The sequence below is a fragment of the Phaenicophaeus curvirostris genome, chromosome 1 (assembly GCF_032191515.1).
Source record: "Phaenicophaeus curvirostris isolate KB17595 chromosome 1, BPBGC_Pcur_1.0, whole genome shotgun sequence".
In the NCBI taxonomy this organism is placed as follows: Eukaryota; Metazoa; Chordata; class Aves; order Cuculiformes; family Cuculidae; genus Phaenicophaeus; species Phaenicophaeus curvirostris.
In genome coordinates this window covers 92,803,554-92,875,642 of record NC_091392.1, presented here as the reverse complement: position 1 = coordinate 92,875,642, position 72,089 = coordinate 92,803,554, and positions in this window count along the sequence as shown.

Genomic DNA, 72,089 nt, shown 5'->3' with positions numbered 1-72,089 from the left:
AGGCTACAGAGGGAGACAAAAGGATTGGAGACTTCTGGAGGGTTGTTTCCCCAGAAAATTACAGGTAAATCAAACAGTCATTTTTAAGGATGAAAACTACAATTCAAAATTATCCATGAAAAGGAACAAATAAATAAATGCAAGCAAAAAATTTGTAAGCCAGCACAACTCCTGAAATATCAGTTAAATATTCTCCACAGGTGAAATATATAAATGCATTCAACACTAGATGAAATTTCACAGTGGTTTTACTAAGTAACCACAAGATTGCATTAACAAGTCTGAAGGTGTCAAAAGCATGAATGACTGTGGTAAGCTCTTTATGCATGAAAAATAAACAAGGCCAACAAAAACCTAAAAAAAAAATTACTTCAGTTTATTTTGTTTTTCAGTCACCCAATGCAATGGACTATCTAACTGTATATTTTTTGCGGTGTTGGGTTTCCATTACTGCAAAGCTTTACAGTCTTATATTAAATTCTGCTAGTGAGTCAGGGATTTGCCTCTTTGCATTCTGTAGCCATACTTCAAGAGGCAGAGAAAGAATTATTTAACAGAGAAATGAAAATATTATTTTATTATTGTTATAGCCACAAGTGAACATCAAAATCAAAACAATTAAAGTAGAAAATATGGACATTTTGGTGGAAAAAAAAACACGCAAACATGATAAAAGTCACAGCAACTTAATGTGGACCCACCTAGTTGCTTAATAACTTAAATGTGTCTGTGTTTAAACATACACAAACTGGAGAGTTATATACTGATTTAGAGAAATATGTGCAGGCTTCTTTGGTTTTTGTTACTGTTATTATTGAGAATTTTTGAGAGAATCCAGCCAGACGTGCTTTCCCTGTTTCTGCTTTTCGCAACAGTGCAAAACAGAGGAGAGCTTAGCTGCAGCTTAAGTGAATGCAACGATTCGTTCATGGCAATTACAGTTACTAAGTGTTTGGTAAACTGAGGACCCACACTGCCCATTCCTGAGGCCAGTCTCCCCTCCACTGCAGTCAGCCAGGTCATATAATCCCTTTCATAACACTTACTGAGATCCCGCATACATGCATTCATAGAATCATAGAATCTTAGGGTTAGGTTGGAAGGGGCCTTAAAGATCATTCAGTTTCTAACCCCCTGCAATGGGCAGGGGCACCTTCCACCAGCCCAGGCTGCTCAAGGGCCCAATCCAGGACTTGGACACCTCCAGGGATGGGGCAGCCACAACTTCCCTGGGCAACTTGGGCCAGTGCCTCACCACTCTCATGGTGAAGAATTTCTTCCTAATGTCTACTATAAATCTTACCCCTTCTGATTTAAAGCCATTCCCCTCATCCTATCACTACAAGCACTTGTAAAAAGTCCCAATATTCTAGGTGGGGTCTCATGAGAGTAGAATAGAGGGGTGGAATCTCCTCCCTCAATGTGTTGACCACGCTTCTTTTGATGCAGCCCAGGATATAGTTGGCCTTCCGGGCTGCAAGTGCACATTCCTGGCTCATGTGAAGCTTCTCATCAATGAGCACCTCCAAGTCCTTCTCTGCAGGTCTGCTGTCACTGGCATTGTCCCCCAGCCTGTATTGAAACTATGGATTGTCCTGACCCCGGTGTAGGACCTTGCACATGACCTTATTGAAACTCATGAAATTCACACAGGTACAATTCTGCAGCTCATCCAGGTCCCCTCTGGATGACATCTCGTCCTTCTGGTGTGACAATGGTACCACCCAGCTTGGTGTGATCTGGGAACTTGCTGAGGGTGCTCTCGATCTCACTGTTTATATCATCAGTGAAAATATTAAACAGCACTGTTCCATGTACAGACCCCTGAGGGGCACCACTTGTCACAGATCTCCATCTGGACATTGAGCTGTTTACCACTACTCTCTGAACGTGACCATTCAATCAATTTTTTATTCACCAAGCAGTCCACCCATCAAATCCATATTTCTCTAATTTAGAGAGAAGGATGTTGTGGGAGACAGTGTCAAAGGCTTTACAGAAGTCCAGATAGATCACATCTATTGCTTTTCCCATGTCTACTGATGTAGTTACCCCATCATAGAAAGCCACTAAGTTGGTCAGGCAGGACTTGCCCATGATGAAGCCATGCTGGCTGCCATTAATCACCTCCCCATCCTCCATGTGCTTTAGGATAGCTTCTAGGAAGATCTGTTCCATGATCTTCCCAGGCACAGAGGTGAGGATGACAGGTTGGTAGTGACCAGGATCATCTTTTCTACCCTTATTAAAAATGGGCACAATGTTGCCCTTCTTCTAGTCACCAGGGACTTTATCTGACTGCCAGTGGGAGGGGCTTTACCCCCCTGGTCCTTGTCTTGTTTGCCATTGACACAGGAGGAATGAGGAGAGTGGTTGTCAGTGAAGACTGAGGCAAAAAACCTGTTGAGTACTTCAGCCTTCTCCTCATCTGTTGATAAGAGGTCACCATTTTCATTCATCAGTCAGGGTATTCTTTCTTTAACCTTCCTTTACTGGTTTACATATATATAAAAGCCCTTCTTTTTATTGTTTGCTTCTCTTGCCAACTTCAGCTCCAGCTTCTCCTTGGCCTTCCTGACCCTGTTCCTACACAACCAGGCAGTGTCCCTATACCTTTCCCAGTTTTCCTCTCTCTGCCTGCTCTGCCTGTGCAGTTCCCTCTTGCTCTTCAGTTTGAGCAGCAGGTCTCAGCTCAGCCATGCTGGTCTCTTCCCTTCCCTGCATGATTTCCCACATCTGGGGACTTAGTGCTCTTGTGCTTTCTGGAAACCATCCTTACATATCTGCCACCTCTGTTCTTCTCCCTCATCCCTGGGGCCTGTTTCTCAGGAGGTCCTATTGATTAATTCCTTGAAGAGCTGGAATTCTGTTTTCCTAAAATTTAGGGTCCTGTCTATAACCCTTCTCTGTCCCATATCCCTCAGAACCTTGAACTCCACCAATGTTTGATCACTGCAGCCCAGGCTGCCTTCAATCTTGATGTCACTGATGAGGCCACTTGCGTTGGTGATCACCAGGTTCAGTATTGCACCCCCTTGGGTAGGGGTGTCTATTACCTGGGTTAAGAAATTATCTCCAATGCACCCCAGGAGTATCCTGGATGGCCTACAGCTTGCTGTGCTATTTTTCCAGAATATGTCAGGGTGGTTGAAGTCCCCGAGTACAATGACGGCTTGTGAACGTGAAGCCTCCTGTAGCTGAAGGAGGAAGACTTCGTAGGTAGGCTCTCCTTGATCATGTTGCCTGTAGTAGACACTAACCACAAGGTTCCCTTTGTTGCTTCAGTTTCTTATTGTCACCCATAAGTTTTCAGCCTTTTTGTGGCTATTTATCAGGGATGGCTCTTTACAATCTGTCCATTTCCTGTTACAGAGGGCAATGCCTCCACCCCTCCTTCCTGGCCTACCCTTTCTGAACAGTCTGTACCCATTGATAGCCATATTTCAGCCATGGGATTTATCCCACCAAGTTTGAGCAGTGGCAGTCAGGTAATATCTTCCTAGCAGCATGGCAGCTTTCAACTCCTCCTGTTTGTTGCCCAAGTTGTGGGCGTTTGTGCAGAGAGGCACATTCAATCCCAGACCTCCAGTACTCTATTTCCTACACTGGATGGTAATCTGATTTTAAGCCTAAACTGTGATTCACAGTCAAATTATGCCACTTAGTCGATCTACACTGTGTTTGATTAATTTTTTCTTTCATGGCTTGCACTTTCCTTCCTGATTATGAAAAGTAACCAGATCCTTCTTAGACTTTATTCTACTAGGCTAAGCCAACCCAGTCCTGTAAGACACCTCTTCAGTCTTTCAGTGATCCAAGCATTTTTCCTTTTCCATTTTATTTGTCCCAACTTCAGTTCATCTTCTTGAATAAGACACTTACTCTGTGAGAGGCATTGTTCTGTCAACAACCTATGCCTTGAACAATGGCTCCAAGACATTCCCTGCCTCCACCACAAACACCCTTCCAACACATCTCTGCATAACACTTGCCTTCTTTGTGGCTGGAAAGCACTAGTTCTGACCTTCATCTGTGGGTTGATTACTGCATGCAGATCTTCCCCTTGTTTCCAAGAGCCAATACCAGGATGAAAGCAGATACACACAGACAACCCAAACAGCTGTATTATCACTTACTACAGTATGTTATCTCAGGCCATGACACTCTGATACAGTGAAAACTAAGGAAAATTAACCTCTACTTTTCAGACCTATGATATGAAACATTCAACCCATAATATCCATGTGTTAGCAGAAGGATTGCTATTGGTCAGCTTTGGATACCAAATTGGTCTCCAATTATCATTTTAGCTTCTAATTTTGTCACATCAGGGACCAGCAGGAAACCAATGAATGGCAACTAAGCAACGAAAGAAATAAAAGCCCTTGAAAGCAAAAATCATCAAGTCAATAATAATGCTTTTCCTATTATTAAGGAAAAACATAAGTGTTGTATAAATGAGCCTTATGCTTTTGTATGTCAGTTCATAAATATGTAGTTCAGAAGGTAGAAATCAAAACTAAGTGATTCACTGCAACAGATATAATTAGAGAACAAGTCTAGATATTATTTCTCCCTCCCTCTTTGACAAAAATTTTCTTCACTTCCATACACATGAAATTCTTATCACACTGGAGGATTTTCAGTGGAGCAAATACAGATACTTAGAGTTACAACAATGCTATACACAAAAGAGAGAAGAATGGAAGACAGCTTTGCAATGTTGATCCTGTTAATTTCTTCTGTAGCTGAAAGCTGAAGTGGGAATAATTCAAGGTGTAATTATCAAGTTAGAAACTGATGAGCACTCAGTAAAAGCTTGCAAAAAGAGAGGAAGAAGGGAGGTAGAAAAAAAAGGATCCCCAAAATGTAACCTAATATGTAAGAATATTATACATTTAAATATGAAAATGGATCAGCTTCCTTTTTGTGTAAAAATGGAAAATGTATCCTGAATATATCTTTAAAGTAGAAATAAAGCCACGACCAGCAGAACATTAACATTCACTAATGTACATTGGATGTTAAAGAGAACAATAATACCTAACTTATGCAAACAATATAAGGCACGCCTTTTTCTAAGTCCTACTGAGACTACTATGGGGATATTCTGTATCAGTGTGGAAAGACTTCAGATTAGTCCCGAAAGTCTGCAAAGGCAGACTTACACAAAGCATGAAGAGTTCAAGTGTCTGTATCTTTCCAATAATGCTAACTAAGAAGGGGATTCAGATGCTAAAAATGCAGGAAATTCCATCCTATGGTCATCATTTTTCGAAAGGCACTGCAGATCTTTATCTCTTTTTCAGGTAAAAGTTTGAAAATATCTTAATTTTCTACCCACAAAAACATAATCAGCGTCCCTATTGGCCAAAATTATGACTGAAGTTCTGTGGTCTACTTGTTCCTTCTTCCCCGACTACACTTCATCAGATGAGTAATTCTAACTACTACAAGTTACAGCCGCAGTATGTGTTCTAAATGCAAGCAGAATGATGAAAGCTCCACAATGTGTAGGAAAGTTAGTGGCTTTCTCACATATTTTGGGAGATTCAGTGGACTGTCACTGAGCTCTTGCTACCTAGAAAGAGCTCAACAGCTTTCAATTTTTATGTTGCTTTTTTTTCATTCCTTCATTTCAAGTAAAAAGTCTCTGTAGCAACTGGTTTGCATGCTGATACATCTGAAGTATGAGGAAAATGTGACTCAGTTTATTTCCACTGATGCTTCCGTTTCCAAAAGTCACTTCTTAAACAGCATGTATGCAATGTACATACATACTTTGCGTATACTAAAATGTCCAGAATTCATCTGTATTCCTCTGACCTTCCACAATATGCTATGACTAAGTGCCTTATTGGAGGTTCCTGATGGGATCTGGCTCAGCAGGGCTGTGCCCCTATCATCTGGAAAGCCAGAGCCCACAGTCTGATCCCAAAAAAATACAAATGAATAGTCATGTTTATCCTTCAAACTGCATTGTACCCAGAAGCATGCTGGAAACACACACGAGCTTTTAGCCCAAAACTTCTCAGAGATAAAGCATTATTTCTTTTCCATGTGGTGGCATTTCACCAAAGTCTTCACCATTCACTGTCCACAATGAGAAACAAAGATAGTGCACAACAATTTTCAAACACATACACAGTTGCAATAAATCAGTTAAAGTAGGTAATTCAAAAGCATATTATGTCTAGTTTATAATGAAAAAATATTCAGACAAAAGATTTGTCCCTCACAAAAAAACTGTTCCCAAAAAGCTGCCATTTTGCCCTCACCTTGGCAATGTTTACTTTTCAACTGCAGCTCTGAAAATTAGCAAGTACGTGCCTTTTGCCTTTTAGGGTAATTTAATTAAAAGTGATACTAGACTGCATTATAACTCTTTAAAATGCCGTTGTAAGAAACAGCCTGGGGAACCACTCCCCAGCTGCTTTAGAACAATGCATAATTCTGCTTAACTTCCCAAGCAGTGAACAATGCTGGTTTATCATAACTACTTGGAATACTGCCACGCCACAATCCAATGCTTCTTTTCTTTATTATTATAATATCTTAGTTCTTAAACTCAGAGGATGGATACCCAATGGACTGGAGAGAATATTTCGTGTGATACTGACACCTCTGAGAAAACCAAGCTTCACTGTTTGCTTGTCACTGATTGAACGTTGAAATACTTAGGAAATACATACAGACTTCAATAATTGTGCAATGCCTTTGGATGTAAGCATCTGCAATATACATCTATACAATAGTTATGGAAAGGTGCTTTAAACAAAGAAAGTATAGTGCAGACAGCTAACACACCATGCATTTCGACAATGCAAGAGTATTTGCTGTCTCCAAAAGCTCACACAACATTTTGTTGAGTTCAACATTTATAATCACGTACTTCAGAAGTAGTTCCGCTTCCAAATTACATGCAAAGTTTATCTATAAAGGTAACTAAAACTGAGCATAAACCAGGATGAATAGGTATAGGTCATTTTTTTATAATAAGGCAGATTTCTAGCGCCTGAAATGTTTATTTGCATATCAAAGGTTACAGAAAAGAAAAGCAGTTGCTTTAGCTGGAACTAGTGATAAACTACCTTGTGATCTTAATTTCATGAAAATATAGTGCATGCGTCATAGCATTCATGTAAGTTTGCTTTCATGTTGCTGAGCAGCACTGCACGCATTTATTGCTGATGGGAAAAAATATCCAGTTTCTTTGGAGATAAGGGATTGTAGGGAAGATCTCAGCTTATCAGGACTGATTTTGATTGCCAGACAGAAAAAGCACGGCTACACATGCTAGCCAGCATAGCATTTGGCACACAGGCTAAAATGGTTTTATTTCAAAAAAGGCAGAAGAGAATGAGTTGACTAGGAACTTAAGTGAGTGGGGTAATGTGCTTAGCACAACTTCTTGCCTGACTTAGGAAACTCTCTCAGCACTGGGTCTACGGTATTTTCAAGAACACTAGCAATGGAAATTCATGGATAAGTTCAATTAGCTTTTGGATAATTTGTCCTATAGATGATAAGGATCTTCATGCTAAGAGAAGCAATACTGAAGTGGATGAAAAGATTTCTACCTTTGGTGGAACGGACTATCTGCAGTTGAGAGAATTAATTTTTTTACAGGGGCCTGTTTCATTCTAGTATTTGAATACTAGAAGTGTTTGGGTCTGGATTTTTGGGTGGTTTTGTTTGGTTGACATACTAGTTTTACAATAATATAAATGACAACACAATATAATACCGCAGATTTAGAAAAACACAGAAATGAATTAGGTTTCTTGTTCTTTTTTTTCTCTTTTCATTTATCTCTGTGAATAGACCAATCTACAGGAGAACCTCACTCAAGTATTTCTATCCACGTCAACTAAAAATAAAAGAAAAAAAAGAGCCCAAAGCTGATGAGCATCATTGTCGCTGATGAAAATGCTTTTGCCTTTAAAAAAGGCCATAAAATCCTGTGATCTCCACTATTCTTTTCTTGGTTAAAATTCCTACAAAATCAAATGGGATTTTTGCCTAATAAAAGACAAAAAGCTTTCCCCCCAAAACCTGCACTATTTCACAAAAATATTCCCAAACCTCCATTTGTAATAAGCTCATGTAGAGACACTTCTGTAATGGTTACACTAGTTTTCCACAACAGCATTGTACAGCCAATATTTGTACAAATGTAGACATGAATCAGGTTAAAATTACCCTCAAATTGACTTAAAAATTCTGGAATCAATATTTAGGTTAAAAACTAATTAAGTTAAATTACTTTTATTAATTAATTAAACAAAATATAGTTAGCTTAAACTTTAGAAGGACCAGAAGAAGGGGTTCTTTGGCAGGCAGGGCTTGTCTGCTTTTCAGATTTTCTGTTGCTTCAGAGTTTTTAAATTACTACATAGCTTGTCTTGCCTGAACCTCTTCAGTCTGCCTGTATGGCAACCAGGATATACCTAATAATTACAGAAAATGTTCAAAGACACATTTTTTTATTTGCCTTTTTTTCACCTCAGTGAATCACTGCAGTGATTCTTAGGTGACAGTATGACTGTCACACCTTGGAGTAGTGCACAAACATGAAAATAAAACTCCCCACATAATACAACTGATAAATTAGCCTGAGAAAAATGGAGACTCAATTTCTGTAGCTGGGATATAAAGGCCTTTGTATGTGCATGTGTGCATTCGTATACCGAGCTAGATACTGCTGTTATTCTTACTATTTCCATGTATTTTTCTTTTACTGAGCAGGTTCCAGCAATCAGATGGATTAATGACATGTTGCTTCATAACAAGTCAAGTGTTCCTTCTCATGAAAAGATAAAATAAAATAAAACACTTCACTAACAAGATTCATTAAAAAGGAAAGCAGCTTGATTCAAACTGAGATCCAGCCTAGAACACCTGCCGCACAGCCTGCCTACTAGCTCCAGCTGTGGGTGGTGAGGAGGAGTAAAGCACTGGATGCAATCCAGTGGTGCTTGCCCACACACAATGTGTTATCCTTTGGAGAACATGCTAGGATGCAGAACAAATCCCCACAAAAGAATTTGTGCAATTTCTATGTTAACTTTTGTTTCCTAAATCACAAAACAAGGTCTTTCTGTCAAGAAAATGACAGATTAATCAATGCATATTTCAGCCCTTCCCATATTGCTATATCTCGCCTTTTCTCTTATCCCCCAACACAAGCTGCTAGAAACGGTAAAAGCAGAAACTGCATAAACACCAAGCTAAAGATCTGAGCCTGCTAAATAACAAAAATCCTCAGATCAAACCAACAAACACTGGGAATGCTTATCTCTTAGTTCAAACCTTCAACAGGTCCTAAGCTCAGACTCCAAAATACCATCAGGTACAAGCCTTTTTAGGCCAATCTACCATGACACAACACGTATTGCAGCATCTGTAAGGCATTACCATTGCACCTTTCTACCTGTCCAATCCACCCATACATACCTCTATGTGGTTATCAGTTAGACATAAGAAACACGGGGAATGCCTTCAGAAAACTCTTGTAGACACAAATGAGTGGCACAGATATTTTTTTTTTCCTAAAGCAACACATGCAAATCCACTACAAGGCTTACTATCAATGTTTCCCTTCTGTTTGTCTTGTAATATGCCTATTTGCTCTGTTTCTCTCATAGGTTGCAATACAGGCAATTGAATGTCATGGTCCTATTGAAACCGCAGAAGCTTTGATTTCTCTGAGCCTGGATTTATGTACCCTGCCTCCTCTTTGTATTCTCTTATCCAACTGAATTTTGTTCTGAGCTGAGGTGTCTCTAGATGTCACAGCATGCTTTGTAGTGTCAATGTTGTGAATAAAGAAGGTGGGGTAACTAACATTCATCCAAAGCCACAAGTAGCAGTTATTTTTTCCATGCTCTGTTTCTAACAAGATATCTCTGATGTTTTTTAGTGAGCATCAGTGCTGGGATTGAAGACTATGACAAGTCTTTAATCTTAGAAATGACAAATCAAGAAGTCCTAAAATGAAACGTAATAGATGGAAAGGGTTCTTTCTAAGCCTGTCAGACTGTTAGAGCTACCTAACACTACAGTAGGTAAACATACTTCTTTTTTAGCGTCAGACTTTTGAAGTTATTTTGTAGGGCAGCCTGTATGATACTGTCATTGCTTTTTCATGTTTTAGTGACAGATTCTGGGATTCTTAATCACAAATTCAATTATCTAAGTAGTCTTCTTAAATTATGTGCTGAGTAAGAGAAAAGATTTTGTGAATACCCTGTGTAATAAGGTATAAAGAACTTTTTGTGAGGCAAGAGGAAGAAATCACAGCTTATCTCCCTACTGAACTTGTAAGCAAAGTGCAGGACACTGTACCAGACAGACAAGCATGATGGTAGCAGCACTTAAGCTGAATATATCCACACCTTCAGACACGTTGTGCAGAGGAAAGGAATTTGGCATGTATGAGCAGAGAAGATGATCCAGCCATGAGGTGCAGTGTGAAAGGCTGGATGATGAGACAAAGAAAGCAGTCAGAAGGAAATGAAGGGAAACTGGTGTGAAAGTAAGAGGTACACAAGGACTGAGGAAGAGAGGATGAAGCATGATCTAGCTGCAGTCTGCTTTATGTGACAAGTCCACGCATTGTGTTACCAAACTTAGGAATGACTGAGAAAAGTACTCACCGCAAAAGCAATCTATGTGTAGTTACAACCTGGCACTCAGCTTCATTTAAATTATTTTTACTTTGGCCTGCACATTTGTGTGCTTTCAATGATTTTCTTTTCTCTATGGGGTCGCAGATGGCCTTAGCCTAAATACCAGTGCTGAACCCATGACCTTTGAAGCCATGCTCTCAGACAGAGGGGCTGCAGTAATGTGAAGCAGAGCTAACATCAAACTGGCAGGGTACAATGGACCCATTATTGAGTTGCTTGCACTTGTCCAACACTGAGTAAAATCCCCTGAACAATGTCAAGACCTTTTGAATGTCAAGTCTTCCTTAGCTCTGGGCACTTGTGCCTGAAAGCTTCTAAAAGAGCAGCATGGTCTGCTCTGCAAAGAGTGATTGTGGGCTGTTTATGGAGGAAAGCAAGCAGTAGCAAATGAAAAAAAGAAAACTATGTCTGGGAAAAGAGATTTTTGCAGCAATCTGTGAAATTTTGCCTGGTAATTAGCCTAGGAATGATGCAATTGTTGCAAACAGTTGACCTGTGGCTGCCCTCTGGGCTGAAAGCTAAATTTTGTATTTGCTAGCTACCATGGGAGAGGTGGAACAGATTGAAAGTTGAGGAGTATTTATTAACAAATCACTTTTAAAGTGGAGGGCAAACAGCCAATGAAATCTGGCTTGTGAATTTAATACAGTTTTGTCAGCATATGGTACCACTCAGGGGACATGAAGGAGGCACTTTTGTTCCATATGTACGTGTGACTGGCAAGAAAGCTACAATGAGAAGACTGTAGCAAAAATAGAAGTTTCTTGCAAATACACTTGAGCAGAGGAAATGAAGCGAAGTCTATTAGTGATCATACTACTTCTTGTGAATTTTGAGCTGCACCTTGCAGGACAAATGCTCTGAACTCCCATGGGAATGTACAAACAGACAAGCAAACAAATTAATAGAACTACTTGTTGTTGTCGTTGTTGAAATCACTTGTGCAAAATATTAATCATAAGTCAGGACTTTGGAGAAAAACAATTTCATTGTCAATAAAGTGATTTAATATGGATGGAGTCATCCCATGTCCATGTTCCACAACTCCCACAGACTTCACAGGGTGCCCATCCCCAATCTGTTGCAACTTTTTTACTCTTCAAATAGAGTCCACTATTTTAATAACATAACTGAGAGCCGCAGAAAACTCATGAACTGCTAACATAGAAGAAAGAGGAAAAAGATGTCCTGTGTAAACTTTGAAATGTTCCTATTCTTCCCATTCTCCCCTTGAAAAGATTTCAATAGACTTGGGCACAGTCTCTTCAAGCTCCAGTTTATGAACGGGGAACAATAGAAATTTTCAACAAATGACTTCTTTTGCACTAATTCTCTAGGAAATTATAACACTTAAGAGAGCTAGAAGATCATTGTGCTAGGCAGTTTACTTTCAGTAATTGCAGTAACTTTCTTGCAGACAAGCCTTTAATCCTTCATTCACTACCCACTACAAGCTGTGGGCACTTACAGTCATTTGGCACAGGATTGTTGTAACTGAAGCACACAGCCCAGCTGAGCTAGATATGTGCAGAAGTAGTGCAATGATTAGGAATAATACCGCTTTTTCTGATATATCTTCAATTGCTGGATGAACAGCCCAAAAATGTCACATCTAAACTGTAACAGGTAAAATGATACAACTATCTCCTGCAGTCACATTTTTCTTTGCTCTTTATATCTGTCGTGAACTCACATGGAACTAGAATGGATTCAGATTTTTTTCCTTTTTTTTTTTAAAAAAAGGAACAGAACTTATAGCACACTTGAGAGAAAAATTACAACAATATGAAACTGAACATCACAACATTCCTTCACGGTCTGATACTTTTCAATCTTGAATCAAAGATGGAAAGGTAAGGGGAAGGAAAGCTAGGACCAGTGATTCTTCCATGTGTAAAGTGAGCTCTGCTACCTGATTTGTTAGTTATTTGCTTCCCCAAAGAAGCCACAGTGTATGACCAGAAATTCAGGCCACAGAAAATTACAGCATGAAAAGACAAGACTCATCAATTATTTTTTAGAAAATGCTTCCATTATAAGCAAGTTTCAAGTACTCAGAACATTTGTAAAGATGGAAGGAAGGAAGGAAGGAAGGAAGGAAGGAAGGAACAGGAGAAGGGGAGAAGACAAATTAATCTTGGGCAGAATATCTTGAAATAATCCTGCCCCCAACGCAGAGATTTTAAGAATTCTCTTTAGCACTTTTAGAGGTTCCAAGTAATCCTTAAAATTTCATTTAAACTGACTTATTTATATTTTCTTATTTTATTTTCTTTAACAAAATATAGAAGTGAGTCCAGACTCTTATGTGACTACCGGTGACCTTTAGCTTATGGTCCCTTTTCTTTGTTCTTACTTCCTTTCTCTTCATTTATCAAATGCTGCTACAACTGATGATCAAATATTTGAGTAGAATCACTATCCATTATTCTACAGCTTTTTGGCTGACATTCACTTAAAAAACTGCAGGGTGGAAGACAGAAAGGTAATCTTTTTTTGCAGAGCTCCCAGAAAATACATATTAATCTATTTTGAAGGTCTCATTATTTAAGTCAAGATCTACATTTAGTTCTAGGCACACACATGCAAAATGTTCTGAACAGTGTGTCTGATGATTCTTGTAGGATGTCCACCAAGAGGCCATGAGTCTTCTAAAAGAGAACTGTTCATTATTCATAAGTATCCACAGAAATTCATCACCCGTCTGCTGTGTTGTCTGCGTGCAGTTCATTGTGTAGAGCGAAAATTTGAATTTCCAATTGCTTTTACGTAACAGAACTCATAGCATTACTTTCAGTTTCTTGGCTGGGCCTGTAGAAGAATCAGTTTGAGCAAAACCTGATGACCAAGTGCAAAAAAAAGCCCCACCTTTCAGTGATCACTCTGCAATACAGATTTGATATTTGCTCTTGTGAAGAATATTCCTCTTTCGGAAGACAGAATATGTACCACACAAGAAGAGACACCAGTACAGTAAAAAAAAATTATTAAAAATCACAGCAAACACTAACAGTCTGTCGTTTTTTTGTGTAATGACCCAGCTACCATTATTGCCATGGCTGCAAATTCTGTTTGCCCGCTGGGCTGCAAAATGATGTTGTATAGGTCAGCTATCAAGAGTCTGATACTGTTGCTAATCGGTGTGGCAGGGAGAACGCTGCATACAGCAGAGTGTAGGTTCCCTACCCAGCTGGGCTTTAACTGGCCCCAGAGGAGAGCTGCAAACACAGCAGCAGGAGGAGAAGCATCTTTTTCAGCAAAGTGTGCATTGTAAGGGTTTGGAGGCTGCTCAAATCCTGCCATAGATACTTTCTTTAGTGTGATGTTCAGGTCTACCTAAGAATTTCAGGACAAACAACAGTAACTTCTTTGTCTTTCTTCTCCCTTGTCCTTATTCTTCTTCAACATGGCCTTATACTGTAACTGAAACTTCTAGCTGGGGTGTGGCAGAAGCTAGTTTGCCATAGTTTTCTTTTTTTAAAATCTTAATATAACTCTAATATTCGTGGAATTTCCAAAAGAAAACATTTGTAACCTTAAAGAGAAGGACAAAGCAGCAGTGTGAGAAGAAACTGTCAAAAAAAATGCCTGGATAGATAGCTATATATGTTAGCTTCACAACTATGCACACCATAGGCAATTACAACCTTAGAGCTCTAAATAAAATAAGGTCTACTAATTTTTCGATCTTCTGAAGAATTAGGCTCTGATACACTAATAAAAACTGGTCAAAGCTACCCCTAGTATCAGTCGGCCAGGTCTCTACTTATGACATTTTCTGTCCAAAACTCCATGTTCTTAGGAAGCAGCTATAAACTTGTGCATGTTGAGTATCTGCTGACAGGTAATTTTAAATTCCCACTGGCAAATATATGAACTACAAGTGCTTGCCTGTCCACCCAATTAGTGGAAAGAGAAGAAAAAAAAAAGGAAGAAAGTGTGCTATTTGAGTTCTCCAAACAATCACAACTTAAAAAGCCAGTTCAATACTACAATGTTTGTAATCAGTCTAAATAGTGAAAATAAAGGTATTTTTTTGCAGAGACTTTTGAAAAATAGATCAATTTAAGGAAATTATAATCTTTTTTCCTGAGAAGAAAAGCAGGATAAATTAATTGAATAAATTATGCATTGTAAATGGGCTCAAGTCCACTAGTGTCTTCATATTTATACATTCATTTTCTGGCCTCTCTGCTGAGCTTGCTAACAAGGATACCAATTAGTAACAAAGGAACCGGTGGTTTCATTTTAGCTTTTCTTTTCTCTAAATTTTCTGGTTTTGTCTGCTACCAAAAGCTGATGCACTCAGTAAAAGAACATGGATTCTTCCATGTCAAACAAAATCAGAAAATACTGGAAGTCTAAAAAAATAATGCTGCATAAACACCTTGTCTGAGATTTACAGGTCGGTTCTTCAGAGAGAAGTTTGAATCCATTTCAGCAAATGTTCAGGCTTTGGTATAGGTATTTGGAATAAGCCTTCCAATATTCACAGTTGTTGCTTATCTCTAGTTATGAAATAGCAAAATACATGTTTGACCTGAGTAGCAGAGAGATGTCCAACTTAGGGTATGTAAAGCAAAGCTTATTCTATAGCATATACTTGTGCTTATGTAGTGATTTGGAAAGATGCGTGCTGCACGTATGCCTCAGGTAAATCAAAGTCAGTCAAAGAAAAATCCATCCGAGACTTCACAAAAGACTCATTGGTGTGGGTACTTGAGCTTTTCCATGGACAGACAACACAACATGAAGGAGGCCAGTTACAAGTGGTGTCCCCCAGGGCTCAGTGCTGGGTCCAGCCCTGTTCAATGTCTTCATCAATGACCTGGATGAAGGCATCGAGTGCACCCTTAGCAAGTTTGCAGACGACACTAAGCTGGGTGGAAGCGTCGATCTGCTGGAGGGTAGGGAGGCTCTGCAAAAGGATCTGAACAGGCTGGACCGGTGGGCTGAGACTAATGGCATGAGGTTTAACAAGGCCAAATGCCGGGCCCTGCAGTTGGGGCACAACAACCCTGTGCAGTGCTACAGACAAGAAGTCTGTCTAGAAAGCTGCCCGGAGGAGAAGGACCTGGGGGTGTTGGTTGACAGCCAAGTGAACATGAGCCAGCAGTGTGCCCAGGTGGCCAAGAAGGCCAATGGCATCTTGACCTGTATAAGAAACGGCGTGACCAGCAGGACCAGGGAGGTGATTCTGCACCTGTAGTCAGCACTGGTGAGACCGCTCCTTGAATCCTGTGTTCAGTTCTGGGCCCCTCACTACAAGAAGGATATTGAGGCTCTGGTGCGAGTCCAGAGAAAAGCAATGAATCTGGTGAAGGAGCTGGAGAACAAATCTTACAAGGAGTGGCTGAGAGAGTTCGGGTTGTTTAGGGCTGAGGGAAAACCTTATTGCTCTCTACAACTACCTAAAAGGAGATTGTAGAAAGGAGGGAGCTGGCCTCTTCTCCAAAGCAACAGGAGACAGGACTCCACCTGAAGAGGTTCAGGCTGGACATCAGAAAAAAAATTTTCACAGAACAGGTCATTTGGGCAGTGGAACAGGCTGCCCAGGGAGGTGGTTGAGACGCCTTCCCTGGAGTTGTTTAAAAGACAGGTGGATGAGGTGCTGAAGGGCATGGTTTAGTGACTGATAGGAATAGCTGGACTCAATGATCCTCTGGGTCTTTTCCAACATAGTGATTCTGTGACTCTGTGATTCAGCAAAACCCATACTTCTTTTAATTGAATTCAAGACTTTCAAAAGTTTAAGACAACATTGAACTGAAGAACTCTTAAGTTGGAATATTTTGATCTGATTTTATATGTCTACAATATAGGCACCCGTCACAGACTACCCTTTCTTGGCTGCTTTTATAGTAGTGTTTTTATTGCAGTTTCTCCTATTTCAGGTGTCTGCTTAGGTTTAGGTGAACTACTGGACCAGTCACTTTCTCTCCATGAACTGCAAAGTAAAGAAGGGTTGTGGCCAGCTCAAGTGAAGTCCACCACAATGCAGATGTCTTGCTGGCCACAGCCACTTGCGCCTCGGGGCCAAATTAGCAATGGATAAGGAACTGTACATGATAATGCCTGTGAACAGATGATGACCAAAAATATGTGTTGTCCATTGATGGAAAATGCCGTCCCTAGTATTCAGCAAAGCAATAATCAAATATACAAAGAATAAGCAAGACAGTTAAAGACTTAGTACTCACTGCCTTCCATTAAAACTAAAATTTATTAAACACAATGCAAATAGGATGTGAATCTGCTAAAGCCCAGATAAAGATGACATACCATTTTCCAGCTTGCAGCCTTTGTACAGGTTTTGTTTATTCCAACTCATTTGCCCAGTGGAATCAATTATGATAATGTGAGCCAAAGTGAATGTGTGTTTAATACTAAGAAAAATTTTCCAAGGTCTATTTTGTTATCCAAAATGAGCAACACGGCTTATGTCTACATAACTAAGCTGTGTTTGACTTGGCCGTCCAGTGTGTCCTCATCCATGTCAGCTGTTTTAAAGAGTTTTTAACCTGCAGTATTCTCTGAACTGTGTCCAGGCATTGTTTGGAAAAATATGAATTGTCATGGGCCAAAACTTCCAGGGAGCTTACTACCAGTTTAGCAATGTGGGTTACTGAGGAGCACTGGTTTAATACAATCCCATTATCTCTTTATCTTCCTAGCTTGATCTCACAAGGGCTAGCTTGGGCTATTCATACCTATTAAATGAGATAAAAATTAATAACAGACACCACATTAAGGGTAAATTTGGAAATTTTCAGGCTTTATGCAGCTGCATTTTCACCTAAAATTTATAGACTTGTTTTGTTACACTCTCATATCGTATGTCAGTCAAGCTTGGAAAGCCTCAAAACTTCCATTGGTTGTTCTGTTAATATATTTACTGGGAAAAGTCTACTTTGTACTCTTCCTATTCCACAGAAGAACACTATTCTTTTCTTTGGAAAATGCATACAAATACAGCTTATGTGATATGATATGAAAGAACTAGTGGAAAAACTGTGGATCGACAGTCTTTTCTTTCATTTGATTTATTTGAGAAACATTCATTGAAATGTCAACTTGCAGTTACCATTTTCATGATGTTTCTATTTAGTTTTTAAATGAGTTGAATTTATCTGCTAAGCTAGCTCATGATTATTCTTTGTGTGGTCTTTCAACTTCTCTTCATATCTCTGTATCTTACCCTCAAGATGTACCTCATCCCACACGGGGCAGTCATGGACTGGTAGCCAGCTGCCATAAAGACTGATATATTTTCTTACCCTAAAACTATGCACAGATCTCTTGTCATGTGATGCAAGGTTTTGAGATAAACAAATACAACACAAACTGGCCTAATAATGCATTGCAGATATTAACTTAGTCACATAATTCCTTAGTCTAAGAATTACAGAGAATCCAGGTAGTGCATTAAGCATGAATATATGGCTTCTGCTGCTACCTTACATAAACTCTCAGCATGAAGGTTCATTTGAGCCTGAAGATTCCGCTGAGCCTGAATGTTCACCTGGTGACACTCATTTTGAGAGAAAAATCCTAATATCACACTGTAGAATAAGGCTGGGGACTTAGATGTGGGCAATGTTGGCAGTGCCATCCTCTCCTGAAAGTCACTGATATGACCACCTGGGATCAGTATTCTCCAAGGATTGCCTATCAATCTATGTTGTTTATCAAAATATTTCTGGGATTACTCGCTATACTCTTCTGTGTAGCCCTGGGTAATCACACTGACACAAGATTGTTTCAAAGGGAATGGCAGGGAAAATGATCCCAAACTTCTTTTTGTCAACTGTTCTGCATGGATGAATGCACTCATTAGTGGTGTTGACTGAGGAGGTGGTTGTGTGTGTGCACAACAGGCCGTCCTAAAGATCTACAGAGATAGAAGGAGAGAGTCTTATGTTCTTACTGTGTAACCTGTTATTTACTCGATCATTATTCAGCTTGGTTTCTGTTACTACATAAAAATCACAGAGACCTAGTACTCCTTGGTAAAGTATGAATGCCATGTTGTCTTTTCTTCCTGCTTACAGAGTCTCTTAGTTTCTTGCATGATGCCTCTAATGACAGCACAGTTGACACTGCCATAGTTTGCATCACATAGATAAGTTCTTAGGATTCAAAAGAAAGCTGATTCTTTCCTTCCTACCTTCATGTTTATTTTCAGTATAATTAATCACTGCAGTCTAAATGGCATGTGACTGGATACTATTTATGCTCTTTTTAAAATTACCAGCTACCCTTTCTGAAAAAGCATAGTCTTCTTTTAGTTGTCTTTTATTTTGCAATCCAATAAATTGTGAAGATGGTATTAAGCATACACCATGGTTTGCCATGCATTCCCATAAATCTCATTCTAAAGAACAGTAAACATCACACTTCACTGTATGAACAGTAAATAATAAATAACACAAACCCAGAATATTATTGTTCCACAGATTACCTGGTGCAAAATAAAAATAATCAGACTCACTTTACTCACTTTTAATTATTCTTTCAGGTATCTAAAACTTACTTATCTCTTCACTCAGATGCCTCATACATGCTAAACTTACTCTCAAAAAACTAGTGTGAAGTAGTGAAATGTATAAATATTACATCATTAATTATACTACAAGACATGAAGACTACAAGAAGAAAGCAGCAAGTGAAATGACAATCACATCTGTGAAAGACATTAAGGACAATGAAGAAGGACAGCACTTGCAAATCAAATGAGTAAGTGTAACCCTGCACTTACAAAATTTTCCCCTTTCTGTAATCACAAATTGAAACAGGGAAGTGTCAGGCCTCTTAATTCCTAATTAATTACTGTGAAAATGCCTTTTTGAAACCTAAAACATTAATTTAAACCACAAGTATGGTAAGTGTCAAACACTGCTTTTTATTGAATTTGAGGTGAAAGATGATTTTTCAAAATGTAATTCCTTATCAAGGTGCCTTACTAACTTTAGCTAAGGGTTTTAGCTATCTCAGGCTTTATCCTGAACTAGCTTTCAGAGAAATACACTTAAAGCCTAGGCCATAAGAAAGCAACCAGTTACAGCAGGGAAGAAGTACTTTTGTGTACTACGTAGTTGCTGGATTGGTTGTTGGATGTTTGGTGCAGGTGATTTGGAGAAAGTAAGTAATACAGTCCAATCTGAGTAGTTAAAGGTGGTTTCCTAAATCCACCCACTCATTACAAATCTGAAATAGAGGTACCCCATTATACCAAGGAAGGATAAATTTCACTGTTATCAATAGGAAGCACATTTGGGAAAGGAAAGCATTTTAATTATGGTGCCTAAATACATATTTGTGAGCCTAAAACGTGTCTCAATAATTCGGCCTGGATATATGGAAATACATACAAGGTTTGTAATACTGTCCATGCAGAGGCAGCAGTCTCTGATCTGTGAAGTTCTCCATAAATTGCACCTTTCTGTTGCTGCCAAGTTGCAGTTGATCAGCCTTGTTTGAGAGGTGTATGCAGAGGTATTGCCCTTTGCCTACATGTTGCATTTAAGGGCTCTATCTTGAAAATTATTCATGGGATTTTGGGCCCAGCCACCAGAGCACAGGACAATAGGAAGCAGAGTTTGTAAAGCATGACCTGACACTGCTGGAAATGGCATAATACACCAAATGCTACTATCTCCTTCTCAGAGATCTGATTCAGCAAGATAGCTGCTGTGACTGCAGCACAACTATTTATGCTTGGAATTCTGCATGCATCGAAAACTTGAATCATGGCAGCTGCTGCTACCAGTGTCCACATTTGTTCTGTGGATACCTACTAAAATAAGTCAGCATATGATATTATTGCAGCACATTTAAACACAAAGACAGAAGTTTCATGGCATAGTTTCACAGAGGAGCCACATATGTACCACTTCAGTGTACCTATGTCAGAAAATTATCCTAGTCAAGCAGTGACTACACAAAATGGTCTTTTGCACTGTAACAGTCAATGGCAGAAAGAGAAGAATATTTGTTTCAGCAGAATTAAAATGAAGAAATAATATTACCCTGACAATATAAACATGGCATCTACCTTTGTTTAGTGCATGTAGCCCCTGCTAACCTCTCCTAAAAACTCATCATTTTTGAAACAGAATTATCTACGTTCCCTTTTTTTACTTGGCTAGTAATAACTTCTGATTTTAGTATGAATGTGTCTATTGCTTTGGTCAGGACAAAAAAAAAACCTACCAGAAAATAACATTGATGCCCCAAATAATCTAGTGGTGACTGCATCTTTCAAAGTTACAGGCAGCAGGCATCTGTGCCCAGAAAATAAAAATTTGCATAAATATGAGAGCATTTACAGAGCTCTATGCTGAACATAGAGGAGGCAGGAGAGGTTAAAGAAGGGTACAGTGCCAAGCACACTGCTCACAGTATCATGCCCATGCATTCCCTAACATGATATATACAGTGACCTTAGTACTATTTTTTGAGATATAACAGTATATCTTTAATCCAATTGTTAGTGTCTTGCAAATTGTTTGCAAAAAACTATCCCTCTTTTGGGAAAAAAAAAAACAGGTAATCAGACGTGCAGGAAACAGACCAAATTCTAGATATGGGTAAGAAACACTACATAAGGCCAAAACACCAATGGATACACTCATTGCTCTCATTTTTATCTATCTCAAAGTCATTATACAAATGCTAAATAAAAGGAAAAGCAAATATCCTACCTAGAAATAAGGGTGACCAAACAAGCCAAGGAAGAATGGCATTCTGGGTTTCATTGCTAAGACCCACCAGTGGCTCCCTTGAGCAGATGCATCTGTTCCTAAGAATTGTGTTGGAAAGGATGACCACCCCAATTAATATATTCCAATTAATGAAAGAAAAAAAAAAGATGAAGATTTTCCATAACAGGTTAAGAAAGGACATGGCACTGATTATCAGAATGTGGCTGTTTCCATTTGCTGTATTTTTAATTGACTCATTGCACTAGGATATGAAGTACGTTTTGTGGATGTTTTCTAAAGTATATGTGACAACTTGCAATTCAGAAATTCTGGGTGCACATGGAGATTTTTTCTCTTGGGAAAGACATATGTTAGAAAACTTCTTGAGGCCACAGAAAGGGGGATTATTCTTCTTAATCTGTAATATGGGCTCTATTTTCACTACCTGAGTAAATGTTCTAGTTTCTGCTATTTATAGGTCTGGTTGTTCCTAGCATGGCTTTAGCACAAGTTGCCTTGACAAATGCAGAGTGGGAATTATTCAGAGAAGGTGTTAGCAGAACCATCCAAGTGTGGCAAATATATTAAATAAAAGCTTTATTTGAAATAAATATATGAGATGAAAAGCTACAATAGTACCTATCTCACTGACAGATTAATAGCTGAGTGTTTAAAGGCAGAAAACCAAGAGTGGGTGAGAACTGTTGATGGGTTGCAAGATGCTGCTTGAACATTTCTGCTTATGGGAGTCACATAACTCCTGTTTTCAGGCTGTACAAAGTGATGCATTGTATTTTGGAGAAACAGATTTATTTCCACTTACAAAATAGGCAGCCTAGGAGCTCAAGCCTTTTATCTTGGGCACGTATTTTGAGTCCTATCTATAGCCTTCCATATTTACAGGTCTCAACACTAACATCAAACCATGCCCTGAATTTGCCCTGCCTAATTTTGGCCCTATCATTCCAGATGCTTCCTACACCACTGCTTGCAAGAGGGTCCATGTATTGGTCTCCACCGTGCTAGCACTGGAGAAAAAGCTCTCACTTACTTTGTGCACAGCTTTTGTGCCAATTTGAATCTTGGCCTAAGATTAAGGCAATTAGGCTGAGAGTGGGAGACAGAAATACAGGAGGGAAGGTTCATCTGAATACCAGCAAGGAACAATTCTGGTAGTAACTCTCTGGGAGTATTCTGGATGTGTAAGCTTTGATGATGCTCTTACTCAATTCAGACAAGCCCACAGAAAAAAAAAAAAAAAAAATCAAACACAATCTCCAAGCAAACTAAGAGAGCAGACTTGTGGGAAAAAAATACTAGACCTTATCCCTTATATTGACAGAGGTAGCATCAATCCTGTAAAATTAATCTGCTATTTGAACAGAGGAAAACTGAATATTAAGACAGATCGACTACAAGGGAAATAATAAGGATTGCCTGAGCTGGGAATTTCACCACTGAACTTCTTTCCTGATAACAGCAGCAGAAAAAAAGAAATATGCAGGTTTCCAGAGCACCAACCACATTGTTAATTAGCATTATAATTTGTGCTGCCTTTAATGATGGCTTATTCTGCTCTGGCTGTCAGGAGAAGAAAACAAGAAGGGCATTTAGAAACCTTATGAAAAATAGCCATAGTTTTAGGGCATTTGGGCTTGAAAAATGTACAGCTGTTGATGGATTAAAACACACACACACACAACTCCCATAAACATTCAAAGAATAATAGATGGAAGGAAAATAGGTAGTAAGAAAGTGAAAGATTTTGTTTAGAGACTTGACTGGTCGACTAGGGTATAATTATTGGACCTGCTTCCAATCTATCCTATGTAAAATAATTGGTGAGTACAGGAGACAGATATGCTCGTAATAAATGGATGTCCTCATGGTGGACAGAATGATATTGGTGTGAATACAATAGAGTGACAGCATAATTTTACAGGAGTGATACTGGAGGGTGGACGTTATTAGATTCAGCATTTCTGAAGGTATGTTATGCTTGCAGGCACATCTTACTTTCACATGGAAGGTGCACAAGGTAAAAGGAAGCGGCAGTCTTATAGATCAGAAGTTTTAATGAGTTAATTAGATTGCACCAATCTTTCAGCTGTACTGCTGCCAAGCTGTGATAGGTGCTACCAAATGAAATGTGGCCAGCCTTGGTACAGGCAAGTTCATATTTGTTTGGAGAATGTTCTTAGATATGGAGAATGTCCTTACTGTTCTCCCAGAGCTGATCCAACCAAGAGAGGGCAGAATAAAAGAGGGTGCAAACACCACCACCCGCACAAATAAACCCCAAACAACTAAATCTCAGGGTTGTTTTATCTAGTACCACTAAATATCACACTCAGGGAACTCGCTTCTTTCTAATGTGCTTCAAGTTCCCGTGGCCTATGAGCAATGAGAAACTAGGTCTGGCTACAGAAGAGGCACCAAAGTTTATTATAGGTCTTGAGTAAATGATCTGCCCCCATGGCTCTAGTGGAGTTTTAAAATCTCTGTAGTTCTCAAGAATTGAGATGCATTCAATGCAGACACTGCTATGAGAATTGAACTTGCATTTATGTATTAATTTGGTATTCCAATCAGAATTAGAGCATGTCAGATGCGTTCCAAGTTAGTAGTAAACAACCATTTACCACTATATGTTAAAAATGTTCTCACAGACAAGTTTCATGAAAAGCTATCCCCACTGACCCTACCTAAATCCCTACCATTAGCTCTTGAGGACTGAGGATCTCAAGACAGTCCTTCCAGTTGAAGAGGGTGATGCACTGGCAGATTAGTACTGCCATCACTATTAAGTATTTCTTTTCTGCAAGCAGTCGGCAAGGCTATTGAAAGTGGAAACAGACTTAGATCTGGACAGTTACACTTAGTGAACAGAAACCTAGACTAGGAGTTAGTACTCCTGGATTGTACAGTTTACAGGGAAGATATCTTTTTTGTTTATTGTTGCATGGCAGCCAATATTGACTATCTTTCTTCGGCATTGCAGAACAAAAGCAATGGATACTATCATTATTATATTCACTGATACATTACTAGCACAAGTACTAGAAGAAATTAAAAAGTTAACTATTCTGCAGTGTGCAATAAATAGTACTACTATTACAACTAGCGACAATTAGTTACTGAGCAGAGAGCTACAGAAGTTACTCCAGGGTAATATACTGTCAGCTAAATCTATATTAACAGCGTATCTCTGTGGAAAAGCCATTTAAAAATATATGCTGTACCAAAGAAAGCGTGGTGAATGATTTATGTAACACACTAAATATATAAAAATGCTTAGACGTAATTTATTTGCTTTTTTTAAATATCTGTTAATTTCATTTTGGAGGTCTTCATCCCCTGCTTCCAATACTAGGTTGACAAATCCTCCAAAGGTTGGCATATATCAAAGCTATAACTTATGTTTTAGTTATCTGCACTCCAAGATACTTGCTCCAAGTTGAATTTATTAAGAATAATTAAAAGTGTATGTCAGAAGGGTAAGGATATAAAACACACCACAACTAAGTCATCAGCCTTGCCAAAATTTAAATAAAAACTTTCCCTTCCACCAGCTTTCCAAGGAAGAGGAGCCAAATCTGTCTCTGGAGCAGCTCCACTGAAGTCAACAGGGTGGCACAGGGAAAACATTTGGCCAATGCTATCAGGCTTATGGTCTTCTGAGGAACATTGTCACTTATTAACAAGTTGGCCACATTACTGTTTTAAGTCTCTTAGGTGCATCTTATCTATTCTGCAGGATACCTTCCTCCACTGCACTATTTCACTCACACTGGCAGAAAATCAGCAAGGAATGACTGACCACAAAGCACCACAGTTAGTAGTCAAGGTAGGATTTTAGTTAGGCAATTTGCTCTTTTCCCTGCATCCCAGTGGTTTTCTTTCCTTGTCTGAAAAAAAAGCCAGTTTAGGCTGACATGGATGATGTTTTCAGGTAAACTTGGCTCTGGTCAATAAGCAGGAACAGGTATGTCAGTTGACACGTCACATAGCAGCCCAATCTTTGCTGCACACGTGCCAGAACTGCTTATGTTACATCTCCTGAATCACAGTGGCTTATAGTGTGCTATATTAAGACAATATAAAATCAGTGGTTGTTCACTGTACTGACAGCTGACAGTGGTGGCTGAAGTAGCATACAATTTCCACTGTAATAAAGGAGGTTTCCAAGCAAGCATCTCCAAGCAATATTTCCATGCTGCAAAGTCTTTGCAGCATTGCTAACCTAAAACTTCACCTGCTTCCTGAAGGGGAACACACAGATAAATTTCTTCCTATTTATTTGTCTTGTCTTAACCTAGATACTGCACTGTGGTCTGCTGGTGGGAGTCCATGATATCGGAGGGGTTTCAGGAATGGTCATGAACAAGGATGCTCCACCTTATGCCCATTTACACACAGCAGTCATTGGCAGCCAAGCTGCAAAAGCTTTTGTAGCCATGAGGAGCAGGCAAGCCTGGTCTCAAGTTGGGTCTCAGTCCTATTCATAACACACTGACACTCCACTGAAAATCACTCTGGGGTTTACTCTCTTTTTAGCCACGCTGTAGGAAGTAAAAATGAAGGATCAGAAAAGTTGGAACAAAAAAAAAAAAGTAGGAACAAAACAGAACAGCCAGTGAATACAGGACAGCAGCATCTAGAGTCATGTGGTTTCCTCCTCCCTCCTCCCTTAAACAACAGGCCTGGTGCATGGAATTGCTTTATCCCAGAAAGTGCTGTGGCCCAAGTTCAAAACAATAAACTTGCATTAAATCTAAACAGTAATCAAAAAAACCCAAAAAAACTCAACCCTACACATAAAGTCTAAGGAGATAAATAGCATAGCACAGAGAGAAAAGAGCTTGGGGCTCCTTAGAAAAATACCCCAGTACTTTTTTTCTACAGCTGTTGACATATAAACACTATAAGAAACAGGTGAATTAGGAAACTGTTCTAGAAACTCAGATCAACAAAATGGTTCAGGAATAGGTGCAGGTGCTGCAAGGTGGTTTTTTTTCCCTGCAGATTCTTACGCACATTATCACACAGAATCACAGACTCACTAGGCTGGAAAAGACTCATTGAATCATTGAGTCCAACCATTCCTATCAATCACTAAACCATGCCCCTCAGCACCTCATCCATCCATATTGTAAACACCTCCAGGGAAGGCGACTCAACCACCTGCCCGAGCAGCCTGTTCCAGTGCCCAATGACCCTTTCCATGAAATATTTTTTCCTGATGTCAAGCCTGAACCTCTTCTGGTAGAGCTTGAGGCAATTTCCTCTTGTCCTGTCCCCTGTCACTTGGGAGAAGAGGCCAGCTCCCTCCTCTCTCCAACATCCTTTCAGATAGTTGTAGGGAGCAATAAGTTCTCCCCTCAGCCTCCTCTTCTCAAGGCTAAATGATCCCAACTCTCTCAGCCATTCTTCATAACAGTTGTTCTCCAGCCCTTTCACCAGCTTCATTGGTCTTCTCTGGACACGTTCCAGAGCCTCAACATCCTTCTTGTGGTGAGGGGCCCAGAACTGAACACAGTATTCAAGGAGCGGTCTCAGCAGTGCCGAGTACAGAGCGAGAATAACCTCCCTGGACCTGCTGGTCACGCCATTTCTGATACAAGCCAAGATGCCATTGGCCTTCTTGGCCACCTGGGCACACTGCTGGCTCCCATTCAGTCGGCTGCCAATAAAAACCCCCAGGTCTTTCTCCTCTGGGCAACTTTCTATCCAGACTTCTCCTAGTCTGTAGCACTGCATAGGGTTGTTGTGCCCCAAATGCAGGACCCTATGGCCTGTTAAGACCTACTTCTTAAATTTCAGAAAGAAGTGAATGTGTTAGTTAAACAGTAGTCTCCATTCCATTGCAGACTAGAATTCCAAAGCAGACAAACACCCAAAATACATGAGTGAAATCTTAGTTACTTGAAAATTGTGCTTAGCTGTCTTTGAGTCACATGAATGTGGGTGTATGAGAAAAGGACATATGTTCCGAAAATCTTCAGTAAGAATTCAACTTGAAATTGAAAGCCTACTTATAAGCCTTTAGTGAGGAAGATAACATCAAGTTCAAGCTGAAGACCATGAGCCTAAAAATTAAGGCTGTAGTAAGTTAAAACAGAAAAAATTACATATTCAAATATTTCTCCATATATTATTCTCTTTCTCTCCTCAAAATGCTCCATAGCTGATTTTGGAGTAGTCTGCAACATCATCAAAAAGCTTTGCAAATATTTTTTTGATGATCAGGTATCAATGACTCAGTGAAGATGCTCACAGATTTCTCCTGAAAAGCTGCTGTGTGTGTATGTTGTCATTGATACATGTTCTCACTTCTTTCTTCTCCCACCGTCTTGAATTCCAGCAAATAAAATGGAAAGAATTATGGAAAAAAATGAGAAACCTGGATCAACACATAAATATGACAGGAAATACAAAAAGAGATAGCAGCTGACTCTTCACTACTTTACAGTTTATAAAGTAATTTAAATCTATGCAACATGATCTGAAAATCCAGCTGTTCTCTTTAAATTACACTGTCATCAATAATGAAAATTCCAGATTCAGAATTTATCTCACAGTTTTGTTGCCGATACACGAAACAGCAGTGTACAGCTTATTTTCCCTTTCTATCAAGCATACATAATATGCAAAATCTGATGCACAGGCTCAAAGAAAGAAGATTCATCACATAAAAAGAGACTTTCTAAATAACTTTTTTTAAAACTGAAACTTGTTTGTTTTTTTTTTCTTGTGTTATGATTGTTTAGATAAGCTGAAAAGACAAAGGGCTATAACAATCATTGTAAGTATTACCAGTAAAGAAAGTCCATGAGTATGCTATACATACAAAACCAACCATGATAGTTGGAGGTACTGTTACAGCTCATGAAATTTTTTGATCATGAGGCAGATTTCCCAACTATCAGAGTTCTGCAGAGTAACAGTATAGCTCCAACAAAGGGCTAATGAGAATGCACCAGCAGGTGGGAATATGGAAAGTGACAACTGCCGGTAGATATGCCAAGGTACAGAGGACAACTTGGGAAAGAAATGAACCAGCAGCGCGACTAAGGGGAAATTGGCTGAATATAACAGAAGCAACCCAGGAAAGAAACACCTACTAGAAACCACAGAGAGCTCTGTTATTTGTGTAGCCATCTCAATAGGTTGAGCAAATACCAGCTGTGTCATGTGCCATGGAGCTAAAGGCAATGGCAGGATCAATTTCTGCTGGTAAAGGGCAGGAGGATGGGGGCTGGGGTAGAGAACCACAAGTGGACATGAACCAATTACACTGATTTACCTTTGGTAGATCCATGACCTGGAGTCACAAGTTTCAACTGCAGTATAAGCATTGTAGGTTGGTGTAAACCTAGCAGTAACCATGGAAGGTTGATCATATTTCCCCCAGTCTGTTTGTTCAGGCCACTCCAGGGGATGTCATGCTCTAGCAAATTACATGCTGAGGAAGAAAGGAAGCTCTCCCGGTGATATGGGACATGAGTTATCTACAAGACTCCTGTGCAGTCTGGCAGTTTGTCGCCAGCTTTGGCCTGAGGGAGCAGTATCCTCCAGATGCCTTCCTCTGTCCACGGTTGAAGGAACTATCTCATTAGTATACTACCTTCACTTGATATGAAAGTACTCATTAAACTGTATGATCATTGTTGGTCATTAACTAGCATCTCAGACAGATCCCAGTTCAGCAAAGTACTTTTTGCCCCTATAAATTCTTTGTGCAATTGCAGATATATGCTGAACTCTACTTTCACCTCCATGTCACCAGCTAGCTGCTATGCTTTACAGTAATAGTCTTGCATTGTTGGGAGAATGACCTCTAAGAGCCAGTTATCATTCACCAAAACTGCTATTAGGTTTCTCTTATGAAAGACAGTGACAGTAAATAACCTAATTATCATAAAAGACTTAAGAGAGATTTGCAGGGAGAAATACAATAGACGTGCAAAGTATTGAACTGAAAAGAAAAAGCTGAAATAATCATAATATTTGTTTTGAAGGGAGACACCATTTCGAGCACAGTGACTGAACAGTGAATATCAAGAGAATTAATCTCTTGAATGCTAGTCAGCCTGACTGAATCATCACATAATATTCCACTTAGCTTATAGTATTCAATGTTATAACAGCATCCAGAAATTTTCAATTCAGAAAGTTGATTGAAAGTTAGCTGAAATGCTAAATATAAATATAATAAAAATCAATTAATGGGAAGATACTTCAAAATCCACTTAATATCTCTTTTTGAACACTATAAATATCCTGTGATCCTCAGACGGGGGTTTGAAAAACAGCTGATCCGTGATTTACAGAACAGTTCCTTCAGTTTCTCACAAGCAAACTTCATTGCTTACAAGAGGCACAAATTCATTTGATATTTCCTTTCAAAAATAAACCTGTCTGACAGTAGAAGTTTACATGCTGGGAACCTTGTAAACTGATACTTTAAAGGAATTTGCTGAAAGTCCCGATTCCATGTGGTTCAAGATTACATGCAAAACCTTCTTTGCTTAGGATAACACTGGGTACTAAACCAGAATATACAGTGAAAGGAGATGATGCCTTTAAAAATCTCAGGGCTTATCAGTCTTCATCTTTTATGAAAATTCAGGAAGCTTTCTGGGCCTGCGTGAAAAGAATATGCTAAAACACTGCTTTTTCTCTTGTGCTATTTCTGAGATACTTCAGAAAGGAAGTTTCCTTAGTAGAGCTTAATAACTAGAATATAACGAAGTAGTACAGAAAGTTCCAGATGATTTTGGCATTATAGATCCTTCAAGCAAGGCCAAATCCTCCCTTGTAGCTTATTCTTTTAGATTTAGAAATGTAATTTGGAGGCAAGTTTTAAAAATATAAATAGCAAGTAAAATAAGCAACCCAGGCATTTTAAAAGAATACAAGCCCTGGTACTGTTCTCCAGAACTATTATTTGAAGGGAAAAAAGGCCCAGGATAATCCTTCTCGGTGACAGTGTGCATTTATCTTGCACAGTTTTCAGAACTATTTGTTCAGACCCTTATGCTTCTCATCCCTGTTGGGCTTCTTATAAATACTTTAGGTAACTTTTATGAAAATATTTTGGTAAAATCCTCATCACCACAGGAATGGGTGCTGGCATAGAGTCAGACAGCATGAACAGACAGTGGCAGTTTCCTATTTCTCCTCCTCTTCTTCCTCCCCAAATCCACGGGATATTTGGTGGCACAGAACAACCAGCATTGCACAAGGAGATATACATCCTGGTGATGGAAAAATTTTTTTTATTCCATCCTTGTTTTCCGCTACTTACATCTTTAAATCTCTCTGATTGGGCTTGCATTGTGGTATTGTAAGGTACAGCCCTGGCCTCAGGCTGCGTCATGAATTCTGGTACAAATCTGGTCAGCATGGAAATGGAGGCTTAGGTTGGCTGTATCATCATCTCACCAATACCACTGGTTTATTGTATCACCGAGGGCAAGCCTACCCAGCTCTCAGCGTGCAGAAAATAATACATATCCTTTTCACAGGAGTGCTGCAAATACTGATTAATTAGTACATACTTGTAAAGCATCTTGAACAGCCTAGGTACAACCTACCCTGTAAAAGTAAATTTAGGGGGTTTATTTTGCTTTCCAGACTATTTCAGTCACCATTTCATTTCCCTTCACTATTACATGGAGCCGTACTCAAAATATGAGCACCGAGATAGAGAAAAGTCTGTTTAGCACCCCTTCTATAGAATTCTTAATGAGACATGACTTCTCTTTGCTCAAGCAGTAGCAATATACTGTACAACTTCATCACACTCGCTTCCTTTTGTTGTTATTATTTGGTTTGGTTTTTTAATATACTGAAGTTTTATGAAGGTAGAAAAATAAATTACTTGTCAACTACTTATAAATCTTACAGCCAAGAAAACACTTTAAGAGACCTAGGCAAACTACACTGGTACAGCTATGAAAATTCAAGTGTACCTGCGGAGATGGTGTTAAAAGAAGATAAAAAAAAAAAGCCTCAGAAACCTAGAATCTCCATCCCTCTCACAGGACAGCCTACTACAAAATCATTACAACTCCCTCCTGCAAAGGTAAGAAAGGAGACCTTTGAGTAGGATACATTGACCATGAACTCTTCACAATCAGTAAAAGTTATTTAGCACAGATGTTGCTGTAATTGTGAGATACTGGGAAAATCAGTGTTTAATGGCAAACTCCCAACTCCACCCTAGCAATGCTCTTGAGTTAACACCACCAGGCTAGAATTTAAAATATGTAGAACAAAATTGGCCAAGATAAGTCCTCTAAAATTGTTATCATCACCCACAACGTCCCATGTTTTTTTGATTCCTGAGTCACTCACAGATAAATAGATTGTGGATTATATCTATGTACTTTTAACCTTTGCTACTTACTGTCAGTTAAGCAATGATGCTTTTGTGAAGTGCTGTCCACATATATAACATTATTCTTCGGGCAGGAACCATCTTTCTGTTGTTTTCAAACAGTTTATATATCACAGTGCGTGCTGTTTCAATATGATGAATTATCCTAAATGTTAAGAATCTCAGACAGCCATTATTAATGAAACACATACTCATAATGCTTCAGTGAGAGATGCGTACAGAAGCAAAAACACAGAGACAAGTGATGTAAAACTTGGTAAAGCATTGCCAGTGTAACATATTACTCATACCAATTCTGCATACAGGATGAAGACCGTGATAATACATTTAAACTCATTAATTCTTGTCTCATTTAATAAGAAAATCCTAAACACAATTCAATAAAATTTGTTTCATGTCCTCATATATGGCGTTGCTCTCTTTCTCTCCAAAATAATATATTTGTAAAGGAGGTTTGTACAGGAAATTGAACTTAATGAGCTTAGTGACATTCTTACATGACATACAGGACTCTTACCAACAATCCACAGATGTGCACACCACACAAAGAAGTAAAATACAATTTGTAAGAGTGACTGAGGGATCTGTATCCATCTGTATATTTATCCCAGGATTAGCACTCCATCTGCTGCAGATGCTAGCTACAGGGGTTTTACAATATCTGCTTTACAGGCAGGGAGTCATCTACAGTGTACCTAAAGTGCTGGCTAACAGAGAGAGTTACAAGGGTAGTTGAGTCGCACAGAAGGGCTTCAAGTGGGTCAGCCATCCAGCTGCAGAAATGCATGACGTATTCCATCTGAATTAATAACACTTAAAACCTGCATAATCAGTGAGAACACTGAGAGGATAAATCCTCTGCAAAGGTTTACTTTTCTGTGGTGTTAACATTCAGAAGCAATTCCGTTTACAACAGAGGGCAAGGATCTCCGTGTTGCTTTATCTGCCTGCACTGCCTGCATGGGAGTGTTTATGTGTGTGACCTGTCTGTGTGACCTTAATTCTACTGAATCCCTCTCCTTTTTGCTCCCCATGCCCAGTGAATTAAGAGTATGCTGGCTAAAATGCTGATGCTATAGTGCAGGATTTCTGTCTGTGGCCTTGAAGGTTTGTGGCTTGCCTATTGCAGCAAAACTGCTCTCTGCTGTCACATATACAAGTATATACTCAGAGCAAAAAGGAGAAAAGATGGACAGAACTGAAACAGTGCCTTAGCTATGAAAACAGCAGCTGCAATACTGAGCCACACAGGACCCCAGTCTATGGAGTACAGCATAACATCTTTACAACCTAGAGCTTGGGTACCTTCCAAAGCACTACGACACAAAGTGACTAATGTCTGCCATGTGGTTTGCATTTTCTTTCTCACACTCACACCCCCACACACATGTACAAAATGTGTGACTTAGGAAAAAAACAAACCTGTCAATGCAATATGTCCAAAAGCTGAGGGAGAATAAAAAGGAGACTTCAGCACATCTTGATCGATGATCAGGATTTACTGATTAACAAAAAAAAGCCACTGTGAATGCATAGCCACATAACATCTTTTGCACACTTCTTTTGGGGGTGTAATACATATCTAAAGGTAAGGCAAAACTCCAAGCTGTTTCTGACATGGAAGGAATTACATTATTCGGTAAATATAGTCACTGGTATAAAAAAAATAAACAGTAAAAATACATGTAAGGAAAATATGGCTGCAATACAAAGCTTTGCATGTGGCACCTATTCCCACAATTGCCATCTTATACCTAAAGGTACCTTACTGACTTTTAGGGAAGGATTGAAGAACTAGGATGTATTGCAGTGGGCATAGTTTTGCTACAATGCATCTGTCACAGAAATATTTGTCTAGAGGAGAGCAGCAACGCCATGAAGAAATCACTAATTGCTAGACTGCTTTCTCTTATGGAACTATGAATACCACAAGCCATAACATTCTTGTTCCATTTTAGGAATAGCTGATTAACCAGTGACATTATGCCTCTGATGCAATTTCAAAAATCCATCTAAGCTTTGCAGAATTTCTTCTCTAACAAGTAAAGTGCTCACAATCACCAAAAGCTCTGAAAGAAGAGATATGATTTTGCCCAGTAATTTGCGTTCGTCAAAACTAAACCTCAGTGGGACAAGTTAACAGAAAGTTCTTCAAATGTTTTAGGGTGCCCATGCTCAGTAGAATTCAAAAGAAAGGGATAAAATTATTTCCAAACCAGTGAAAAGAGGAAACACTCTAGGTCTTTTAGCTGCTCTCACACACTGAGCAGTACATTAACAGCTACCAGGATCAAAGCTTAGCAGGAGTTCCTAAAGGGGCAAGAGACTACATAGTGTGACTGCTGATTACACCTTTCCCAGACAGCCTCAAAATGGGAACATTATTAAAACAGGATTATTTTAGGGCTGTGTTCTCAGTGTCTGCATTGGGTTTAGCTCCTGCAGTAAAAGTTGTAGCTAATGGCACAAGTAAACCACAGGCTGAGGCATGCCTAGTGCAGCCTCCATCCCTACCTTGATCAGAAAAATTCCAGTCAGAATATTTAGATTGGGAATACAGGTGCATATTACAGGATACCCACTGGCATTTTGTACAATTTACTTTCTTTCTGCAGTTAACTTGTCTAAATTGGACTCATGCTGCTTGGCAAGTGTATCCACCATCGTGGCCAAACCCAAAATGTCTATGTGGATCAGCATTGCTCTTGCTGGCGGTTCTACTGAGGTCAGGGCCCTAGCAAAACCTGAGATGCAGTAGAGGCAGCAATGCCAGAGCTTAGGGAAGTGAAGAGACCCAATATAGCTCTGTCCTGGCTGAAATACACTAAACACATTTTGCCTGCCTTAAATAATTAGGATTTCACTTCTGCTGCTAATTAATGCCTTAGTAAAACTCTCCTCGCTTTCAGGATAAGGCTGAATTTTTTACAATTGTGGAATTTTAAGAAAGTTTCTAGTTTCTCAGAGAAACAAATTCAGTTAAAATGTCTCTCTTTTTTTTTTTTTCTGATTTGCCTTTCTGATTTGTCATTCTTGGATTACAAATACGAAATACAGCCATTGCAAAGAGAAGAAAAAATAATGGATTTTTCCTGCTTCGAGTTTACCCATGCATATTGTAAGGAAAAAGCAGCTTTTACAAAATGTTTTATTTCCTTTCCATCCTACATGCAATGCAAAGATTGAGGGAGGGAAAGTAGGCATGAAAGAGGAAAAGTCCTTATTTTTTCCACAAAATTCAGGAAGAATTCTTTGGGGAGGGGAAACAACATGCCAAATCCCACCAAACATGATGATACTATGTTCTTACTCAAGAGGGTATGTAGCACTGTGATGGTTCCCCTGTTCCCTACTATTAAACACTATTTTGGGAAGCTCCTTCTACCTACTGCTTCTGAGAAAGGAGCTCCACTTCCCACAGCACTATTAATAGTCTCGCATTTGAGTCCAAGTTCTGGCAAGGTTCGAATGTGTTTATCACTCAGTACCTGATAGGAGTACATCCCAGGATTCACAGAATTGCATAATCTATGTGTAGAAAAGACATCATCCATTTTCTTTTTCCATAAAAGCATACCGTATGTTTAATACTTCTCTTCAAATCTCATTTTAAATATTTCAAGTGATAGAATTCCCATCACATCCCTTGGGATATTATTAGATTCATAAATCTTAATGTTGGGAAGTTTCTCTAGAATGTACCACTTAAGCTTCCAGTTGAGTTCACTTCATCCTTCCTCTTATTATGCCAAGTAATTTTCTGCTTCATGGGTACACTCTCCCAACGTCTGCAGACCTCCCCATCTGCAAATATGGCATTACTTAAACAAACTGCACCTATTTACCTTAATTCTATGTTAATTTATGTTGTATAGCAACCCCTCCAGTCTCCTCAACCTTCTCACTGCTTTCTTTTTTAATAGTTTTTTGATACAAGTGTGCAGCAAAGTTCTATGTCCTTCAAGTTTTTAGTCTTCTCAAACAGTATACCAGTCTCTACAATTACAGCAGAGGATTTCAGAGTTTAACACTTCTCCAAAAATAAAGAAAACAGACATATTTTTTTCCTTCTGCATATGTTTCAGGATTAAAATTAGATTTATTAGCACTTGCAACAGTTAGTGAAAAGCCAGATCAATGGCTTCTCTTTTTTAATCACTATTATTTCTGTACTGCCCATTTGCCAGCAAAAATTATTTCAGTAACTTCTGTACTGTGAAATACATAACTCCTTAGTGCTGATGTGACTGAGCTCAGGCTGAGAGGTTCAAAATGTGATTTCCAGCACTGCATACTTCTCTGATGTTCCTTGTGCTGAGGGGCAAAGAAACCGTTACAATTTCATGCTTGCTCTGTGCACACTTCCGATAGGAGAAAACTGTGCTTCTTGACCCATAACTGCAGTAATCTCAAAACCACATCCCAAGCACACAAAGAGATATGTTCACTCTGGTGTTTGATCCTAAAACAGAACAAGTCCAGTTTGAACTGAGTGATTGCTTTGCCCAAACTCCAGGAACTTTCTATTTTACATTTCTGAAATAATGCTGGAAATGCATTCCCACCGTTAACTTAATGTACAGCAACATAGTTTAGTATGTCATGTGAGAGTGCAAATAGTGCAAAGCTTTAGCAAGCTCAAATGCATACAAAAGCCAGAATGAAATTAAATACATGAAGACACTCTAGTAAAAAGATGTTTTTGTACCTGAGATAGAATACTTCTAATTGAGTAAACCACAGTGTCTTTAATAATTTTCAACTGTTGTGGTACAACTACACTGGGAAGAGGGGTGAGGGAAACAGTAAGACCTCCTAGAATCTTAAAAATTCAAGAAAAGAACGGAAAGTTCAGTCAACTGTTCTTTTTATTCAATTATTAGAAAGAAAATCACAGGTTTCCATGTGAACATTCCTATAAAAGACACTCCTATTTCTTTGGTCTGTCTTATCACATAATTCTCTATTCTCTATCAGAACAGCTCTTCTGAACCCAGTCACAACTTAAAAAAAAATAATTTCTTAATAAGAGGCACTTTCCTCTCTGCCAAAGGATGCCATGATATTCTGGTGATATTGCTAAGTAAGGTTAATCTGGGAAATAAATGATATAATGAATAACCATGTATGATGCTGTAAAGAGGAAGAGGAAAAAAAAAGATCCATTATAGGAAAAAAAAAGAAATCAAAAGCAGTTTGCCTGAATTTTAGCAGCACATCACTTCTCCATTCACCAAGCGAGTCCAATTAAGCTATCCTTGAAACTGCTCTTCATACGTCACTATTAGTTACTCATCAATTCTTCCTTTTATTTTAAATTACCTTGTAAATGCATAACTTCACACCCAGATAGATTCAGATAAACTTTGAAACACAAATACAGTCTTAGCCAAAACTCAGAAGTGCATCTGAACACTCTACCCCCATACATCTGCCTTTTCCAGCTTTCTAGTACTGAGGTTAAATTTGCCTTGACACAGACAGGATTTCAGAAGGTATAAGCCTAAGTTAGTTCAAACACTAATAATTTTAATCCTCCTCCAGACACATACTAGGATACTTTTTCATATGAAGTCTAAGCATTTCCTTAGAATGTTTATTTAATGACCTTAATGTTAGCATCAAGAAATTAATCAGACAAATGTAAATGACTCCAGACTGTCCCCAAGAGTTAGAATGTTGTCAGAGAAACTAACTATGTGAACAATAGAGAATTTTTTTTGATTTTTATTTAGAAGGCACCTAACAAAATGTTTCGAAGGGGGGAAATGTTAATCCTAAATGTAACCAACTACATTAATTTTGTCACTTCAGTATCTCATTTAGCTTATAACTCTGATAGATTGATATTTCACTCATCATTTCCTGCCTTCTCATCCAAATACCAAGATGGCTAATTTACTTTGTAAGAGCCTCTATTTATGACTCTTTCCAATTCTGCTTTAATTTCAGGGGGTGGGACCGGTAATGTTTTTTTTAATAGGCTTCTTTTAATGTACTACAGGATGTTGTTGTAAGGTCACTGACCACACTGGTAGGAGAGAAAAGACTGTGGATCTATATTATTTTCAGGTCACTGAGCGACCAGGAGAGAATGGGCTGTGACTGGGAAGTGCCAGCTTTCATTATTCTGCATGGGACTGAGTGACCTTTCATTTCCACCATCCTTCCTTACCTCTGCTATAAAAACCTCCTCTATTTTCAGGTTTTTTCTCTAGTGTCCATTTTCAGCTGTAAACTCCCCATTTCAATGAAGAACACTGTCAGGAGTCTGAAGCAGTTTGTTCAGGGTTGGTTTTGTCCCAGGTCTCTCCCCATTTTGGTTCCCAAATCCTTCTCTGTAAGTGCCACACATAATTCGTACAACAGGGCTGTAACAGACTGCAGTTTCAGCCTGTGGCAAATATCCCAGTGGCTCAAACTAACCCTGAATGAACAACTGCTCATGTAGTTGCCTCAAAGCACTGTGTTTATTAACACATAGAAGAACAACTTATTTTTCAAATAATCTGATTTCTTCAGAACACTTGGCTATTGTGATGTTTGTTTTTTTATAAAATGGTTGTGCCTATGACTGCTCTACCTAAAACAGAGAATGACTTAGCAGCGACAACACAAAATACAGTGATGTGGGTTAGATGACAGTAAGAGATGGTTGCCCGTGGGCTTACAGAAAACACCCTACTCCTCCTATTTTTTATCCATCACTACAGTTCTGCTGAGCATCTGCTTTTGCTGTAGTACTGCTAGTCTCCAGTTTGGACAGTGCAGGTGTAGTACAGGATGTAACTATGACAACATAATAAATAGCCGAGACATGATGTAACTATGACACCATTTAATAAATAGCCGAGACAGAATCAGAAAAGTTTAGACAATGAAATAATAGAATAAAGTAGAAGAAGATAGCATTTGAAGCAGAGCAGGAGGGCAGGATCTCAGGAGAAACAATAGGGGAACTAAAGGGAGGAAAAAAGAATGTTGTTTCAAAACGTTCTTGCAAAAATATAAATAGTCTTGCAAAAAATATTCAGTCTTTAATCTTCATTTACTTTAAGTACTCTTCCTTCATCTTCACTATCAGTGATTTTTCTTCTCAATCCAGAGTTACATCTGAAAACAATGTAATAAGATTTCTAATTCTTTAGTCAAGGAAGAAAATATTAAGACCTACAGCAGTTAACTGAAATTTGGGCCATGGGGGAAGAATGTGAAAGCAAATGTAAGTAATACAGACATACAATTGAACACAATTTGATCTATATAAGTGTGACACAATACACTCTGAGCTTTGACTTTTCCTATGTATGAGCTGTTTAGGACAGCTGAGAAAGATCGAGTGCCATGTATAGTCTGGCAAGCACAGATCATATAGCAGTAGAAGAAAGATCTAGAGACTTAAGGTTTTTGGATGAGAGGTAAGACAGGGTAATTATCCAAGAGGTGAGTCAATGGAGAATATAAAGACTCACATCACAAAGTTTTATTGTTGCAAATCATTGATTGCTCACACATGATGCTAGTTACTTTAATTCCACACGTTCATTACCACATCTGTCATTGGTGAACTGGTTCATGTTTTTAAGATGCTTACATATCACATTATAGACACTCCATTTCACGCTAACGGTAATACTATATAATTCATCACTGTCACTCCAGGCAGTGTTCTGTAGCTGTCTTGACCTGTAAAAAGAGAAGTAATAAAGATGTAGAGCAGAGTGACTCTTTGAAATTTAGTGTGTCAAGCCCTGTGGCAACATGCTTTCAGTGCTGGATTTCTTCAGCAAACTCCAGCTCAAAACAGTCCTTCAGTGAAAGGAAGAAGAAAAGGAGACATTTCTGTCCCTGTTGCCAATGATTGAAATCACCAGTCTGCTAGGGACTATTACACAGATAGATAGGTAATTCCTAGACAGAGGGCTCCATGATTATGAAACATTTTAGAAATTCCAAACAGCTCAGAGACGTGTGACCTTCTACATCCACCAGATAGTGTCTGTTTTAAATGGAGGCACATATTTGCCTATGAAAGCTAAAATTAGACTAGAGTGAACATCAGACATTCACCCATGTATTCAGAGTCTGACAGTCTGCAAACCATTGTTATGTCAACCTGGTCACTGTAGCAGGTCAAAGTGTTTTGCAGCAACTTTTTATTTCTACATCCATATGAAGTCAGTCAGACTTTGCATAGATCAGTGTCAACCCATGAAAAGAAAATGAGAGAAAGAAACTGTAGGCAAGAGAATATTATTGTGTTTTAAACAGCAATTCCCAGAATAAAGTAAATTCTCAAGTATGTGAAAGAGATGGCTAGAGTACTTGGGCCTATTTCCTTATTACTTTGCTCTTTTACGAGACTCCTCATTTCTTCCAGAAATAAGAGTGTAACTATTTCAAAGCTCAATGCAGCCACAAAGAGAGCTCACCAAAATACATTAAAGATGCTTTTTGGTCTCTTACATGACAGTTGCTATTAATACTGAAGCAATGAGCTATCAGCAATCTGGAAAAAGTGCAGACATACAGAGCCTAACAAACTCACCTACATTTTAGGCAAACCACATTAACCAGAATAATTGTCATTGAGGTTTTCAGGTATAAGCAAAAGACAGGAAACAATACTTTTTGTCTTTAACCACATCACTTTTTTAAAAAAAATTCTTTTTTTTTTAAAAAAAGAAAGAACAAAAACTAAACTTCTGATGAATCTAGCTGTAACTGTCCCAGCAAGGCAGTACTATGACTTACAGAGAAAAAGGAAATACTTAACTATTGGAAGGCACAAAGCAAAATAGCAGCCAAAGTCAACTGTCCTGCTAAGGTATAACCCTTCTGTCCTGAATGTTAGAAAGAAAAACTTACAGGTTCAGCTGAGGAAATGAAAAATTTGTTAGGAAAGGCTAGGATTAGACTACCTATCTGGACAGGATTTTCTCCCATAGTCTGACATCCAAAAAGGAGTATCAGTGCCTCCTTGAATGAGACATCTGCCCAGAAACAGTAAATTGAGAATGTTTCCCTGATACAGGTAAATAATGCCTATTGCTTGGAGTTCAATATTGCAGCTGGGAAGAGTCTGGTAATTTTCAATCAAGCTTGAATGACTTAATGACTAATAACAATAACATGTCTGTTTACCCTTGCCTTAACTTCAACATTTTACAGTGTTTGGTCAGTTAGAGAATCAGGCTGCAGAAAGAAAAATGAGATTTCCATGGGAAGAGAAATATTATGATCCCTCACTCCTGTCAATTATGTAATTCAAAAATCACATTAACTGCCAGATCCTAAATCTTAAAAACCATCCTGTTCCCTTGGGTGGTATTCAACATGTCAATTTCTAGTGCTGGAAGGAGTAAGCAGCTAATTTAGTTCTCATCAGGACTACTCCAATGCTGCACGCCTGACAAAGACGTCACCCTGACTAAGTGAATGGGGAAATAATTGTCCAGGCCTGAATTTCCATCCGTATTTCCATTTAATCTCCAAGACCTAATCTTTCTTTGTCTTATACCAAAACTTATGTCCATGTAGTCATTTCTATCTATAATGCATCAGAATGAAAATTAGGGGAAGGGGGGGGGGTGGGGGGAAGGAGGGAATGGTATACCTAATCGCATTTCAATAATAAAAGGGAAGAAAAACCAACATCCATATGCTCCACAAAAACACCCCTCAATCATTATTTTTTATTATAAAAATACACCCCCTATTTTTTCTGGAATTAAAGCTTGCCATTTCTGAACTATTTAGAAATATGACTTGAGAATATAAAAGCTAACAAGTGATTACCTATCAATATTGAGCAGTTAAGTCTTTTATAGTAATTGAGCACATCTAAAAAGAAAGCAAAATCTAAAATGAAGGATTATTTTGGAGAATAAACAAACTGCTCTATAATGTTGTCATCTCTCTCCTAGTCATCTGGTAGAGTTGTACGTCTACCGATGAAGGCACTGAACCTTCAAGATGGAATTAAGACATGTCCTCTGAGCCTGCAGACCTACTCATGCTGAAGGCTTGAATCTTTTCTAGTTACAAAAGTCATACCTGGGGAGAGACTGTAGAGAAAAATGGGCAGGAGATCTGATTCTGTACAGTACTGTGAATGCAGTGACGATAAGTACATCTCTAAAAAGGAATAAAGGTCTTCAAGGGTTGATGAAGCCAAGAGACATGTCCTCTGTAGAAAAACGTTCCATAGCTTCTTTTTCCACTTGCAAACTAGATGTAAGAGGAAACAAGTCTAGGTGGGGGAGGGAGAGAAAGGAACACTATAGAAAAGAATAGGAAGTAGTAAGGAATCTTTCATAGTTCTTCTCTTCCAAGTTCTCCTCCTCCTCCAGATCGGCTCTTTTATGAGTAAAAGCAATAACTGGAGCCATGGGTTTAGCTCGCAGAAAAAGTCATAGCCCAGGACCCTAATTTTGAATTTTCCAGTGCAATACACTAATCTGAGAGTGCTAAAAGAAAACCTCCTCCAAACAGCAAACAAAAAGAGACACAGGAGTCCGATCAAGTAAAATCTAAGTATAAAAATGATCCAAAAACTGTACCTTAAAATGACTTTAAAAATTCTTCAGTAAACAGATTCGATAAAGAAGATATTTTTTTTCTTTTGCCCCCTTTTTCCCCCACAAGGGTTTGTTTTCATTTGCATTCTCTTAATTGGAGAAAAGTGAATTGTGGGCAAAGTTCTCTAGTAGCAAAAGTAGTTTGATTCAATTTTATTTCTGATGCTCAAATTCCACTCCTTCTCTGGCCCTCACATCCAGTTGCCATGGCAACAAAAGTGCAGAAAAAAATCTCTGCCCATTTGATGATCATTTAATCATTTAAAAACAAATGAGATTGGGAATGGAACAGTGGAGTAGTGGAAAACATCAAAGACCAAATAAACTCTGGTATAAAAAAAACAAACCCTCAACTCAACAAAAAAACCCAAAAACTAAACCCCCAAATCCTAAAACAAAAACCTCAAAAAAACCCCAAACAAACAACAAGGGAAAAGGACAAGAAGTAAAGAGAAATGGCCTACAGGATCACTCATTAGGCTCCTTTAGACACTGTGGTGTCTTTTCTTTTCCCAGGGGAGCTTGATGTCTGAGAATATCCTTTTAGTAACTGAAGAAATCCAGAGGAAAAAACAGAGGATCTGTGTTAAGAGTCCAGATGATGAGAAAAGAGCTGAGGTTGTTCCTAATCAATAAAAAACACATTCTGGAGTTTGTCTTACTTCTTCCTTCTTGTCAAAAAAAAAAGGAGGGTTTGCTGTACAAGTGTATTTCAATAGGAAATCTCTGAAATGCCAAACACAATCCACTGGGAGGATGCCGTGGCAGAAGTTTCAGTCACCTTTAAGCATCAGGGCTTATGCTCCTCTGATAATGACAGCAGTATTGTTGAGGAGCCTGTTAGATCATAGAATCAAAGAATGATTTGTATTGGAAGAGACCTTAAAGATCAACCAGTTTCAATCCCTTGCCATGGACAGGGACACCTCCCACTAGATCAGTCTGCTCAAGGCCCTATCCAGCCTGGCCTTGAACATCTCCAGGGAGAGGGCATCCACAATTTCCCCAGGGAAACCTGTGCCAGTGTCTCACCACCCTCATTATAAAGAATTTCTTTCTGAGGACTAATCTAAATCTTCCCCTATCCAATTTAAAGCTATTCTCCCTCAACCTGTCACTACAAGCCTTTGTAAAAAATCTCTCCCCAGCTTTCTTGTACACCCCCTTCAGGTACTGTATCTCTCCCCAGCTTTCTTGTACACCCCCTTCAGGTACTGTAAGGCCACTATAAGGTCTCCTCAGAGCCTTCTATTCTCCAGACTGAACAACCCTAACTTTCTCAGCCTGTCCTTATAGCAGAGGTGCTCCATTCCTCTGATCATCTGTGTAGCCCTTCCTTGGAGTCATTCCAACAGTTCCACATCCTTCTTATGTTGAAGATTCCAGAACTGGACACAACACTACAGATGGGTTCTCACAAGAGGGGAGCAAAAGGACAGAATCACCTCTCTCACTCTGCTGATCACACTTCTTTTGATGCAGTCCAGGGTATGGTTGGCCTTTTGGGCTGCGAGCATGCATTGCCGGCTCGTGTAGATCTTCTCATCAATGAGCACCTCCAAGTCCTAAATTGGGACACACTGCCTCTCCCAGAGTAACAACACCATTACAGGCAATTTTCTATCAGTGTGGAAACTCTTCTGCCTGGCAGATAAGAAGTTCCCTTCAGCACATCCTTGCCCCTGACACCCCGATAAGATGAAGCCCAGTTCAACTCTAAATACAGTGGCAGTTACCTCTTTGTCTCTACTAAACCTATGCCTTGAATGTGCCTTGGGGACATCAGAGGAGGTTGTATGCAACTAGGTAGACACAGTGCACTGTCAATGCTACAATGGCCAAGGAACTACAGGAGAAAGCCACAAAATGATATCTCATCTCCAGCACAAGCCCTCAATATCCATGCTGTTCTTGCTTTTACCGTTATCCCAGCTGCAAGTAAGATGATTACTTCAATTTTTTGTTTTAACAGCTTCATAATACTCCAGTCCTCAAAACATACTCCACAAAAAGAAAAGCCCCACTAAAAACCAACAAAAAACCCAACCAAAAGAAACCCCAAATCAACAAACATACATGCAGGACAGGCTATTTATCATAAAGTCAAAGGTCATCTTTCTACCCATCAGTCTAGATATGGACATAGAAACTATCAAAGGAGTAAGAGATTTAAACTGGACTTTGCCCTTACGTTAAGAGGTAAAATTGCATCTGTCTTGACAATATTTCACTAAACAATGGTTTATCTGTTCAAGTTAACTCAATGAGAAGGGAAATATTTTTGAATCCTGATGCTAGAAGTCTATAGCTCCAGTGTCATTGATAGCCCATTTTATATGGGAAACTGCAAATGACCAGATGTTCTTGATGTACCCCTGGCTAAATGTTGCACCCCAAAGTAGGTAGTGAGGAGAGGGAAGGAATTTGTGTGATTATCTTGGCTGCTCATGCCTGCCAGAAAAGAGCATATTTGCTCTTTAATGGACATTATTGTTAATGCCTTATGAAAAATATCTTCAGAGTATGCCTCTAAGGGGGAAAGGTACAGAATTTGTACATGGCATTGAACTGATAAGCCCTAATATTTTATAATGATTGCTATTTCTCAGTTAGGAATAATGTATCTCCAGCCTTTTTAAAATTATTTGCAATGATTTCTCTGAGGTGCCACATCACTGTGGCATCTCAGCATTCAATCCAATTATCCAAACATGTCTCTTAGGTAAGAAAAGCTACATTATTCCCACTGCAAAGAAAGGGAACTGCACACGACGAATTTCTCCTTCAAAACCAACAGATATGAAGGTTACTAATAGTGCTAGGAATAGAAGCTTGGGTCTTGCCAACATCTTGCAGTGATTTCACCACAAGCCTCCCTCCTTTTTTGTAATGGAGGGTTGGTGAATGTTCGTCGACTTCAGAGCTTGTCTCAAAAGGGTCGTTTTAATTTACGCTTTCTCTTTAATTCAGAGAAGTTCAAATATGGATCTGTATCCTTTGACAACATTGAAAACACATTGCCCAACAAACTGTAATATCAGATAGGAAAAATCCAGAAGCAGGGTCTTTGTATTTAAGTCCCAGCCTCAAATAAACAACCAGATAAGACTTTCTCTAGATTTGCCCTGCTTCACACTCACTGTAATTTTTTTCTGCAACCTAAGGATACGTCAAATCTAAATTCTTGTCACAGATGTTGAGGTGAGCACAATGGCAGATACAGACCTCTGGGAATTTTTTAACTGATCTGCAGTCCTTAGTAACATTGATGCACATAAGGGCTTCTAACATTGCTTTCTTTAGTACTGATCCCTGACCTAAAGCACAGAATCACTAGTTTGGAAAAGACCTTTGAGATCATCAAGTCCAACTGTACATGTCCACTACTAAATCATATCCCTAAGCACTTCATATACCTGTCTTTTAAACACCTCCAGGGATGGTGACTTAACCACCTCCCTGGGCAACCTGTTCCAGTGCTTGATAACCCTTTCGGTGAAGAAGTTTTTCCTAATGCCCAATCTGAACCTCCTCTGGTGTAACTTGAGGCCATTCCCTCTCATCCTAGCATGAAGTTACAGTAAAAGTTTAGACAGACAACCCATCTCATACCTGAAGCACAAATAACCATTCAAGTATCTTTCCTCTGCAAGTCCCCATGTGTCTCACATATTCAAATCTTATTGAGGAATTTCAACCAGAAATTGTCTTGGTTCTTCCAAAATCCCAGGATAATGCCACCAGAATGTTAACATCCATTTTCCTGCCCATCTGAACCAAGACCTAACTTCCCAAGGCAGGCAAGATACAGTGCAATTTGAGGTTTGCAATTTCTTGTTCAAGTTTGCTGTGCATTTGCCGTAGTGACAGCTAAACCGTTGGCTGTTCGGATAAAACAGACAAGGTGTGAAGGAATGGGCTGAGCACTGATATTTTCATGCCACCATTGCAGTACGGAAATTCAATGCCAGCAGGAGAACACATGCATGTGATGAGGTGTAATTTGTACAAATAAAGGCCTCATAACCAAATCATAACATTACAGTCTGCAGATGTCTGTGCTGCAGAGCACTGCAGAAATGCACCATTCAGCCTTGGCTAACTCATTTAACCTTTTGGTAGCATAAATTATCCAAGGTTGAACTCCATGCTATGAAGTCTAAAGTGTTATGATAACCTGAGATAGATTCTTTAAAGTGATTTTACATCTTTCTGCATTGCATTGTGATTTACAGATATCCTTACCTTAACATGCACATATGCAGGTACCTATTTAGTCATTAAAATCTCTGCTCTAAAAGCTTTTCTTTTACATTTTACTTCTCACTTTGGATTTTCTAAAAGTTGTTCCCACTACCCTTTGTCATTTTTTCCCCAATCATTCTCTACTGACTCATGTAGGTAAGAGAGGAGAGGCAGATTCCAAAAAATAAAACAAACCAACCAACCTGCCAACCAACCAAATAAATAAATAAATAGAATAGAGTAAAGAACATTTAGTCTGCCCCTAAAATTTGTGAGGTGTACAAAAAAAGTGACAAATCTTGCCTTTCTATTTGTCTTTTGGGCTTTACGCCTTAAAAACACACCTAGATTGGAAGGCGGAGTTTTTCTTCCTACAATCCCATGCCAAAGAAAATTACTAAACAGTATACATATCCTTACTTGTTCATTTGAGTACAGAAACCAAAGCTTTCAGTAAATCACCAGTTCATGCAGCAGCTGGACTAAAGTCACAATTAAAAAAGGCAGTAACACTAATATTCCACACTTGATTCTATAGCTCTGGAGGAAAAGGGTAACAAAAGTGTAAGGAGAGAATATGAAGCACATAGTTAAAATCAACCACTTAGTTCTTTTATCTGCTCCTCTCTCTTTCTTCCAACTGTGTTAAGGAGCAGACAGAGCAGGAAAATCAAGGATAGGCAAGATGATAGTAACCTGAAGTCAGAGACACCAATCTATCTTTGTATGAACTCTGTCTCTTTGTACTACAAGTATTTTCTAATGACCTTCGTCAGACATGGGATAATGGGCCATTCTGATCTTTCACCTAACCCAGTCTATTACTGTGATATTGCTATGTGTATGTCATGATCACATTGGCTAGGTACTACACAGAAATAGAAAGGAAATAATGACTTTTACTTCAATGAATTGTACGCCTTAGTTGTATCTGGCTGTACATTTGTTTTGTAACTCAAAGAAAAGTTGAAAGGAAAAAAATTATATTGTAGGCAAATGTCATCTTCAATGTATTGAAAGGGAAATTCTATATATTAAGTGTAGGCAGAAGCAGGTAGCAACTCCTTTCCATACGCATAAATCACAGCTTGTCTTTTGTTTTCCAAAGGCAGGATTCACCATTAAATACTACTAGAAGATGGATGTGCCATTATTTCTAATGCAGGTAGACTTTTCAAGATGCAGAAAAGGCTAAAATAATTATGACCTTATGTCAAGCTAGCTTGTGTTTCCAGAAGGGTCATGAGATCCAGTATCACGTTTACATGATTGTCTCCTGTTCTCTCAGATATCCTGATCTAAGTCTCCACAAATCCAGGAATTTAACAGTTAGCACACTGAAGCATCTCTATTGTTGAAAAGGAGCTGGTTGTATTGTAACACAGCCGCTTACTGCTCCAATGGGATAAAACAAAATAATTAAGAGAAAAGATGTCTGATTTTTAATTAAAGCTGTATTTAAGTAACTCACTATTGCTCTTTTATATTAAGAGAATTGTCTGAATTGTCTACAAAAATACAAGTAGATATTTCCAGTAAATAGTATTATTCCTGCCTACAATTCAAAATGACTCTTCTACCTTTACTTCAGAAGGATCTCAAAATACTATGAAAACTATTTTGTTGCAGAACACTAATATTTAACTTTACCCACTTGGAAATGCAGCCATTTCTACAAGAGATCCATTCCATACTGGGTCAGGCTTTGGAAGAGGCAGCTGGAGAAAAAGAATGAGGAAGGTATTCATTTGAAACTGCACAGGAATTTAGCGGGGCAAAAACTCATTCTCTAAGCTAGAGTCTCTCCAGACACTGGACCTAAAACCCTAAAACAAATGAAAACCTACAATGTTTCACTTTGTTAATAGTCATTTAATTAATTATTTGCCTTCTGTATAACATTACGCTCATTACACATGGAAGTTGGTTCACATAGGAGGGGAACAGAGCTCTAGTACTTATAGTCACATCTTTTTTCAGAGGAAATTTTATTTAAAACAAATTGCAACAAAATTCACAGTATTCGATCTCATACTGTATAAAGAAATCCAACACCTGTATATGTTATTATGTCAGAGACATTTAGAAATAAAAGATAAAGGTGAAAAATGCCCTTTGTTCTCATTTCTTTTCAGTTAGGCAGGTTTTCAGTAGTGAAACGTTTTCTAGACTTATGGATCATTGTTGTGACAGATGAAATGTCTGTGCAGCACAGAATTTATTTTTCTTGAAGAAATAATGTTCTACCAGTTGTGCCAGGAGACGGCAAGTTTCATATGCTTAGTTCAATTGACAACATCTGCACTAGGTATTATAAGCCTCTGGGTCACATGTTAAATAACACAATTACATATGACTGCATATGATGGTTGTTCTGGATCTTCTTCATAATGGTTTGTAACTAAGTAGAATTTTCTGGGACCATTAATTGAAGTTGTTGTAACTTTAACCCTTAATACATTCATATTTCTTAGTTTTTCAATATATTGAAATTTCAAAAGACTTTCTCAAAGCACCTTCTTGCCTCCTAAAATCTCAGATGCCCACAGATTTTTGTATGAGAATTTCTAAACCATGCAGTTTTCCATTTCTGAATACAGCAGTGCTAAAGGGCTCCTTGTCAAAAACTATGTGCATCTTCTTTTAACAGCTGGTGTCTGGAGGGTTATCTAATCAGCTTTTGCAAACTTGAGTAGCCAAAGCAGTCTAGGTGCTGGATGAAGTCTGCAAGAGTGGCAGAACACTGATACAATACAGGTCCACTCCCACCACTATCAGCATCATAACTTGCATCTTTCCAGTTAGGCACATATTGGAGCACCCCTCTGGAACCTGGGTAACTGTGGTTATTCAGTGAGGTTTTTCAATGACTGACCTAAAACCTGACATGCCTGGAAATCCCAGTATGTGTTCTTAACCAGCAGCTAGCCCACAGTGGAATTCAAATAAAAAATTAGCATGTGTCGCATAACATTAAGAATCCCTAGATTTGAGTAAATGATAGAGAAAGTAACTGTGGAATGGAAAAGGGTGTTTCATGCTCTGTTTTTCCTAAGCCTTCTAAAATTTCTCAATCATGTTCTCCTTATAGCAATTAGAGGCTTGTTAAAACAATATTTTTTGCTTCGCAGTTCTCAATTATGAAGTAAATCTGGAACAGTTTTTCTACATAAGAGCTACATCAATGTAATACTGATAGTTTTGGCCCTGTTCCCATATATTTCTAACAATGTAATCCAACACATTCCATTGCATGATAACAGATTAATGCTTTGAGAAAAAGTCAAAACATCTTAGAAAGCAATGTGCCTTCTATAAACACTTGGCTACAACTTCTGAGAACAGGTTTCATAAAACATGGGTGCAATCTCATTCAACACGCATGAGGAATCTTCTTGTGATATATGTACAGCTGGTTTTCTTCTGCTAGATGAACGTGTTCATGATCCCAACCCTACCCAACTTTTCTGCCAGGCTGCTAGGAGTAGAAGCAATTAATTGTCTTGTATTTCATTTGTCTAGACCAGTTCTGTTCTAAAAATTATAGAAATACAAGGTACGAACAATGAAACAAGGCATACTACAGTGTCAGATGGTCCATATAGAACAATTCACATGCAGATCTAGAATAAGATATGCCTTCAATACCCACTAAATGCAGTTGCAGACTATTCCAATAGTTTCAGCCTGGTTCCCTTACTTTGATCAGCACTGCAGAATTGACATATTATTATATGTTGGTTGCTTTCAGGATTTGATCTCATTTGTTTAACAACATCATAACTTCCACTGGCAACCATCCATTCATTTAATTTGACACTCATATGGGCTACCATTGTAGTTGTCTCACTATCTCAATATCCGTTTTCATGGGATGTCAGTAGGGGTTTTTTTTAGTAATCTAACTTTAAAGTTATTGGTATAATATTTAGTTTTAATAATAATAATTTTAATAATAATTTAATAATTTTTTAATAATAATAATTTTAGTTTTGATTAAACTTGGAGAAGTATAGTGGTTGCATGTAAATAATTTTATTAGTGTTCTCAAGCTTCTCTGTGAAGCCCAGATCCAGCTGGGCTCCAGTGCTCAAATGTATTTGCACTCAGTGAACTACTGCTAGTAGCTTCATGTTATCTATTTAACAAAGTACTAAAAGGAAGTCTTCACCACTTCCTGAATAATAAAAATGTTTCGTCTTAGGACTTATAGCATGGTTCTCCATTTCCCCCACTCCTCCCAAGTCATTTTGCATTAAATAATATTGCCTTTATATTTGACATGATTCTAAGTAACCAAATAAGTCACAAGATAACTTGTCATCATCTAATACAATGGGATGGGAAATATCAGAAAATATTTTCAAAAAATTAATTTATTTGAGGTTAGATACTTGCTACTGATATGAGCTGAATTCTGATTCCAAGTTAAGTCGGGGCAGCAAATAGAAATAATTCTAGCTTGACCAAGACAGCCCTCTGTAAAACAGATGACCCATACTATTGTCAGATCCCCATACTATTTCTGAGACATCTGTGGCTGGGATCTTTGCTTAATGCATTCTTTATGGTGAAAGAGTGTATGTACATTATATTTCTTTTCTTCCATTCCCTTCCTTCTTATCAGTTGATTCAATAACAAACATGACAATCCTGTAAATAGGGCAGTAAAACAATGTTCTGTATTAGTGAGATTTACAATGAGATTTCCTATAACATTTACACGCTCCCTGAAATTAACCAAACACGCAGAGAATTGTAGGCCAAGCCCAGATACAGTTAAATGACCCTTATTCAACAAAGTACCATTACACAGAGGGAAAGGTCTCTGATAATGGCATGGAGAGGTTCTGCATGTATTTAACACAGTTTCTGTCTAAATTCTGAAATGCCATAGAATAACTACGTATGAGGAAAAGGTTGATATTTGTCTCTAGGAGGGGCAAACAAGCTGTCTTAACAAAACATGAAGTCAGCAAAGATGTCTAAACTATCACAGGCTGCATCGTGACAAAGAAAGGACAACACAATTTAATTTGAATCAAATACCATTTTACTAACAAAATTTTGGCATGTAGTATGAATCTTTTACCACATCAGACTGATTTAAGGGGAATAAATTGTGCCACCTAATTAAAAAGAATACAGATAATACAAAAGGACAGAGGCAGGGTTAAAGCTGACACTGGAGAGCTGTAATTTGCAACAAAATTTTGGAAATCAGAAGCCTGCTGGCAAGGCATCCAGTGAAGCGAAGAGGTGACAAACACATGCTCTGTCAAGAGGGCGACTGTGCATCAGCTAGTATTGTAGTCTACTATTTCACTGAAAGAAGTTTCCAGGGTTAGGAACAAAGTCATAGTATTCAACAATTAAACTTTTTTGTTGCATCATCAAAAATGAAACACTTTGCGAGAAAAGGATTCAGTTTCCACAAGGATCTCCACTTCTAAAAGTCGAAGGTTTTTTAAAAAATGTTTACTATTGAGGTACTCTAATTCAAAAAGACTGCTTTTTTACACTTAATCACAGGGAAGTTTGAGCTGAAAAGGACACTAAACTCTGAGCTGCTAGGAAATTAATGGCAGAGTTCTGCTAACCCAATCTCTTCTCATGCAGCGTATGTTATTAATTTAGAAATATTTTTAAGACCTTCAGCATTACATCCCTGTTTAGGATAGGAGCTAGTCTGAAACTGTTTGAGATGGGAAGCTCAAATTTTATTTTATTTACCAAGGATCTTCAACTGTTGCCAGAGAGTCTGTCGTTATACACAGTGTTGTTTTCCTTCACTGTCTGCAAGTGAGAAGTTTGTTCACACTGAACATCGACAGGAGGCAGCTCTGTCAGAACAGGTTTTGAAATAGTACCATGTGAACAGAGCTGCTGTTATCATTTCAGAACAGTATAGAAATTAGGGGGTTTGTCCATATTTAGGGCTTCTCTCTTTTTCTTCAGTTGAAAGCCAAGCCAAAGCAGAACAAGGATACAGCCTTACAAAACTTCTTGAGAGAAAATGGAGCAAAGTGAAAATATTTTCGCTCAGGAGAGGCTAGCAGGTCAGCCGTTAGGGCAGCAAGAGCAGACAAGGACAGAACCCCAACTCAGAGAAGGAATAGATTCTATGCTTCCTAGCAATACTCTATCTTTTTTCCGATATTTTGGTGCAAGTCAATGATATCTGTGGAAGGCTTTTCTAGAGTAACTATGCAGTCAGTGAATACAGGGCTAAGATGAACTTGAAAAGGTGGACTCCCTTTCCCCAGCCAGGATCAACTCTATTTGCACAGTCCTGTTGGCAGCCAGCTCTCAACTTGCAGTGACTAAGCAACTAATTTCCTTCAATACTTCATGATTAATGTTTTCCTTACTTTTCTTTAGATTCTCTTCTCCTGATCCAAACTTTTGCTGAACTATAGTACACAGAATTATACCGTAAATTCTAGCCATTTCCTCACCACTTTTGAACAGAATAGAATACGATATGTGTGTTACATATATTCCTCTTGCTTACACACCGTATATGGTGTTTATAATTTGTGACAAAAGTATGAGATTGTTGTCATAGTTATGCCATTTGCTACAGCTCTATCTTTCTTTTCCTTTGTAACAGGACAGTGCTATCTAGCACAGCTATGAGACAGAATGTGATCCCACAAAACTTTTATTGACAGTGCCCGTAAGAAAAAAAGGATAAAGAAGAAATTAACTTTCAGGTCTCTAGTATGACACTAATGTGCTCTTCCCTTGAAATGGAACAAGTGAGCTACAAAGTCACTGAATTACATTAAAATGGATACCCCGAAGATACCTTTTTTAAAAATTACTTTTCAGAGAATAACAATGAAACAAGAGAATGTATAAGTCTAGTACTTTTGCACTTGATAGTGTAATTGCCATTACTATTCAGATTCCTAGAGGGTCTGATTTTACAGAGGTGCTGAGCAGATGCATTTTCCATTGATTTCTGGTAGAAGCGAAAATAATCATGAATTTTGAAAAATCTACACCCACTGTGATTCAGTTCTTACAAAAACAATATTTCCAATAAAATTTTCCAATAAATAATAATTCAGACAAAGAGAATCCTTCAAAACATCTGATATATAGCAAATGCTTTACATATCTAGAAAATGCCTATATTTTTAGTGGTTTTGGAGACTTGTTTTCTAGAGGCAACCAGTCCAAGATTTACTCTTGAACACAAGTTTTCTATGAATGTATCTTGGCAGAGCTTGGCAAATAATAGCATGCAGTCCAAACCTGCTACAGCACTTGGAGTTCACAAAAATCACTGGATGAGAGCTCAGCAGCACACTGAAGCAGATACCATATGCAACAGGTTTGGACACTAGAGATATTTATGAAGTAGTAAATAGGCTTTATTAAATTGTTCCAGCATTAGAAATAAGTTAACAGGAAATAATCCAGATAATTTCTTTGCTGAGCAGATTAATTTCAAAGTCACATTATTTGGGTTTTTTAGAAATTAAAGTTGAGGTCTAAACAGCTGTTGATTTTTTTTTTTTGCAATTGGAGGGGTGGGATGAGGACAGGGAAGCAGAGTTCTGATGTAAGAGAATTAAGCATGCCTAAGTTCTTCATTGGCAAAATTGCCATGTTGCTATTACATGCAATGGAAGAAAGTAAAGTAGAAATGGAAGCAATAGGCCATAACTTGAATAACGTACATTTTCAATGAATAATTAGGCACAAAGAAACAGGATGAAATGAAGGGGATCTCCATGGAGCACTGAATTGACACTATCATACAAAAAAAAAAAAAAAAGGGTGAAGAATGCAATTATAAACTTATATTTACATAATATACATGCTTGTATTAAATAAAATCTACCATGTATAGATAGCTGATTTATAAATATTTATTTGTTCAATGACCTGAGATTTTGTTTGTGAGAAAGTTACCAGATCTTCAGGGAAAAATTTCTGAGGCCAGATGCCTGCTCTGTACCATTCTGAAAATACGGATAATGGTCTGAAGCATTTTACCAGATTAAATTTTTATTATTTTTTGGGATTTTTTTTTTTGTATAATTAAAGTATGCTGGTCTTCCAAACAAGTTGCTTAAACTATGTCATATGTCTAATATTTCAACATAAATAATGAATAACTTCAAGGTAAACAGTGCTCAAAAAACCCTTAAGCTTTAAAATATCAATTGAAAACATCCAGTGACTACTGACAAATAAAATTGACATTCACAGAAATCAAGACTAATTAATGAATGATTCACAAATAGAAGAAACAGCTGCATTCATAATTAGTATTTTTTACTTCAATAGTAAAGGAAAAATAACCCCATCTGAAAGAAAAGCTGTGACCTGAGTTGCTTACCAAGGAACCATGGGACACCATATAATGGTCAACAGTATCTCAGGATAAATAAGGCTAACTGTATGACTAGGCATGTTGTGAACAGCAATCTCAGTAGTAAATTGATTGATATGCTGTTTCAACACACTAAATTTTTCTACATTTGCATTCTGTTCATTGCTAATGAAAACCTCAAAACCACGCATTTTTAAAAAAGGCATGGAATGTTAAAGTAAGTCTGACTAGACATCTGGGAGTATAAAAGAACTCCTTTTAAACAACAATTTGTTAAAAGTCTTCCATTATCGCTGATATTTCCTAAAATTGAAAAATTGGGTTTTTTACAATAATTTAACATTTAAACTATTCATGACAAGGAAGATAATTTTAAGTCCAAAAAATATTCAGCATATTTTCCTGCATAAAATATTCCAATGTTCGATCAGGTTAAAAGAAAAAAAAATTCTGAAATCTTGGAATTTTTTTCAGATTAGAACTTTTCTTAGCAAATACACTTCTATGAAAAAAACAGACCATTAAAATGCCATATAATTTGTCTTGCAGATGAACCAGAATTTCTGAGTTTCTTTACATTTTTAGTTTAATTGAAATGGTCAGCTGAAAAGAAATAGCCAAATGTTACTTTGATTAAATGTTTCATGGCAGGAAAAAAAATTTACAGCATTCTCATTCTAATGAATATTTGAATAATAATAATAAAAAAAGAAGTTAGCATTTTAAATTATCTTACCGTGTTTTCTTGGTAAGAAAATACCTAATTCTTATTTCACTATTTTTTTTCCCTATTTCTAGTGGAAAAAGAAGCTAGGTGTCTAATAATAATAATAATAATAATAATAATAATAATAATAATAATGTTTTCCTCTGGGAAAAGATATCAAAGATGTTAATTTATTATAAAATTATATTCAAAAATCACAGTTCACCTCACTTAGTTAATTCAAATAAGATGCTTCTTTATATCACCCTCACACCACAGTCACTAATCTCTGGTGTAATACTACATTACACTTATCCTACAACATTTTTCTTCCTCCCTGCATCTTTCCAGTATCTAATTCCAGAAGTGCCTTCTGAAAACCCAACAAAATGTAATATTCTTTATTCCCTAAAACCCAACAAACTCTGTCTCAACTCCTGGAGAAATCGCCAAACCTGCCTGGGCCTACAGCAATATTTTCAAGGACAATGAAAAGAAGGCGTGTTAAAGGAAGGATGGAAATAGTTTGAATTTTTAATTTGGAGGAGAAATGGTGAGTACTGAAAGCTAGGTGCTTCCTTCCAGGGGAAATATCAGAATGTAGATAAGACATAAGCGATTTCAGCATTTTTGATTTTATGTGAATTGTTTATGGCAACTCATCCTTCAAAGTTTCAGTTACTTCCTCAGCTTTTACATATCTTACTGTAGTATCTTCATCTCTTCCATCCCTTCCATCCCTTGTTTTGCAATAAAGAAAAAACCATAACAGTAGTAGACCTGCTATTGTCATAATCTTTAGCCTTCCATGACATATTCATAAAAACTGAATCTGAAAACAGGAACAGGGCAAAATTCAGAGCCAAATCTTCTGTACTATTTGGTTTGATGTTTAAGGAGAACAGAAACATTGAACAAACTGCAAGGAACAAAATCCATTCAGAAATGTCAAAATGTCCCATTTTGACATATCCAGTTAAAATATCTGAATTTCTTAGGAATATGTGGTTTTCAACAGAGTTGTATTTCAGCATTAAACTTCATCTTCTTATTCTCTCAACTTGGTTTTGCCTCCTGTCTCCATAACAGGTAGACAGGCAAGCATCAGGACCAAAAGAAAGCTGTCTACATCATACATTAGCTCAGGTGAGCCTGCCCTAAGAAATACATTACAGAACACATGTTTGACCAAAACCCCAGCATATAAAAGAAAATAACACCAATAAAGGTAAAATTTATCTATGGCAAAATGGTATATTATTTCATATTTATTTAATATTGATCTGAAGCAATATAATCTAGATTAGTGTCAAAACAAAATCAATACTCCTATTCAGGTCAACTAACATGAAATAATATAACAATATTCATTTTAATTCTCCATCAGAAAAATATGGCACTTAGAGAAATGCTATCATGATTTTTCCTCCTTGGAAATTACACTTCACAGTGAAGTACCATTTCAGTGAAAAATTCCTAACTATCTCTAGCCAAAATCCATGTTCACATACTTAAATACGTTTCCTGATTTTGGAGAGGAGAATACTCCATGCTTCCACCAGAATGGATTCATACAGAACATAGCCAGAAGGGACATTCCTATTCATTAGCCTGATGTCCTGTATAGCACAATCAAAAAACATTCCCTGGCTTATGTTCAAACTAGGTAAAAAAGCAATTGCAGGAATGAAAAATCTACCACACTTCTTGGCATTTTTATGTTCTTCCAAAGGTTAAATAAATTTACTGTTAAATATTTGTGACCAATTTCTAGTCTAAAATTATCCTATTTCATTTCCAGACATAGCTCTTCTAATACATACATCTACTAGAATTATGAGCTTTTTATTATGACGTTACCATTCCCCATGTAGTTACAAACTGTGATTAAGTCCCCCCCTTAGCCTTGTCTTTGTTAGGATAAACAGATTGTGCCCACTGGAGTCTTTGACCATAACACATGTTTTTGAGAGCTTTAGTCATTCTTGTGGGTATTCTTTGGTGAGAGCATACTGCTGTTCACAGACTGAATGCACTGCGTCCATAATTCAGTCACGATTTTGAACACAAGGCCTGCTACATGGCCCCTGGAGCTTAATGGAAAGCTTCCACTTAGACGTGAGGTGTTTTGATCTCTACTGCAGAGTACATGCTCTTTTGTGAGAGTTGAGTACCAGCCAGGATATTGCCTGCTCACCTGCCTGCTTTCTACTTGGTTTCTCTCCAGATCCCGCCTAAGAGATTCTCTGCATCATTTAGACAGCTTGTATCCCACCAAGACTTTGCCCTTAACAGCATGCCCATTAAGTCAAAATAAAAGCAAAACAAACTGAGCTGTCTCCAATGTGCAGTTTGTGAGTGCTCTTTTTATTGCTTTGATTTAAGTGGAAGCATTTGGATATCAGGCCTGAGAATCTCTCTGCCCCTATGTTCCTTTATGGGGGTACCAATGCATGTTCATTATCTAAATGGTTTTGACAATCAAAGGCTAAACATTACTTTGCTGGTAGAACAAAAGTAGTTCAGCAGTTATTTAGAAGTCTTTAACAGGAGTATGTGGTTTCTGAGTCAGACAACAAAAGATTCACTTACAAAAAGTAAGTCCTGTGCTTTTGGCACAAATATTTTGTCTCAAAGTGAGTTTTGCAGTTTCAGTGACTGGTTCCTTGAAATACAGACAAAGTTCATACACATAATTTTCATTCAAGATGCTGACAGCTGTATTGCTATTTTCTTTCTGGATTCCACAGTGCCTTCTCTAAAACAGACTTCAAAGAAATTGAATTAATATGTTGCTTGTCATTGACAAGGGCTGATCTGCTACTAGTCAGGAGATACCCTCACTGGCCAAATGGTAACACCCTGAGATGGTCTCTCAGTCAGACACCCTTACATCAGGAAAAGGCCCATTGGAAAGAGAGGAACATTTCATACAATTTTTAGTTGACGGGATGGCCAGCTTCCTAGACAAATGGAATTGTGTAAAGTTTCCAGTCAAAATATGACATTGTGAACAAAATTCTGTATGAGTGTAAACTCTTCACACAGACAGAAAATGCAGTAATTGCTCTTTGAAGTATTGCTATTTTGCCTTTGGAAAAAAAGTTGCTGCAGTTTTTTACCAAGCATCATGGGGTAACCATGTGCTTATCTGCCTCAAGTCAACAAGCCACCTGAGCAAACCAATTCCCTTGGGGCCTGATCCCTGTAGGAAACTTTGCACAATTCCATGCCTTTCCCACAAGCTGCAATTTTTTAAATCGCCATTTTTATCTGCTGGCTGCTGAAACATCCATTTTGCAGTAAAAGGTGTCTTTACTTACATCTTTTCCTGTTGCCTGATAACTCTGCATTAGCTTAGTTGTTCATCATGGAGCAATAACAAGTTATTTCACTCGTATTTGTACTCCAGTACGTTAACATGATCTGGTCAACTCTTAAGTGGCATGTGTAACTGCAAGGCAAACATTGATCAAACCTAATAATCTCATAGGCTTTAAGAGATTTTGTTATGTTAACCCTAAAGGTCATCATTTTACATTACAATCTCAATGTATCATACTAAAAATTGCTTTATCATAAAGCAAAACATTCTCACCACTTTATTGTTAGGTTTTCTTATTGATCATGTATTTATTTCAAATAAAGAAAAAGATCAACTATCTTTGAAGTACTATTTGTGGCTGGGTTGCCTTAGGAATACAGGTCCTCTCTCAGGGAATTTTCATATTTTGAGAACTAGTTGCCTTCAGAAGCAAGACCCATCTGCAAAAATAAAGGGGCCTTACTCTGTATCAGTAAGTGAAATAACCTCTTGGTTGTTCAACAGCACTGAGACTGCCAATGCAACAACAAGTATTTTTAAGCAGACTGCTGGTGAAGGAGACAGAGAAGTGGGAAAGAAACTACTCTTTGCTGCAACAAAACCTTATCCATGATAGATTTTAGCTTTAGAGAGTGAGAAAATTCCAACACAAGTTGTTTAGTCATCATTTTGCTAGCTAGCTCCATTCGGCAGCTCATCAAGTTGAACGGGTACCGTAATGAGTACATTGATGGCTTTAATTTTCTCTGTAGCATTTTAGATTTTAGGCAGCATATTTATTTCCCATGTTATACAACAAATAGCACAAATGTAAAATTATATCTGGAAGAACCACATTAATATTAAGAACTAGTATATACAAAGTCTAACAGGAAGGAAGAAGTCAGACAAGGAAATTCCTTTCAAGTTTAAAAAACTCCTCAAACTTGACTCTTAGCCTGAGCGCCCATAAAAATGAAGGTTTTTAAGGTTATTTTGTGAGACTGAAAGAATGACACTTGTTCTTTTGTAAGTATTACAAATTTAGTCCCTTGGCTAGAGTCTACAGTTAAAATTTTACTTACATACATATGTTCATTCAGCCTGTGAAAATTTTAATGTGTCTACTTCAGTTCTGTCCTGTCTGTGTTGCATGGTGTGGACATCACATGCCAACAGAAGTGAGCCTCTGTTGATTTAGATGGGTTATCCAAGGAATGGTCCAGCTATTTAGTCAGATGAAGGTACTCAGTTAATGCATTGCCTTACACAAGACTCTTCCTATGCAGACAGTTGCAGAAGAGGCTTTAACAAAAAAGGAAGAGTGGACTAAGTTATGTTAGTTATGCATGTGTACATGTAAAGATTAGGTTCAATAAACTCTATTAACTTCCCTGGTACACCAAAAAAAAAACCCCAACCAACGAACTATCAACCAACCAAAAAACCCTTAAAAGCTTTGTGTTTTGGAGGACAGGGGACAGAGAAAGATCTATGTCCACTTCAGATGGAATTGCCTTTATATATGATTACGATGACAATCCGATTCTCAACAAAGTATCCTACATAAAAGCTCCCATTTCATCCTCTAGCATGATTGGGCAAAAAAGGAATTATTTTTTTTTTTCTTTTCTGTCAAAGGCTGAAATTCAGCATGAGATGCAAACATTGATTTATACCTATAAACCTGATGCAAATTGCCTTAACCTAGCAGATTGAAATCACATGTTGCCTTTACTTCAGCCTCTTGATTTTTTATCAGTGTAACGTGTTCTGCTTTCATATTACAGAGAATCTGAAAGATCTGAGATAGAGCTCCAATGAGCCCAAACAGCTAACAGCTACATCCAAAGCTTTGATAGTAGATTCATAATGCTCTAGTTGTTTTGAGAAATATCTACAATGCTGCTCCAGAAAGGCAAGATACAACAGAACAATATGGAATTAACAACATGCATGCTTTTTGAATACTGCTAGAGAATGCCATAGACTGTAAAGTTACCTTGGCAATCTCCAGCATAAGTGAGCCTACCTTTTGATGTGGACTGATAGAAAATATGAAAATCACACAGAATCACAGAATCACTAGGTTGGAAAAGACCCCCAGGATCATTGAGTCCAACCGTTCCTACCAACTACTAAACCATGCCCCTCAGCACCTTGTCCACCCATCTTTTAAATATCTCCAGGAATGGTGACTCAACCACCTCCTTGGGTAGCCAATGACCCTTTCTGTGAAAAATGATGGCAACTTGGTTCTGTTTAGAAAGTCAGTAAAGAAGATAATTACATTTGAAATGAGAATTTAGCCCTCGGTTAACATGCAAAGGAAGAAAAATGAATCTGCAGAAGAAGAATGGAACAAAATGAATGAAAAACTATATGACATAATCTGTGAAAAATAACTCCACTTGCTGAGTACCTGATCCAGAAACCTGAGCCAAGTTCTATACAGAACAGTCAAAGACTGAGGGCTAGGTATAGAAAAATTATGGGAAAACATCTCGTTGTTAATGTTGCAGAACAGATGCATGTTGAGCATGTGCACTATTCCAAACAGATTAACACCAGAAAATAAGTCAATCAATACATATTTTTAATTTAATATTCTTGGTAGCCAAGATGTATAAACACAGATAGCATGAAGATGAACGCCAGCACGGAATGAGAGCTGCAGACCTGTATTACAGCTCAGATGAGTAACACTGTTCACAGAAATTCTTGAGGAAAGATACCTAAAATAAAGATATTCTCTTTCTCCTTTAGAAACAGGTTTTAGACGGAGGGGTTTATGGTAGTTGGGTAAACTGAGTTTCTTGTAGTCTAGCAAACTGAGCCATTTTGGCATGAGGCTAAAAATCAGCATTCTGCTGATTTCTATTTCTGGTTTTGACGACGGGGTTTCCTGTGATCAAGAATTGTGCATACCACATCACCACATTAGAGTGTAAGCAAATACTTCAGTAATATGAAAACAAGATCTTAGGTTCACTTGTCCAAAGTCATGCAGAAAATCTGAGACAGAGCTGAGAAATAAGATCAAGTATCTAATTCTAGTTTACTCACTAATACATCTGTCCTTCTGAAAATCATAGAATCATAGAATCACTAGGTTGGAAAAGACCCATTGGATCATTGAGTCCAACCATTCCTATCAAACACTAAACCATGCCCCTCAGCACCTCGTTCACCCATCCCTTAACCCCTCCAGGGAAGGTGACTCAAGCATCTCCCTGGGCAGCCTGTTCCGGTGCCCAATGACCCTTTCCATGAAAAATTATTTCCTAATGTCCAGCCTGACATGCTATACCCTGCATTAGTTATCCAGCTAAATATTTTCTTTTCCGCCTAGAAATGACTGTATGCATTTTGGTGCCAAATCTATTGTTACTAACATCAGTTTTGTTATTAAGACAATGAACTGCCTTTGCCAATTCATGAAAATGAGGTGACACTGGCACATTCTCATTAGATGATGCATCTAATGGGACCACGTTCACTAAGGCTTATTAAATCCTATAGCTCGAATAGTGTATCTGTTGAAAAAAAGTAAACATATTCATGAAATAAATAATTATGTAATTAAAACAGTTGTACATAATAGGATAATGTCTGATAACAGTCTCAGGCATTCTAGCATTATTATGTACGTAAAGGGCTCAACGTTATTGCTACCTACACAGTCAGCATATCTTCCTAATTTACTCATTGCATTTTACAACTAGCCACAACAGAGATTACTCTAGAAAACTCATAGAAGCTGCTAATGTAGTACCCAAGCATAATTTGTAGGCAAGGTAGAAACCTACTTTAGTTGACCTACAGGAACAATTTGCAGCCTGTAACATATTCATCAGTGAAAAGTATCCCCATTTCATAGACAAAAAATTAAAGCCACAGAGGACATGAAGAAAGCACTTACAGCAACTATTATATTTTCAAGGTATCTGTCTTGGCTGGCTAGTTTAGTCTCCTTAATTTCCTTCTTTACAGCCAATGAAGAAAACCGAAGACCTCTCCTGAGTAGCAGTATTACAAAAGTACATAGAAATTGTGCATCAGAAGACAATGAATCCAACTCCTTAAGAGCTAAACCGACACTGTACTTCTGCCAGGTGTAAGTTCTCATCCAGGATGAATATTTAATTTTGGATGCATCTAGCATCTGGATGTGTGTATGTGTTGCAAGACTGGAGATAGAAATTACAATGGGTAGACAAAAGCACAGTTGAATTTGTATCATAACTTAAAGCACATGTGCTGCTCATAAGCTTCTCTTTCCTGCTTTTTCCTTCTCCCTCTTCTTACAAATCTTCTTCTGTAGTAATATAAAATAGAAATGGGACCAGATCCACGATATTCTCATGCCCAGGGAAATTTCATAATCACTAACCTGGAGACTTGATGCTGACGCTCACATTAAACCCGGCGAACTCACACTTGAGCAATATGAAACAGCTCCAAAAAGAAAGTCTGAGGACCCCTTCACTTCACAACACCTTTGTAAGCTGAGTTAGGGACTTTCCTACTAGGAATGAAGTAAGTTCTTGACCACTGGTTCAGGAAACAAAGGAACAATAAAGGCATGGAGTCACAGAGCTATTGCATGTCTGAAGCAGTTGCAGAGGGGGAGCACAATACTTACCCATCTTTGGAAGAAAAGCCCAAATATGCCTCAGATTTTAGCCTATTATAAGTTATGCCTGTAGAAATGATTTTATGCAGTCATGAAATCACAGACCGGAGCAAAACATAGGGTGTGATTAACCCACATCAGAGCAAGGGCCGAGACTGCAACAGCACATGTCGTATTACCCCAACAGCCATGAGGATGGAAAGAAGAATCATAGTGGTAGGACACACTCTACTGAGGGGAACAGAGGGTCCAATATGTCAAGCAGACCCTACTTGTGGAGAAGTCTGCAGCCTCCCAGGTGCCAGAGTAAGGGATATTGCCAGGAAACTTCCCAACCTGTTGAGACCTTCAGACTACTATCCATTACTGCTGCTCCATGTGGGAAGGGATGAAGTCACAGTAACTAGCCCAAGGGGGATTAAAAGAGATTTTAGGGCCTTAGGACAGCTGGTGAGGGAATCTGGGGACCAAGTGACATACCTATAGAAGTCCTTTTTGTTGGTCTTCACTTCTCTTGACAAGTTCAGCTCCAGCTGCACCTTGGCCTTCCTGATCTTATCCCTACACAACCGGGAAGCATCCCCATACACTTGGCAGGGGGGTTGGAACTAGATGATCTTTAATGTCTCTTCCAACCCACACTATTCTATGATTCTGTATGGTGTGCTTGCTTGCTTTCATAACTGCTTGAATGTGGCCAATTTCTGCCCAAATATGACAGGGCATTAGAGGTCTCAAAGATATTGAGTTCCTATAGGTTGTATACAGGTAAGCAGCAGCACATTTACTCTTCTTACTGAGTGAAGGACAGCAGTTTGAGCTTGCTCTCGTTGGACATTGGATTGCTGATACAAAGAGAGAGAGGCTATCAAAGACCCCACTGTAAGAAAAATGGCAAAGGAACTTGCTTAGCATTCAGTATCAGAGTTTTTGGCCGGGACACCACAAGTTGGAGGGAAGTAAGCTGCCAGCGCAGTGTCTTCTGAAACAATTTGTTTCATGAAAAGGCTTTGATGTTCAGCTCTTGCCTGAGTCTTACTGTTGGGAGCTCATGGTGGAGGAAGGCACCTGCTTGTGTGCAGAGCAAGACTCTCAGCCTCAGAGAAGAGTAGGGTTTGACACATGGCTTTTCAGGAACTGAAAAACCATATTGTTACTTTTGCTTTAGAGGCAGGTAGCAAGAAAAGAAGGGTAGAAGGAAAGAGGGAAGAAGGGGAGAAAAGTAGCTCCAGAAAAGCAGTGATGTATTTCTCACTGGACAGACTATCTTAATATGTCATTAAAAAACATTGGGATGTTTAAGGAAATTAATTATTTTACAGTTTCTATAAATATATTCTTGAGTGACAGGTGTTCTGGCATCCATATGCAAAGCTGACTGCCCAAATACAATTGCAAAACCACCTGCCAGGGAAAAAGTCATGTTTATCTGCTGAGAAAATGAATATGTTGTGCCAATCTGTTCTTCCCAGAGTAGCATGTACGGCAAACCTCTTAACTCTGTCATGTCCATGTAATCACAGAACAAAATGTGGAAATAAGAAAAGCTAGTATCCCTGCACAGAGGTTGAGAACATTTTTTGTCCACTGACATTCTTGGTATTGAATGTTTCTCTCTCAAAAGAGAGGTGATAAAGAATTTATTTGCTTATAAGGCATTGAAGAGCAGATTCTACCCTCTGCAGTCACTTCAGTTTTTTACTGATGTGAGTGAGAAGCTCCCCACTTGTCTTTTGACTCAAATCTAGTATTCTAAAACATAAACTATAAGACTATTAATTACCACAAACAAAGGATGTTGCCCTGTCTGGCTTCAGGAAGTGAGCCTTCCTTCTCACATGGCTTGGTTTTCTCAAGCTTCCATCGGGGTAGGGTTGCAGAGGTGAGATGAACCACTAGCTGAGTCACAGAAATCCAGCCCTGTGGCCATAACTTTTAATTAATGGAAATCCAGCCAGCTCTGCCAAACTGATCTCTCTGTATCATTTCTACAAGAACCTGTTCCTTATTTGCAAACCAAAGGAAGTCAGCTCTGACAGATGTTACCAAAGCAATTGGCTGTCTCAACATGCCCTCTCTGTATCACACTACTTTCTTTTCCATCCACACAGGGTTACCTTGTTCTGAACATGGCACTCTGAGCCCATCTTCCAGAAGAAACACTCTGCTAGGGGGCACTGCGCATTATAAGTCTTTCTTCACAACATGGGGGACCCACCTCTGTGGTGATGGCCTTTTGAGGGGCCTTTTATAGAAGTAGAAGTAAATCACTGGTAATTAAGATCGAGCTAGGCTGAGGTAATATCCATTTATCAGTCTACAGAAATCAAAATCTGTATTTGACAAAAGAGCATTTGTCATCATGCTGAGACCACAGAAAAACAGTTCTTGGAAATGTTCCTATCTTCTATCTACCTGTAGATGTCATTTCATAGCTAGGAGGCAGTCTTGTTAAGTTCCATCATTCCTCTTGCCCATTATACAGGTACCACAGTGCCTACAATATTTATTTAGAGTTGAAATAATAAAAATACATATCTATGACTCTAGGCTTCTATAGTACCTTCATTAAGTTACACAATGCAACAATATCCAGCAGCATTAATCTAATCATTTCAGTGGAAACGCAACGATGTACAGAAATTATTTTCTTTCCCCCGATTGCTATGAGACATTTCCTCTGAGTTTTCCCCAAATACTCTTCATACAGCTGGCTCTTATAGCAGCTTGCAAAGTCACCACAGAAAGGCAATTTTTGACCCCAGCAATTTCAGTTTGCTCAAAGACATCAGAGCTGCTCCCCTCTTTCATAATGGGAAAGCTCTTGTTTAAGGATTACAGCTGCTACAGCATGGCCCAGAGGAGAAATATGTCCATGTATCAAGTCTCATGTCAGAGCCACCAACTTCAATTTCAGCTCAAAATGCTCACAGTTTGTAGAGCGCTGGGATCACATTTGCCCATACACAATATTTCCCATAATAAATAGCTGCATTCCTCACTAGATGTGATTTCCAAATGATTTAAAGTTACACCCTTTTGTAAAGGATGGTGCATACATTTAATCCTAAAATGTCAGAAGAAGGGGCAACTGCAGCAAGGTCCAAGTGTAAAAGGAAAGGTTGAGGTCTTCTGGCCAGATGGTGATGGTAGAGTGGCAGGAATAACATAAAAGTAGAAATGGCAGCATTGCTGCATTGCAGAAGCACTACTGAAACCCGTTTTCATTGAGTGCAAGCAGTTAGTGGAAAACCACTATTTTTAAAAATAAACAGTAAGTTAAAGAGTCGAGGACAATCTTTTTGTTCTTTTTGAGGAAAATTAGCCTTTGCAAGGCCACTTTAACCAAATACTCTGGAAAGTCCTAAGCGGCATAAGCACTGTCATTTCCATCAGAATCTAGGCAGTCTTTAATTTTCACAACTTCCACTACTGGCTTTGAGGAACTGCATCCAAAAGTCCCAAGGTAACTCTTAAAACCCATTACCCAGGAATTTAAACTTGTAAGATATATGTTTTTTAAAGCACTCAAAAAGCCCAGACTCAAAAATGACATTTGAAGTCCCTTTACCTTGCCAGCACACAAACAAGACTGACAGTTGGTTTCTACGGTATTATTACTTTATATTTATTAGCATGGAGTTCAAAGACTTTAATATTCTATAGCACAGAGGAAGAAATATCCCCTATCATTATAGGCTGACCACACTGATGCTATCACAGTTTTAAGATGCTATCTCCAGATTTAAGAAAAACAACAACAGAAAACCCCAGTACTACAGCTGGGTTGTTCTGAACATGTAGAGTATTCCTCCTGTTGCTGATAACATGATGGAGCCTTAGAGAATAATCTCAAAGAACTTGCTTACGGACATTTTCTACACTCTTTTCACTTCCCTCTCACATTTCCTTCCAGTTAGGAAACAGACAGGCCAGGATCAAAGGAATCAAGTAGATTATTCCTGTCCTCAAGGTGTATCCTTTCACAGAATCATGGAATCATTAAGGTTTGAAAAGACCTCTGAGATCATCAAGTCCAACCACCAGGCCAATACCACCATGCCTACTAAACCATGCTTCACCACTCTTCTAGTAAAGTTTTTTTTTCCTAATATCCAATCTAAACCTCCCATGCAACAAATTGAAGACATTTCCTTTCATTTCCTTTCATCCTATCACTTGGGAGAAGAAACCAACACCCACCTCACTACAAACTCCTTTCAGGTAGCTGTACAGGGGTAAGGTCTCTCCTCAGCTTTCTCTTCTTCAGACTAAACAATACCAGTTCCCTCAGCCACTTTTCATAAGTCTTGTGTTCCAGATCCTTCACCAGCTTCGTTGCCCTTCTCTGAACATGGTCCAGAATCTCAATGTCCTTCTTATAGTGAGGGTCCAAAAACCAAACACAGTATTCCACGAGTGGCCTCACTAGTCCTGAGTACAGGGAGATGATCATTTCCTTGTTTCTGCTGGTTTCACCATTTCTGGCACAAGCCAGGAGGCTATTGGCCTTCTTGGCCACATGGGCACACTGCTGGCTCGTGCTTGACTGGCTGCCGGCCAGCACTCACAGGTCTTTTTTTGCCAGGCAGTTTTCCAGCCATTCTTCCCCAGTCTTCTAGGGTTGTTGTGACCGAATTGCAGGACACACCATTTGGCCTTGTTAAACCTCATACAAAGGGCTTTGGTTCATCAATCCAGCCTGTGCAGATCCATTTGCAGAGCCTCCCTACCCTTGAAAAGATCAACCCTCCTGCCCAATTTGGTCTTATCTGAAAACTTACTGAAGGAACATTCAACCCCCTCCTCCAGATCATTCTTATTTTACATTTGCCTTTTTCTAGCTTCTACTATGCATCAGTAAGCATTTGTTGCAGGTAACTTCCCAAACAGAACTCCCTCTGCCCATAGATAAAGCCTTTCCCAAGAGTCACAGACATACAAAATATGGAGGAGACTTTCTTTGATTAACTGCAGGTCTCATGGCAAGCAATATACGTATGACAGTTACTGAAGGACAGAGCAACCTGGCTCCATGGGAACGATAAAAGCCAGTGTGTCCCCTCTTATTGTTTCTCGCCTACTTATTCTTCTAGTGTTTTGTACTTAATGTCAGCCAACACATCTGTAGTAAAATAATGAAGGGTTACTCCTTTTCTGATCTTAGGCTAACTTACAGAAATGTATGTGAGGAAAAAGGCATAATTTTTACATTTATAGGAGAACCAAATTTATTCTGCGCATGTAATGATTGGACTTCATGATCTAAGAGGTTTTTTGCAACCTAGTGATTCTATGATTCTATGTAGTAATTAGTGGGGCAAATGGTCAGTAAGCAATGCTTTCATATTGTAATAAAATAAAATCTTCAATTAGGAAATGAAAACACATAAAGAATATATGAAATCTTCCTACTGTTCTAATATAGCTCTTCAGCTTTTTCATATTGTTAGGTGATCAGTTAGCATTGCTGAATTGTAAACCCACAGAGGGCAGAAGAGTGGAGAACGTGTTCCTGACATGCCACATTACTCTGATGTCACCAAATAGCTGTGCCTACAGAAGACCCAGTTGTTCTCTGGAGTTTGCCACCACTAGGGAGGGCAACTTAAGTGCATAACTGTTTTCATTTGGTGAGACTGGTCACAGTGCACTTCTCCAGTAATCTCCCTGTGCCAAGAGCTTGATATGTAGGCAGGAAGGAAGGAAAGATAGGTAAAGAGGAGTAATGCATCATATCCAGATCAGACAGGCATCCTTATCTATGCCTCCCCTTCACTTGGCAGAAAGCAATAATGTCCCTAAGGCTACTCCAGTTGTTCTTAGTGATATGTATGTCTCTGACTATATAGTATACAGATTTTAGGCAATAGTTGCTGAAATGCAAGACTTCTGAACTTGCTGATTACTACCGAAGGAAAAAGACTAAAAATGCATAAAGAAGAAGGAGCAGATTTAGAACAGCAGCTGACTGACAGCACACAAGAGGGACTCTGCAGGGGAGAAGTTTCTACTGGGTTTCTATTGATAGCATAGAATAATACATGGGCTGGACTGGGTTGAAGAGACTCGTCTATAAATAGGACTAGTCTTTCTTCTGCATTGATCAGCAGACATAGGTATAGCCGAGGAATGTAGGGTGGATGATGCATACAGCAACAACAAAATAAGAATCTTTTTTGTCTAAAATAGAAAGTGGAGAACTTGCTAGAGAACAGGTAACTCATGAAAAGTGTTATTGCTGAAAAGTTGGTAACATCAGTACCTGCATGGTCATGGGGTTTTTAAGCTTTCATTGACATTTAATGTTGGCTTCACAAATCAAAGTCATCCAGGAGCTAATCAAATAACTGGGAGTATATGCCAGGGAGGTAGTACAATGTGCTTGTCCCAATCTTCCACTTTTTCCTAGGCATCCAGTTAATCATTGGCAGTGATGGGATCCTAGGCTGGACTGAGCTTTGGTCTGTACTATACAACTATTCTGTTCTTTAAGGAAAATTCTGCATTTAGTGTTATTTTACGTAGTACATTTACTGTCTACAAGTGATAAAAGATGTGCAAAATCAAGTAAAACCAGATACTTACTGAAAAACTGCTAATCACTAAATCAATATTAATCTCTACTGTAGTTAAATTTGCCACTATTTTTAGGGAAAAGAATATTGTAAGTGTTGGTTACTGTATTTTTAATGACGCACATCACAGTGTAAAATAATAATACATCTATTGCTACTTCATTGCAGTATAACTGAAACACTGCTTTAAAAAAACTTCTGAATATTTATTTCCTTTTCTTTCTCCTTTTATGTATTGAAAAACCCTAAAATAAAGTAAGAATTAAAACCATTGCCTTAACATAGACAAAGATAGAGATGTTTCATACTGCACTGAAGTTTCTCTTTTCCTTCCAATCTCTGAATATAAGGAGTCCAAAGCAATCAAAAAGTTTTTCTTTGTAGCTATATTTAATGTTTCTAAACACAGGAAACTGTAACTACACATCACCTCTATAATCGTTTCAATTTTCAGTACATCATACAAAGATTAACTTAATATGAAAGCCTATGTAATTTTTTTAGTTTATTGTATTATTAGCACTGCATCCAGCTAGCACACTGAACGGCTTACAGACACAATGGACAGCTAAGTAGTTCCATGACTCTCTTGAAAGAAGACCTGAACCCTGATCTTACAGTTAAGCAAGCACGCTTGGCTTTACACATGCACACAGCTGTGATGTATTAATGAAAATTATCTGCATTAGCATTAGTTGATCTGGATTTAGCTGTTTAGATAATCAGTGCTGAATTCTATAATTACACAAATGTAGCGCTTTGTGTGTTACATATCCTATTCTGAGTAAATACTACAAAAAAAATTACACACACAAAAAAGTTAAAGAATTCTTGGAACACAGAAGAAAACTTACTCAAAGTAAAACAGGCTTTTAGCTAATCCTTAAAAAAAAAAATCAATCTTTATGACTTCTGAAAAGTTATATGTATTAGTTATGAGCCTTATGTGGTTTCTACAATTGCTTTCTGTAAAATTTGCCAATTTTTTTTTAAAAGCCTATTTTATGTTAAAATTAGAAACTCTTCCTTTGTGGCCTTTTCAACTTAATTACACTTCACAATTGTTCCTGATTTTAGACCTATCACAGATTTAACCTCAAATCTCTCTTTATTACTAGCTAACTCTTTACTGTCTAGCATAATAATGAAAATGCTAGACAAAGAAACAGCAGAAGCAACTCCAAAGTTTCCAGCTCAAAAGCATTAAAGTAACTCTTTTCTTCTTAAAAATACCTTGTGAAATTTAGCAGTGTGCATAGGTTTTATTTGAAGATTAGGATTTCAGCATTGCAACCCTTTTTGAGTGAGTTGGACGTCTACTTATTTAGACACCATTATTTGTACCTAATCTTGGTATTATCTCCATTTATATAAAGCTGGAATAAATACAGTAAAGTGATTACATAGAATAGAACCATTGTAAGGTAGGAACAATTTCTTCTTGGCCCTTTCCACCTGTGCTATAGTCCTTAAGGTTGACTTTACCCTATACCCACTGCATGGCAGCCCACCACGTGCTGGTGTTTCTTGCTGATGTTTACCTTATACATCTTTACGATAAGGATCATGGCTACTCCTGACAGCCAAACAGTAAATTAAATGAAGGGAGTGTTGTATCTGAGGTCTAAATTTCAAGAACGAAAATGAGTGGCAGTTGGGAAAATACCAGCTAAATAAATTGTATATGGTCCGGCTACATCCATTATATCTTATAGAGAAATAATCCCATTTACAGAACTTCCCCTCAAGTGACCGAGGCTGCTCGGAAGGCACTAGGGGTGTTGGTGTCAGGGTGAGACTTTACTTTGAATGACAAAGGAAAAACAGTATGTTACTAGAAATTGTTGAGAATGGTTGCAGAGGAATGAACTTCTTTCACGAGGCCAGAAAT